Below are 72,089 nucleotides of genomic sequence, written 5' to 3'. Positions count from 1 at the left end.
TTAAAAGCCTTGCACAGAGTTATATAGCTAGTAAGTATATAAGACAACATTTTAACAGAGTTCTCTATAGTCTAGATCCCAGTCCACCAAGTCATGCTGCCTTCAAAGTATGGAATCACCTTTCATAACCATTGTTGCTGACTTCTCATTTCTATGGCTAAGGAAAAATGAGACAGAAATAGTGAAGTAACAGATAAAGGGAGAGATGACTAAGGTCCCCAGAATTCTTTATTGGTCCCACTAATAGCCTACAGAACTGCCTAGAGAATATACAAAGGCAATTTATCTATCCCTAAATCCTCCATGTAGTCACTTTGCTCATGTAATGGAAGAGGTCCTGGACTTTGAGTGGAAAGATTTGCATTCAACTGGAAACTAAGACCAAAACGAAAACAACCATCTATTGCAGAATGGCTAAATACATTTTGGTATATGAATGTAATGGAATATTGAAAGATAAGAAATCATGAAATTGACATTTTGAGAGAAACTTAGGAAGACCTATATAATGGATGCAGGGTAAAGTGAGAAGAACCAATAAAACAATTTATACAATAATATTTTTAAAATAAAACAACTTTGAAATACTTTAGAACTCTGAGCAATGAATGAAGACTTTATTAAGTGCTTACTATGTACAATGCATTGTTCCAAGTGTCCAGATAACAGCAAAAACTAAGATGATCTCTGCCCTCAAAGAGTTCACAAAGATTGGGGAAAACAACACATATGGAAATTTTCAGTTGTAAGTCACATGGAAAAGCCCCACGGTTCTTAGGGGTTTAGTGGCAAAGCAGACATTAATGCCTCTTCTTTAATGCCATTTCCACTGACAAAATTATATCACTTTTTTATTTGAGCCATTTGACAGTGCCAAAGACTTTAATGTCAAAAACTTTATTTTCTAGATTTTCAGTCATTGTAGTTATATAACACCTACAGAGGCAATTGTAAGGCTGCATTTCCACAGGGATTGCTCTTCAGGATAATGCCTCAAGGCACTGGGCTGAATGTATTGCTGCTTCTGAGGCTCTTGGGCTCAGGGTTCTGGGCTATTCTAAGCATGGTCTGAGGGAAATAATGGTCAAGATGGTGGTGGTAATTTGAATTGCCTGGTGTGTCTTGCTTACTATCTCTCCCTCAGGGTGCTTTGCTTCTTCAACTAAGCTAGTTTAACTGGCCTGTATGTAGCGATAGATGGGGATGACTGGTTCCTTCTCCACAAGAGTTGCTTCCATGGATAATGGTTGTGAGGGCTGGGCTGGAAGCAGGAATTTTGGCCTGGGGGCATTGCCACCATTAGTTCGATGACCAACTATGATTTTAGAAGGTTATGATAAAGCATGCTAGCCATTCCATGACAGTGAAGCAATAGACTTCAGATACAGACTAAGACATAAATTTTGGACACAGACAATGTGGGAATTTGTTTTGCTTGACTAAGCATATTTGTTATAAGGATTGTTGTTTTGGGGTTTTTTTTTTCCTTTCTTTCCAATGAGAGGTGGGTGGAAGGGATAGGGGAGATAGGGATAGGGAAAGAAAGAGGACAACAGAAAGAAAAGGACAAAAAGAGAAGAGGACAATTGAGGCATCTTTTTTTTTAAAGAAATAAACAGAAGGGAGGTCAGAAAGAAGCCCAGACAAGGGTAGCTAAGAAAACTACAAGTTGAACTTATTATATATACTTTTAAAAATACAAGCTGTATGTAATAGAAATCTGCAATTTCATGTGTAATCCTCTTTTTTCATACTACTGTGTATATGGAAATGTTCACTTTATTTGGTGTTTAAGTTGAGAATATTTTTAAAGATAATAAAATTCTGTATATACTGTATATGTAAACAACTACCACCACCTAGATCTCAACTACCTAGATCTACATTTCAGTTCAGACTTGGCCACTTCTTAACTCTATGATCTTAGGGAAATCATTATACCTCTCTGGACTTCAGCTTTCTTATTTAATGAAGGTATTGAATTAGATGATCTCTTAAGTCCCTGCCAACTCTGATTCATAGATACTGTTATGATGTTGTGACACCTGAATTCACTACCAGAAGCTGTTTTTAGAAATAATTGATATGCACATATCACTTTAAAATCAACACAGTACTTTACATATATTATATCATTTGATTCCCAATAGCAACCCTATGAAAAAAAAAGTACTGTAGTATTATTTTTACCATTTTACAGATGAAGAAACTAAGGCTTAGAAAGATGATTACATTTGCACATGGGCATATAATGAGAAATTTCTAGAGGTGTGATTCAAATCCAGGTCTTTCCTGTCTCCAACCTAGCAATTCTTCTATATCATACTGTGCTGAAGAGGGTTGAGAATATGAGATATCAGAGGCAGTATCTTCTCATACTACTGAATGGGATGTCCCAGTGAAGACTTCTCAGTGTAATTAAGGTAATGAGTTCAGAAGGCAGTCTGAGAAATGAACTCTCAGAAGTGAAGGCTCCTCAAAAGGGTCAAATAATTCTTGATTATTACTTTCAAAATCCTCCCCCACTTAGACCCTGTTTTTAAGCACTTAACAGAAAGAATAAGCCTTGCCCCACCCCCAACCTGAGCTTCCGGCCTCTTTCCTTGTGTTTGAATTTTGGGCCTGGAATGCAAGCCTCACCTCCCAGTTAAGAGGATAGGAAGAAACTTTTGAGTTTAGAATGTAAGCCCACCCCCAGTTAAGGGGGTAAGGGATAGTGGTGGGTGGAAATTGTTTTTGTGGTGGTTGGATGCTTGTTTGCGTGGTGGGTGGAGATTTGCTTTCATAAGGCGGCCCTGTTACTCCATCTCTCTCTCTCTCCACGTGTATTGAAGGAGCAGACAGCCATCTCGTGAGATTGTAATAAAGGTAACCTTTAGTTTCCACCTTGAGAAGTCTCTGAGTTTAATTTGGGTTGGGGTCACTGTCCCACACACTACAGACATTCAATAAACCATTCTCAGTAAAGGAAATTGTTATTAAATATGTACTTCTGAGAATTTAATAAATTTTCAAAAACTTAATCAATGCTTAACTTTCTAATTACACTCAAGGTTAATTCTGAATGTCATTTTTTTTCTTATTCCATTTCCCCCTGTTCTATTAAAAAAACATATGCTACCTTTTGATACTGTTATCTTGGCTTTCTCATCATTTTCTGTTAACTCAACCTTTGTTTGATCTATAAAACTAGACCACATTCTTCCTCTTTACATATAGATGGCTATACCATTTCTACTTGCTTTCTGCTTCTCAAACAGAGAAGTCTGTTTTCCTTAAGAAACTTAATCATTGGCTAAAGTTTCCTTTGACGAATATGTTCAAATAATTCCTGGATTCTCAGTGTTCTTTGTCACATAGATTGTTTTCTTCACCCACAAAATCACAGAATGTTCAAAATGAAAAGGACCTTAGAGATCAGTCACCCAGTCCATACCATTTCCTTCTCTCCAAAAAGAGGGGATTAAACTAGTTGGCTTATATGGTACCCTTAAGCTCTAAATCTATGGTGCTATCTATGATACTCATTTTATGGAGGAAAAGGGCAGAGATCTAGAGAGCTGAAAAAAATTTGCCAAAAGTCACACAGTAGTAGTCCAAGACTCTTTCTACTAGAATGAAGGAAAGAGACATTTATTAATTGCCTGCTATGTGCCAGGTATTGTGCTAAGAGCTTTACAGATATTATCTCATTTGATCCTTACAACCCTGGGTTTTATGTGCTATTAGAATCCCCACTTTACAGTTGAAGAAACTGAGATAGAGTTCAAATGATTTGCCCAGGGTCACATAGCTGGTGAGTGTCTTCAGGCAGGATTTGTACTCAGGTCTTTCTAACTCCAGGCTCAGAGATTACACCATTTAGCTGATTCAAATGTGCCTCTAACACACTTACCCCTCACATTTTTTCCTTCTCTTTTACTTCTCAGTCTCAACTTACACTATGGAAGTTCTGCCATGTTTTGATTTGGTTTAGGAAATACTTTGCTTTCTTGGGTCCAACCAGATGTTTGTATTGATTAAACTAATTGCCCTACTTGAATGCTTATTTTGACTGGAGTTTAGCAAATGCTGGTTTAGAGGAAAGCCAACATCTACATTCATGAAACCTAACTTCCCAGCCTTCCAATAGGAACAAGAAAAAACAAATAAGGGAAAAATATTGATAAGTTTTAGACTTAAAAATATCTTAATGCCTCTCCCATTCCTGAACTCCAAGAAAACAAATGAGCATCTATGGATCAAGGATCTCTCAGTCCATATGTCCTACGAAGAACATAGTCATGTCAGTGGAATCCCCACAAGGAAGATTGAGCTTAAGCCACTTCTAATCTTTTGATAAATGTTCCAGTATTTCTGGTCTCAAAATCAATTGGGGGGGAAAACACATGAAGTGGTGCTTCCACTGATGCAGTGCCAGGGCTATTTTAGACAGGCATACATAGTAAATCAGAGTTTTCACATTCCATTCATTGGAACTAACTCAAATTGTCAGTATGTAGCAAAGTGTAACTAGAGCAGTAAAGATGTGAAACAGCAAAGAGGACTGCATTAATAGACTTGAGAAAATAATTTTAGAGAGATCTCACTGGGAAATAATCAGCTAGGGTAAATGTTCAAGGTCATGCTTATAGTTCAGGTTATAGAAATCAAGATCACAAACTAGGATTTTAAAAGAGATGATACAGCAACAAGACCAAACGTCATTAGAGCAGCATAATATAGAACAGACCTTCAGGAAGAATTGGGTTCAAGGTTTGTAACTTTGTGACCCTGGGAAAATCACTTAATTTCTTACAGCTTCAGTTTCCTCAACTGTAAAATGAGAATAATAGTAGCCCCTACCTTATAGAATTGTTACACAGATCAAATTGTATTACATTTATAAAGAAAAAAAGTTAGCACAGTGCCTGGAACCTAGTAGGCACTATGTTATGCCTTCTCCTTCCACTCAAGGTCTTTCTTTGGAATATACTAATTGCGTGACTATTAATAAGTCATTTAATATCAGTTTAAGACAACCCTCTGAATGTAAGAAGCCAATCAGCATCAGTGGATGAAATATCTGCACAAGGAGTTCTACAATAATTAATTCATAAATTTAGACTATTAATAACAATGCTAATGATACTACTAATAGTGATAATGATGATGAAAGAGTACCAACAGGGTATCTGATCTCTCAGATCTTAAATTGAAAGTCAGTGCAATGAAATGGATAAAGTCTTGGAGTAAGGAAGCCTTGAGTTCAAATCCTGCTCAGACTGGCATTGTATGATCTGAATAAGCTGCTTAATATCTCAGTGTCCAAGGCAACACTCTATAACCATACATTACCAAAGAGATGGCAAAGAGTTTCCCTCCACAAATGAAATCACAGGTCTAGACAAAAAAGAAAATTATTTGATAAAATAAACACTACTCAAATACAAAGTTCATTAATGCTTGGACAGGAAGACCTTTGAAAACCACTGCTTTAGAATAAGCAAAAAGTGGTTAGTCAGGTAATCAAAATCAGGTCAGTAGACTCAAGGGCTCCATCCTCTCAATTATTATTCCTACTTTCATTACTGGGTGTGAGGATATACAGAGATCCTACCACTTATGTAAATTAAATCTGAAAATTGTGAGAGCAAGTGACTGGAATCACAGGGTTAGTGGTAACCTTTGGATTATTTAATTCTTTCCCTTCAATTTACAGATGAGAAAATTAGAACCTAGAGGGATGAAGTAACTGGCCCAAGGTGTTACAACTAACAGTTAGAAGTACCAGCACCAGAGCTCATGTTTTCTAACTATAATTCTAATGTTCTTTATACCCTGCTGCCTTTCAAAACTACTGATTATTTTCCACTAAGAAAGAAGATCATTGACTGGTAAAAATATACATTTGTACCTCACTGCACAAGGTAAAAGAACCAGAATACTTTGACATTAAAAATCTCTTGAGGTAGAGAATATGATGGCAAAGAGGTTACAACATGTTAAAAAATATTGTCTGCCACGACCAGGTTGTATTTATAACAAGAAAGTAGGGTTGGCTCTATAGAAGGAAAAGTAAAAATATAATAAACCATATTGATAATAAAAATTAAAAAGAATAAGGACATATCAATAGATGCAGAAAAATATTTTGATGAAACAATGCTTCTTTATGTTAAAATGTTAAAAAGCATAGGAATAACTTGTTCTTTAATATAGTAAATAATATCTATGTAAAACCAAGAGGTAGCTTTCTTTAAAATGAAGAAATACTTTCCAATAAAGCAAGGATGTCCACTGTCACCACTATTATTTTGATGTCATTCTACAGTGTCAGGTATATCAGTAAGACAAGAAAACAATATTGAGGGAATACATATGGGCAAAGAAGAAACAGAATGATAATGTTTTGGAGATAACATGATGTTTTGCACAGAGTACCCCAGACAGTCAACTAAAATTAATTTAAAAATTAATCACTTAAATAAACTAGCAAGATATAAAATATACCTACAGAAAGCATTTTTCTGTATATTACCAACAAAACCCAGCAGAAAAAGACCAAGAGAGGTATTCTATTCAACATAACTACAAACTGTACTAAATATCTGGAAATCCTGCTATGAAGGATTATATGATTATAACTATAAAACTCTCTTTACAGAAATAAACACAAAAATCATTGGGAGGGCATTAATTACTCATGCTTGAGCTATGCTACTGTAATAAAAATGACAATAACCTTAGAGTGATTTACAAATTTATTTTCATACTACCAAAGGATCACTTTATAGATTTAGATGAAATGATAACAAAATTTGTCTGTAGGAGCAAAAGGTAAAAAATTTGCCTCAGATATACATACTGCTGGACAAACTCTATAGAGCATCCATCCACATGCACATTTCTGGGAAATGGACATTTTTCAACCACTTGGCTTTACCTGCTTAGATAAGCAGAAGAAAATTGCCTTTGAGCAATAGCAGATCTCTTCCATGATGCTGTGCATTATCCTGGGGCTTGGTAATCACTGATTAGCACAATGCTATCCAAAAATAGAAACTTCTGGAGGACCTCACCATCTACAGAGAATCTCTCCTTAACATGGATTCTACCCTGAACCTTCTCCATCACTGTGGCAAACCTTTTTGGCAAGCTTACAGTTCCCCATTTTAACCTTTCGAGGTAGGCAACGCGAGAGTTTTTGAACTCACTTTAGAAATGTGGAAATAAGAGGCTAAATTCCGTCGCTGATCACACAGCTAGTGAATATCAAACCCCGATTCAAACCTATATCTCCTAAATCGAGCAAGCATACTCTCCACCATGCCCCTATATCTATGACAAGGAAAGAATAGAAAAAGGAAAAGAAAGGGACAGAGTTGTAAATATCATTTGCATTTGCAATAACCCTCAGACAGACGTAGCACAAGCATTTCTATCAGCTCCATGGGACACTTTGTAGCAGACTCACAGAATTGGTAGCAACAAACTATCAATCAATTGTCTTCATCTACAAAATGTCAAATGAGCAAATTACATCTAAGTAACTTTACAGATACCGCGTTGTATGATTCTAAGACCAATTTATTCAAGGTACTAGAAATGATACCAAAATCATAGAACTAGGATAGAACATGAAGATCATTTAGGCCAAACGTCTCATTTTAAAGTTGCAGGAGAATATTAAGAATCAGAAAATTAAGTGCTTTGACCCACAGTTGGGAAGTAACAGAGTCAATACTTGAACCCAATAAGAGAATAGTGTAGTAGAAGGTAAGGACAGGTACATTCAGGGATGTGTGCTGGACCTAGCTTCCATTCTCTTGAGAGCTAATTGTTAACTTTTTTTACTCCTTGGAAATCTGCAAATGGCTACAGAATCATGGACAGATTCATTATTTTGATTGTTTAGACTTAAGAAAGTGATAGAGAAAATGTTAATAATAATAACAAAAGTTAAATGTTATGAAAGGTTTTTTTTGGGGGGAGCCAGTTGTTAAACATTCACCAGCACAACCCTGGGTATATTCATGCAATAGGTAGCTTAAATCTATCATTAGCTGATCTAAGGCAAATTTACAAGCAACAATGACTACAATAATGTTGACAAAAAGAAGACTAAAATGAAACCAAGTGCTTTGTAATTGGAATGACCAGTTTTGTGTCCTGGAGGAGAGATGGAAATCTATTTCTTCCTTTCCTTGAAAAGTTCATAAGATTGGAGATTTACAACCAGAAGGGATCAGTGAACTCAACTCATCCAACTCTCTCATTTTATAGATGAGGAAACTGAGTTTGAAGGAGATTAAGTGACTTGCCCAAGCTCATATGGCTTACAAGTATTTATGGCAGCACTTAAATCCAGGTCTTTCTGGTGCTTAAAACATTATGCCATCTGTTGTGTGGGGGGGGAAGGGGGGATGCTGAGGGAAGAGGGATAGAGTCAGCTATGTGATACAGTGGATAGAGCATCAGGTCTTGAGTCAAGAAGACCTGAGTTCAAATCTAGACTTAGAGACTTACTAGATGTGAGTCTCTGAACAAGTCACTTAAACTCTATCTCAATTTCCTCAACTGCAAAATGGAGATAATAACATCTACTTTCCAGGGTTGTTGTAAGGATAAAATGAGATAATAATTGTAAAACTGCTTGGCACAGTGCCTGGCATATTGGAAGCACTATATAAATATTAACTATTAGCTATAGGTATGCAGTGCTACATGTATTGTCACTTGCAGTCACTGCATTGGCTGGTTTTGGCTTAACTATTTTCATTTCTTAAAAAGAAATGTTTGTTATGGCATTTTCTAGAAATTACATGCATATAAGTTATTTTAAAAATTCATCTATATCTATCCGTCTATCTCAACGTGGTTGGTAGTTTCTACCTTCTGTAGTAGAGAGAGAACTGGTTTTGAAGTCTGAAGACCTGGGTTTGAATCAGAGCTCTTCTGTTTCTTACCCACCTGGCCTTAGGCCCCATTTTTCTCATCTGTTAGGGTTTGGACAAATATTCTCCAAAATTCTTATCTGCTCTATAATTCTAGGGGGATCTATCTTCCATCCATCCTCTACTTTTACTCTTTTATTCTCTACCTGGGTTCAAATTCTGACTAGTTGTGTGACTTTGGAAAAAAATCACTTAATCTCTCCAAACCTCTGGCTTCTGATTTTTAAAATGAGAGATGTGGACTGAATGACAGGCAACAGCCCACATAGTCAGGTATGCTGGTAAATGTTTAACCACCACCTCTTTAAAGAAAAAAAAAGTATATGGGACACACTTTTAAGTTTAATCATTTCTCCATCACTTTTTTAGATCTAGACAACAACAAAACAATAAATAAAGCCCTTTGTTATTGTCTACTCATGTCCAAATCTTTGTGACCCCATTTGTGGTTTCCTTGGCAAAAATACTAGTGTAGTTTGCCATTTCCTTCTTCAGCTCATTTTACAGATGAGGAAACTGAAGCAAACAAAGTTAAGTGACTTGCCCAGGGTCACACAGCAAGTAAGTGTCTGAGGCCAGATTTGAACTCAGGAAGATGAGTGTTCCTGATTCAAAGCCTGGCACTCTATCTGCTGTGCCACCTAGCTGCCCCAAATAGAACCTTAATTTGTAGCAGTTTTATTCTTTTTAAAAATTATTCATTCATTCATTTGTTTATTTTTAGTTTTCAACATTCATTCTATAAGATTTTGAGTTCTACATTTTCTCCCTTTCACTCCCCTCCCCCCCTCCAAGATGGTGTGCAATCTGATATAGGCTATATGTGTATGATCATATTAAACATATCTCCACATTAGTCATGTTAAGAAGAATTAGAACCGGGGGGGGGGAACAAGAGAAAGAAGAAACCAAAAAAAGAGAAAATAGTACGCTTCGATCTGCATTCAGACTCCATAGTTCTTTCTCTAGATGTGGATAGCACTTTCCAAAGGTCTGCAACCAAGAATGACTTCCCCAGTAAAACCAAGAAAAACTTCCCCAGTATGATCCTATGGGGGGAGGGGGAGATGCAAAGAAAATCATATTTTTCAAGCATTTCTGAAAAAAAAAACAGAACTAAAAAGGAATTTTGAAATACAAATAAGGGAAACAAAAAGTGCACAGTCAAAAAGGACTTTTAAAAGATTCTAGTGAGATTCTAATGGTACAACGAGTCATAGAAGCAGGCAATGGAGATAAAAGACCTAAAAGAGCTTTGATATATTTAGAAGATGCTATTAATGAAGAAAAGAGAGGGGAGGATGCATTAGAGGAAAATGGGAGAAAAGTTGGGGGAACTTGTTAATTGCATAGCAAATTTGCACATGTAGGAATGTATACATTGCAGTAGTTGGAGAAATGAGCATCACTTGAACTTTACTTTAATCCAAATTTGTCAAAAGAGGACAAAATAACACACATGTATATATTGTTTGGTGTAGGAATACGTTGAACCTCAAAGGGATACAGACAGAAGTGGGAAGAGAGAGAAGGAATATATAAGAGGAAAGGCAGATTCAGGGACGGACAAGACATTAGCTTATCAGAATCACTATTCAGTTTAACTTAGACTACAAGAGTTTTCCTGGGGCATCCCATCCAGGTGTAGTTACCACCTAGGGAGCTACAAATACCTACTCATATGTGATTTTTTGGCAGATGTCTAATAGATCATGAGGGTGAAAAAGGAGGGTGTGAAAGCTAGCTTAAAGCTTAACATTTAAAATAAAAAAACCAATATCTTGGCAACTGGTCCCATCACTTCCTGGCAAATAGAAGGAGAAGAAATGGAAGCAGTGTCAGATTTTATAGTATTGGGCTCAAAGATCACTGCAGATAATGACTGCAGCCATAAAATTAAAAGAACACTTGCTCCTCGAAAGGAAAGCTATGGCAAATTCGAACAGCATACTAAAAAACAGAGACATCACCTTGCCAAAAAAAAAAGGTCCATATAGTCAAAACATTAGTAATATATGGCTGTGGGAATTGGACTATAATAGATGTTTTTGAATTGTGGTGCTGGAGAAGGCCCTTGGACAACAAGCAGATCAAATCAGTCAATACGTAAAGTAATTAATTCAGACTATACATTGGAATGTCAAATACTGAAGCTGAAACTTAAATATTTTGGCCACATAATGAGAAAATGGGACTCATTAGAAAAAGACCCTGATGCTGGGAAATATTAAAGGCAAAAGGAAATGCGGACAGCAGAGGATGAGATGGATAGATAATATCAGGGAAGCCACAAACAGGAGCTTGGACAGACTTTGGGAGATATTTGAGATTAGAAGGGCCCAATGTGCTATGATCCATGGGGTCACAAAGAATAGACATGATTAAATAAATGAACAGTAACAATAGATCACGTGGTTTATTCCAAAAAGCTTTCAAAATTGAAGTTTTCCTATTCTATTCTCAGTAGCCTCAAAATTATAATTTCTTGGCATAATGATAATGATTATTCAACCCCAGTCTTTAACTTAGATCCCCTCAATCAGCAGTGGGCTAGGAGGATACAAACTAGAAGAATTTAGCAATGATGAGGAAGGGTATTAATATTCTTTGCAGGCCCATTGTTATTGTTCAGCAATGGCAATCCTTAAGTAGTTGAATTTGCTGCAATAGAAATAACATACTACATTCATTGAAATAGATTTTATAATTCCAGTTCAGATGTGAGGCCTAGTATAGCCTCGTGGATAGGAAGCTGGCCTGGAAGACGGGAGGACCTGGGTTGAATCCTGCCTCTAACACATACTGACCATGTGACCTTGGGTAAATCACTGAACCTCAGTGTTCCAGGCATAATCTCTACGACAATAAATTAGAAGATTGGTGTTAATTTGCACTGGCAGATGGAGTTTCCTAACATAGGAGTTCTCTGTGCCAATGGCTTCACAGGTCTAATTCCTATGGCTTATCATTTCAGAAGTTATATGCAGCTGAGGTGATCATGTTCTACAGTGAAATAGATTCTATCAGATGCTTTGTAGTAACTCAGTTACATATGGCTTTAGTCAGTTATTAAGATTAATTGTAATTTTGAAATTATTGTTACTTAAGTTTGAGTCACAGTTCTAGACATATTAGCTATGTGATCTTGAACAAGTCATTCATCCTCTTTGAATCCCAGTTTCCTTGTATACTTCTTTGTACTGTCCCACAGGGTTTTTGTAAGAACTAAATGAGATCATGCATGTAAAATTATTTTACAATTCTAAGATATGATGTGAATATGTTATTATTAAGATGTAAAATTTTATTTATTCACCAATGTCTTATTCCAATGCCTCACTGAGGATTAGAGGTGAGTGACTATAATATAGCATTGGAACACTAAATTCTTAAAGTCTGGGCTCAAATCCAAACTCTGGAGCTGCTATATGACCTTAAGTAAGTCAGTTCATCCTTTTGGTATCTAATTTTATTGTCTCAAAAGGGAAGGGGCCAAGGCCAGGTGATCTTGCAGGTGCTTTGTTGCTCTAACTCCAATGGGATGCTATGGTCCTACCATCCAGAAAGCCTTAGAGTATGTGCTGGTGATATACATAGTGCATCAGTCAAAGGACCAGCCTAGCTAATTTGAAGAAGCTTATCACTGGGAAGTTGTAGCCAGTAACTCACAAAGACTATGCTAAAGCATGCGGGACTATGACAATATGTCACTGGAAAAAAAAAGTCCCTATACAAATGACTTTCAGGAATGTGAAGAAAAGCAATTGTGATTTATGCAATACATAGTTCATGCTCCTCTTTCAGAACATACACCAAACTTTTCTAAGTATTTATGATAGATAAATATTCCCAATTTTGACATTATAATAGCATGTAAGGTGGCAAAGGTGTAGTAAAATAAAAATATTTAGTCCTCGAGAAAATTCTGGATTTAAATGACCAAGCTTTGATTCCAGATATGAGATAAAGAATAACATTTACAAAAACACAATTTGTTAAAACAAAAATTTACAGCATTCATTTTCAGGACTGCTTGAAGCCATAATTTTTTAAAGCTCCTAATGTATTAACAACTTAGTTTTTATATATTAGAAAGGAGTGACTAAATTTCCTTAAAATTTAATCATAAATTAATTGACAAGAAAAAGAAAAAAATGATAAATAATATTAGTGGCTTTATGAAAGCTTTTTCCTTTTTCTTGGAACAGGCCAGAGAAGGCTCTAATTAGCAATATTGTACCTTCTTGGGAGACATATGTTGAGGCCAATTATTAGTCAGACTTAGGAAGAAATTGCCAAACATTTCAACGCTTTCATTTTTATAAAAATAATCTGTGTTGAAAGAAATTTATATAATTGCACACATAAAACTACTAAATGTCCTGTGGAAAATGTTACATGAAGGCTGTACAGATAAACCTTTGATGCACAAATGAAATGAAGCAAATTATGCTAAAATATAGATTTTTTAAATTACAAAGCATACAACATGGTAGATAATTATATTCTCTGAGTATTGGAATTCATCCTGGAATGAAGGAGGAAAAAAGTGATAATGCCTAATGAAGCTGCATGTTCACAAAATATTGCTCTGAGTTGTCCTCCAACCAAATTATTGCTTTGTCATGTGTCTTCAGGCAAATCATGACTCTCCCTGATTTAATTTTGTGTCAACTAAGGACACTGAGTACCTCACAAAGATTATGAAATACTTTAAAAACATAGAGGAATATGTTGAAACTCAATGGCTTCATGGTACTTGCTTCTCTAAATAAGTCCCTGCTATTTGGGATAAACAATGATCCCCTGGAGCATACGAAGGGTAGAAGAGACATTTTTCTCTTCATTTCTCTTTATTGTCTCCCTTGGTGAAGAAATGAATGTCCTCCATGCTTTAACCACAAAGCTCTTAAATCAACATCTATCATAATTGAACTTTAACATCAGTCATCATACCCAAATATTAATTTCTGATAATCCAGAGAAGTAGTATGGCATAAAGTTTACAGGAAAGAATTTGGTGTCAGGAAGACTTGGATTCAAGTCCTACTTCTGACACATACTAACTGTATGACCATAAATAATTTATTTAACCCCCTTCTGCTATCCAGTTCCACTGCTACAAATGAGATGCTAATCTGTATTAGTTGAAGGAGTTTCCATACTGGGAGTTCCCCCATACCAATGAAATCACAAGTCTGAACCAGTATCATAGAATCTCAAAATAGCAAGGGACCTCAGAAGCCATCTAATGTAAACTATACCTGAAGAAGAAAACATATTTCTATCTGGTTCTTATCTCTGCATTCTAGCATCTAGCATGCTTAGGTTCTTCTTCTTGTCCCATTAGCCCATACCTGTTACACCACTGATGTATATAAGCATTATGTGGGAGAATTACATGAAATGAGAATAATAAAACAGGATTTTGGACTGCAGACTTTTTGTATACCATACATATTCACTTAATCTACAGAAATGAAGGATCTAGACCCACTTTAATCTCTGGAAATCCATTTGTATGATGAAAAATAGAATGAGAGAATCTATGAGACAATGGGAAAATCAAATATGACTGAATAAACAAAGGCAATTGAATTTATACCAGTCCATCTCTCTAGTCCCATGAATCTCAGGAATGTAGAAAGCCTAGTTCAGCTTCTAGGTTCCATCAGTTTGGTAATTTATTCTTCTGAGATACAGGAGCTTTCAGTTCATAAAGTTGGGCAATAAAAGTCAACCCCAGTGCTTGATGCTATAGCCTTCCCTACAGTTAAAAGCTCCTCATAATGAACGTAGTGGCATGGTTTCTGAGTAAATGTATTTGACAACAGATGTACACTCGAATACTAGATTAATGATGACTATGTTGATGTAGGTATCAATCAGTTTACTAGTGCTTATTAATTAACCAAATGCCCAGAACCATTATAGGACTAGAGTAATAGAGAACATAGAATAAAACCCTCCTGTAGAGAACTTCTAGTGCTACAGTCATAAATACCCCTTTACATGGGTATCTAGGAGATATCTAACTAATAGTTAAATATCTCTCTAAGAGAGTTTAGCTCATAAGCTCTATCATACAGCCAATCATATTATAGAAAAACTCCCATGGTTGGCTCAATGGGCTACTAACCTGCAAATAGAGGATAAAGCAGAGCAACTCAACTTCACACTGGAAGTACCTTCTTTACCACCCACAAGGACTTTAGGATTGCCTGAATTGCTGAAACATACCAGCCTGGATGAATAAATCAGTGATTGTACAGATATGACTTGAGTTGTTAGATGACTTTGTGGAGGAAATGGCTCTGAAAATGACCAGAGCATGACATGTAGCCAGCAACTCATTTGAAGAAAACAGAAAACTGAAAGTTAAATAAAACATTGAGGTTAAAAAAATGAGGGCAATGCTTAGAATAATGCACAATTTATGGAGAAGGAAAAGCAGGAGAATTTGCAGAGATAGTCACAACTAAAGAAACAATAGTGACCTAAAAGAAAAAAATCTGGGCCTAAATAAAACAACGGCCTACATAAAACCATAAAAATAATACTGAAAAATCCCTTATTCACAAGCCAGGAATAAACCAATCAGGCAGTAAGGCAAGAATCAGAATTGACAGAAGGATGTCCAAAGTCAAGCGTACAAACTCTTTATAACATTTTAATGAGTAGATTTAACATATTGGATTGGGAGGAGCAGAGCTAAAGAGGACAAATTCATAGGCATCTCACAGATGGTGTTAGGAAGTAGCAAGCTCAGTGGGAGACACCTCAAACAAGCTCCTGCAGCTTTCAAGCTACTGGAGAGGTTCCATTCACCTTATGTTTGTGATGAAGTAAATTTGGCAAGTGGGTCTACAGAAGTCCCTCAGTGGATGTCAATCAATCAACTGACTGGTATTTAGTAATGAATGCTACATCCTCATCACTGGCTAAACTCTAGGGATAGAAGGCCAAAATTGAATAGCCTCTGCCCTCCAGGAGTTTATATTCCCCGGCTGTCCCTTAATCCGGAAACTCTCTCCTTCCTTCTTTACTTCTCATCTACCTTTGCTTAAGTCTCAGCTAATATTCCTTCTACAAGAAGCCTTTCCTGATTCCCCTTAATGCTGATGCCTCCATCTTGTTGATTATCTGCAATTTATCCTGTAGATATTTTGTCTGTGTATAGTTGTTTTCACTTTTTTTCCATTAGATTGTGAGTTCAAGTTAAATCCTTACATGAGACCTCTAATTCTCACTTAGCTTGGAAAAGTTTAATAGCTACTCCCTTTGAGCTTGTAGTATATTTCCTCCTTCTTATGCCCCCTTTCTCCATCATAAAGCTGAAAATGTTCAGGCAAGTAATCACAGTAGTTTTTCTTAGGGTGCTGGCAACAAGAATAGGAAAGAGAGAATATCCCAGAGCTAATATTGTCTTAAGTATGTCATAAGTATGTAGGAAGAAGAGTAGGTAAGTAAGAAACTGGGGTACTAGAGAGAAGGAAAATCAAGAAGCTCCTTTCTCTAAAGCCTTCAATGATTTCCCTTCTCTTGGAAACAAACTTTGCTTCCTCTGATCACGTATCACACTTTGTATGTAATTCTCTTGTGATATTGCTATGATACTTTCCATCACTTACACCCCTCTCTCTGGGGTGGTTATGCCTCCTACCCTGGGGATGAAATGTTCAACGAATGAACAAGTGCAAACTCACCTAATTTACTTATCTAACTAGCTCTAGATGACGCTTCGTATCTCATCCAGCTATCCACCACGAAAACAAGGACTACTCAGAAATCTGACTATCCATCCCACTACTGTGCATGTATCAACCTTTCTCCCCTCTTCATTGTATTCCCCACTGCACTCCCACCTCATCCTTGCTGCTTTCCAACTCTTGCTCTAGGAGCAGTAATTAAAACCCTACTACCTTTGCTTTTAGAAAGGTCACCATATTGTATTGCCACAGGGCTCCATTCACAATCCCTGTGACACCCTAGTAGGAAACTCTTCTTTAACCATCCTTACTGTATATGGGCTGTCTCCTTTTAGAATACAGACTTCTTGAAATCAAAGACTTTCTCACTTTTGTATTTCCATCTTCAGTGCTCCTCCTCTGGTACATAGCTGTAGTGTGGCGCTGGGCAAATCTTTTAACTTCCTCATGGCCAGACAACTCTCTATGACCATAAATTGAAGAGCTGATGTGAATCTCCATTGTAGAGGAAATTTCCTCCCTGCAATTCCCTATGATAAAACAGGTCTAAGTGGAAAAAAAATCAGCTAGCACAATTCCGGGAACACAGTAGCAACTTAATATTTTTTCTTTCATTCATTCAACTATTATCTATTTATTGTGCACTATCAATTTTTTTCTGACTATATAACCCCTCCTAAACTATAAAATGAAGGAGGACAGGGACCATGTTTAAAGTGAAAGCAGAGAGATCTGAAGAAGAATAATTCAGAAGAAGAAAGTAGGTAAAAGAGAGGGAACAAGGTCATTATTAGCTACTACTCAACTATCTGCCTCTCTATAGACTAGAAGATGCAAAGAATAAAGGGGCAAAAGCATTAGGGGTCCCAAGGTTATTAGAAGCACACTTCTACTTCCTGTTTTTATGCTTTATTCTACATACCTCAAAATTCTTTCTGGAATGTGCCCAGCAGTGAAGGTCAGGGCCTCTACCGCCAGGGACCATAATGTTTCCCTTCTGCAATGGAATTTAATAGAGCAAAAAATGCATGGTGGGGTGGAATGGGAAGGAACAGGGGAGGGGAGGTGTTTAGGGTCACCAGGCTAAGAAAACAACAAAATCAAATTGGCCAGTATTGCTGCAATGGAATATTACCTAGGCACCCTTAGTTCTTGCCTGACTTAGAGAGGTATCTCCAGAACACCTTATTTGATATTCCTAACATCGGACTTTTTTTCCCTATACTGTTGAGGAAACTTCAGCCATTCCCTACTCTCTAGAATATGAAAATGGGAAACAAAACAAAGCAACAACAACAACAACAACAAACACTTCTGTTTAGCATTTAAAGATTTATGATCAAAGTCCAACTTTACTGAAATTTCCTATTATTTCCTCATGAAACTCCACATTGCAGCTAAGAAGAGCCCTGCTTTGTTCTTTCCCATCTATAAGATTCCAACTCTTGCCTTTTCACAGATTATCCTCTCCCCCAACTCATGACTAGAATGCTCTTTCTCCTCACCTTTACCTCTTGGAATTCCTAGCTCTAATTAAGACTCAACCAAATTACCACATTCCTAATCCAGGTAGCTGGATAGCATATTGGACAGAACATTGCACTTAGGAATCAAGAAAACATAAGTTCCAATATTGCTTCAAATGATTCCTAGCTATGCAATCCTAGGCAAGTTACTTGATCTCTCTAATCCTGTTTCCTCATCTGTAAAATGGGGATAATAATAGTACCTACTATGAGAAATAATTCATTTGGACCACTACTCTATTCCAATCAGCATTAATCAGTTTGACAGTCTACCTAAAGTATAGGGATAGAGAGGTTCTTATAGTGAACCTCAAAATTTAATGTAATGTTTGCTTCTTGTTTACCAAGTTATAAGTCTCAAATTTACCAAGTTATACTCAATCACGAGAATGCTGACAAACATATCTCTAGCCTGTATTACTCAAATTCCACGGCCAAACCCAACATGGATGGGATGCCTTGATGCTTTGGAAAATCCCCCAATTTATTTTTGTACTTCTTACCAGTCTCTCTTATCCAACACAAGTAAGTGCCCATCTTATGACAACTTAGTGGAGAAGCCCCATGTTTCACCCAACCTGTGACACACAACCCAACCCACCCTACCGCTAATATGTCATTTTTGGCCCTGAAAACCAAGGTCTATCAACCAGTGAGGTTCTGTATTTTGCCATGCCTCTTTTGCATATTTTAATGTCATACTCTGCAAAAACAAGGTACTAGAAGAAGAGGCCATCTCAGATCACGAGGAACATCTGAGGCCTACTTGATTAGATGGGACCGTAGACCCTTTAATAAAGTATCATTGGCTCAGAGCTCTGCCTCAGTCTCTTTTATTATAGGTTGGACAATTTTAATCCCCACACTACTACACAAAAGAGAGAAAACAAATAAGGTTCTTTGAAAACCTTATAGTGCTATATAAATATTAATTATTATTACTCTTAATCCCTTTAGGCCCCAATAGTTTTATGTTCTATGTTAATTTATCTATATACAGCTTGTTCCTTCCCCACCCTCCCTCCAGGAGACTATAAATTCTTTAAGTCTGGAGATTGTCTTAGCATTGGCTTTTCCCCAGTGACTAGCCCACAATAGATGCTTAATAAATGCTTATTTAATTGAATTTGTCACACACTGAATTAAGTGATGGATTTGGATCTTTGAGCTGCAAGATTCTGCAACCATATTTAGAGAATCTTAGTGCTCAATGTGACCCTATATCATTTATGTCAGTATTCTCATTCTAAAAAGTCTTTCCCAAAACATGTGGTAGAACTAGGTTAAGAACCCAGGTCTCTTGAATTCTAACCCATTGCACTTTCAGACAAAATCACAGAATTTTAAAGTTAAAAGGAATCTCAATAGAAAAGTAGCCCTGCCCCATCTGAAAGCAATCCTACTCTACCATGGCTTACAGACCAGTCTTTACATGAAGACTCTAAAGAAGACAAACTCACTGCTACTCAAGGCCAAACATTCCATTTCTTGATCTCTGATTTGCCTCTTTTCATCTGCTGCCCATTGTTCCTGGTTTTTCTCTGAGGTCAAGCTGGGTGGTTCTAATCCATGTTCTACATGTCAAGCCTTCAAATACATATCATATATCATGCCCCCTCTGAATTCTCTTCTCCAGGCTAAATCACCTCTTTTCTTTCAACTGATCCTAAGATTATATGGACTCCAGACCCTTCACTATTCTGGTTTCCATCTCTGTCTGCTTTCCATTGTATCAACATCTTTCTACCCTGTGATGCCTGAATGTAATGACAATACTCTAGCTATGCTCTGAGACTCTAAGCACACTGCAGCAGAACTATTACCTCCTTTATCCTAGAAGCTATACCTCTTGATGCAGCCTGATATCACGTTCAATTTTTTGGCTGTTATTTTAAACTGTTGATTCTTTGAGTGTATTTTTCACTAAAACTCCCAGAACTTTTTCAGACAAACTGGTATCAAATGATGCCTCCCCACTTTCCATTACACTAAGCTAAATCCACCTTCAAATACTTCCAGCAAATAGTATCTCTGTGATCACAGGGCTGGTAGGTATTTCTTGGAGCCTGGCTATGGCAAAACTCTCAAGTATCACCTGGTAACCCCATATAGCTTGGCTAGTTCATTCTATTCAACAAACATTATTTAAGTTGCTACTACAAAATAACACTATAAAAAAAAAAATCTGACACAGGCCCAACCCTCCTACAAATCACTTGCACAGAAGACAGCAAGTAGTCTAGGGTTTCACCAGAGAATCAGAAGCAGACACACTGGGGTTCTTTGCAGCTTTCTACTAGACTCTCCAGGAGTTATCAACACCAACTTCCTGTTCCAGGGCTGAGACATCAAGGAGTCCTGGTATTGAAGTCACAGATCATACAATTGTTTTCAGGTTTTCAGCTGATGAGCTTTCTCTAAACTCAGGCAACCCTACCGATGATTCAGGCTCATTTGCAGGAAACCTTGCTGCATTCATTTTGCCACTGACTGCCATCTACATTGATATAAATGAAATAAAATAAGTTCTGGATACTTACATGACCTTCTCTTTAGTTCACTCTGCAGGGGTACTCTCTGAATTTCCTGGGTAGCTTTAGAAAGTCAAACAGAAATCTAAAGTGCCAGTTTCTGGCTTATTAGGAATAATGTTCTAATTAAAATCTATTGTTAGTCTTCTCCCTATGGTTCATTTTTCACATGTTACTCCTGCCCCCCCATTATTGTAAGCATTTATTACCTTCCATTTATTACTTCACTATATGTGAAAACATAGTACTTTAAATATATCTAATGTATATCATGACAGGTCACTGATACCTCAATTCAATATTGAAATGCAAATTAGTGGCTTTATTTCATCTCTGATCTTTGCAACTCTACTTATTTTATGTGTGTATGTATGTGTGTATGTACATGTATGTATGTATATGTGTGTGTGTGTGTGTGTGTTTGGCCAAGTACTTTGAACAAATTTCAACTTATTCCATAATCAGCAGCCTTACTTCAAATTCACGCCTAATCCTCCACTTGTGAAATCATGGCACTGACCTCTAGTAGGATCATGTCTAACATTATGTCCACCTACTTTCATAAGGTAACTATAATTGACTCTTGTTGTTTCCCTGGGGAGGAGAACGTCATAGGAATTCATGAAGTTAATAAAAATGGCTTCCAAGATGTTGCAGTTGCTTTTTCCCCCCCCAGCAGTTAAGAAAGGAGGTCATAAATGTATACTGGCATAATGCAATTCATTTTCTCTCTACCTTGGGAGGGCGTGCTCTTTCTATCTGCTGACTTTTCATCTCTCTGAGCCATGTAGTATACACAGCTCCCATAAAGCCCTGTTTGTCCTGCTATTCTTTTATTCTGAGGGCAGACAGTGAATGAGCAGGACAAGGGACGTCAGAGGAAATCATCAGGATTTTAAAAAGCACAGAAAACTTGCTCTTTTTTTTCTGCCCTTCTCCTAATTCTTTTTGCCTTAAACATACATCCAGCAAAGGGTAGGAAGGCCAAAGAACTGGAAAAGGAAACATTAGATAACCTTACCTCTCCCTGCCCCCCTATACACAACCATTCTACATGGATCAGGAACTTGGGATTTAGTGTTTTTTTCTGTTCAGTCCTCTTTCTCTAGCAGGGGGAACTCTGACAGATGACTCATCCTTTGTGATACAGGAGAGTCATTCACCATCCCACTCTTGCACCTATGTGATCCTTTTCCATCTCCACAGTACAGGAGGTAGTGCAATTAGCCTTAGTACCTTTAAGTCCCAAGGTTTTATCCACAGAATTACCCTGTTGCTGTTTCCCATCATTTCCCCTTGTATATACTTTCTCTCTCATCCCTCATATATTCCTGCATACATATGTGTATACATACATGTATACATAATATGTAGATATCCATGTGTTGCATATATACATATTTCTGCATCTTTATATATATAAAAAACCCTGTCTATGCGTATGCAGATATGTATATGTTTATATGTATTTTAAGCGTGTATGTATGTCAGTCACCAATTCCCAATAAAATATGTGTGCAACTGTGTGCAGAGTGCCTAGAGGATGAAGAGTCCAGTTCACCTTCTTGTAGTTCACCATATTTCTCTTGACTCTAGTCCCAGTCCAGACACCTGAGAAATGTGCCCAACTGACAGTCTAACCTGCTAACTTGGGCAAGCACTGCAGCTCACAAAACTTTAAATACCAATACTTGCACAAAATTAATATTATGCTATCTAATGTGCTTGCTACCTTTTTGTTGAAGGGTTCCAGTATCAATTTCACAGCCCAGACAAGGATCAATTGGCAATGATTTCTACTTCTGCTAACAGGTACTATTCCACAAGTTTGTCTCTTTTGAGCACACAGAGTGAATTTGATCAAATGGGTCATTTGCCTGAAATTGCCTAAAGCATCATGTTATATTCTATGTATTTTATTGAGTTCTTCTTAACTATTTTTCTATTCTCATCTTTTTTTCTTGTTTATCTAAATCTATGATGCCAACTAGATAGAGAATACTGTGTGCAAACTTCATCTCTTCATAGATTGGCCATTTACCTACAATCTATAATGGTAGACAGTTGCCTGGGGACACTGGTTGATGAAATTACTTGCATAAGGTTACAGAGTTTTCATGCATTAGAGGCAGGGCTTGAATTTCAGTCATTCTATTGGTAAGACTGATACTCATCTACTAGGTCACACTGCCTCTCACATTAGTTATAGAGTCATTATGTATTTAGGAATTTAGGACTCACATATGCTGCTTATTGCATTTAGGCAGAAGAAAAAAGGGATCAGGAGTCACATAATTATAGAATCTGAAGGATGGAAGGACCTGCTGAATAAGGATACCTTGTTCAACCTGTACCTGAAGAAGAATCTCATTTATAATAAACTCAATAAGTGGACATCTTGTTTATGCTTGAAGATCAATATTGGGAGTGTTGAGGGTACCACTGCTTCCCAAGACATCCCATTCCCTTTTTATATGGCTTTAATGCAGAGGAAAGTAATTTGTAGCACTTTTCTTGTCCTATTATTCACTAGGAATCACCAACTTCAAGGCTGTACCCAGTGCAATTTATATTTCATCCCAAGAACAAGGTAAGTTTTGCTTTCTTAAAGGAATACATAGTAGAAAATATGTTCTATAGCAAGGATTCTTAATCTGGTATCACTGAATTTATATTTTAAAATACTTTCATAAATATATTTCAATATAATTGGTTTCCTTTGTAATTCTATGTATTTTATTGCATGCATTACCTTTATTTTATGCATTAAAAACATTACTTTAAGAAGGGTTCCATAGGTTGACTAAGCTGCCAAAGTTGTCCATGACACAAAAAAGTTGAATCTATGTTCTACGGCCTGGCTGTTAGATCACTGCTGTTGGTCCTTAGTTCATTCCTTTCTGGGTACATGGTGGAAATGAGGCATACCATACAAAGAAACAAATTAAAATCCCAACAATTGCTGTGGATCAAATATATAAATACTATGATATGGATCTGGAAAGGACCTTAGATGTTATTTTATCCAACCTCTTTACCAGGATAAAACTGAGGCCCACAGAGGATTAATGACTTACCTAAGATAATAAATAATAAAGCAAGAATATGAACCTAGGTCCTTCTGTTCAAAATCCCTCTTTTAACCAAACCAGGTGCCTCTTTCACACATCTTCCCAAAATAATGTTTTATCCCAGCCTTCAAACACAAAGTGAATTCCAAATGATACAAAATTCTGGCTGATATTCCAGTAAGTATGTGATATTCCAGTAAGTATTCCAGTAAGTATTACTTTTTTGGGGAAAAAAAAGTAATTAATTCAATTAACCAGAAAAGTCATCAAAATACGTCAACATTACAGTCACAGTAAAATTTTCAAGTTCCTTGAATTTTCTTCTGACCACAAACAGCTTTAATAAGAAACAAAGAATCCACTTGTAAATCCCTGTGGTCTTGATTTGTTTTTCCTATGGGAATTCATTCATGGCTTCTTTAATTTCTTTTTTTGAGATGGAGTTGTTTAAAATTTCTATTTCTTATTATGTTAATATTATTGTAAATATGCATCTATTTCTTAAATTTAAGTTGTTTAGTTTATTGGCATAGAGTTGGACAGATTAGTTTGGAATAATTTCTTTTATTTCTTGATTTGTTATGAATTCTTTTTCATTTTTTATTCTAGTGTACTAGTAATTTGATTTTCCTCTTGTTTTTAATCAAGTTAGCTGGGTTTTTTTTAACAGCACCTCCTTTTTTAACTAACTGAAACTGGGTTTTTTAAATTTTATTAATCTCTTTGATTTTCAATATTTCTAATTTGACATTTAATTGGGGTTTAGAAATTTTTAAAAAGAGGATAAATCTTATATGCACAAAAATATTTATAGCAGCATTTTTTGAAGTGATAAGGAACTGGAAACTAAGAATGTACCCATCACTTGAAGAAGAGATAAATAAAATTTAATAAATTAATGTTAAAGGATATAATAGTATTCTTTAATAGTATGTTTTAAGAGAAGATGAAAGTGACAGTTTCAAATTCAGTGAACAGAACCAGGAGAATTATTTATATTATAACATCACTGTTGAAAAGACAAACAACTTTGAAAAATTTAAAAATCCTGATTCCAATTATGATTCCAGAGGACTGATGATGAAGAATGTTACCCATTTTATGACAGGGAAGTGATGGGCTAATATGCAGAATGAGAAAAAGAAAATATTTTTGGACATGACTAATATGAGAATTTGTTTTGCTTGACTATGCTTATATGATAGAAGGTTTTGTATCTCTTCCTTTCTTTTCCTTTCATTCTTTAATTTTTTTTATCAGTGTGTAGGAGGAAGTATGAGGGAGAAAAGAATAAATGTTTGACATTTGGGGAAAAAAACTAAAGCTGAGAGACAGTGAATATATATATATATATATATGTAGATATATGTGTATATATATATATATATATATGCAAACAAACAAAAAGAAACAAAGAATGGGTATTTTATTATTCTAGGTTTGTATAAAACATGTTAGAGGAAGTGAAAAGAAATCAGTGGGAGCTAAATGTGCTTACAATTATTTAAACCAGAAGAAACAACAGATTTTGAGAGGTTTTTTTTTTAAACCATCATATTGACTTTCCCCCAAAGGTCTAAATATGTATTTTAACTGCATCCAGACTTAATTTAAACCATAAGGCCTTCTTTACATCCATTTTCTTGAGGCTTCAAGATAAGATTTTCTTTATTGAAAGATTTCATATATACACAAATACACACACACATATGTATATGTGTGTGTGTGTATGTGTGTATGTGCATGTGTGTGTGTGTCTGTGTAAAATATCTTAGCTCTTAAGAGGTTAAGGTTAGCTAAGTACAGAAAAATTGTACTTGGTGCTAAGGTTAGCTCTTCTGTTAGCTAATGTTAGTAGGAATTGCTGTACTAGATTTTCTGGGCTATTTGTCCTTCCAGGAGGTGAAACAGCCTATCATAACACATTATCATTTGGCCACTAAGTGACATTTGATGGAACATTTGCAAAGTATTCAGAGTGGTACTCTGGTACCATATGGTACCATATGGTATCCTAGTGTAATGGAATGATCACTGGATCTTAAGTGAGAAGAACATTTACTTACTACGTAGGTGACCTTAGACAGGTCACTCAACCAGATGAGTCAGCTTACTCATCTGTAACATGGGAGATTGAAATAGATCTCTTTTCTAGCTTTAGATTTTATATTACTCCAAGAGATATAGCTATATAAGACAGGTTCCCTGCCCTTACTGCATTCATAGTCAGCATTATGCATATAGCATAGTCACATTAATCTAATGAAATAGGTAAAGAAGGGACTTCATCATCCCATATTTTTAGATGAGGAAATAGGGTAAAAAAGGTAGGCTTATTCAAGATCACACAATGTTAGCTTAATAACCAGTTGAGCTACATAAGGAAAGGGAACCAGCAAACCTATTCCTGAGTTCACAATTCCAATAGTAACTCAGAATTTATCTGGGAATTATATGAAGCAAAGAAGGTGACCACTACTGTGAGTGGATACACAATATTGTTACCTTTGGACAGAATTGGTTTAACAGTGGGGAAGTTAACTAAGAAGCCCTTGTTTGGGAAAGATGAACAGAAAACAACTGTTTGGGTAGCCCATAGTCTTCCCTTTATTATTACTAAAACAAATAAACAACAGACATTTAAAGATTACAAAGTGTTTTACATTCATTACCTCTTTTGAGTCTTACAACAACCCTATTAAATAGATATAACGGACATTACTAACCAAGTTTACAGAAAATAAAACTAAGGCTGAAAGATGAAGTGATTTGCCCATGGTTCTACACCTATTAAGTATAAGAGGTAATATTTTACCCTAGGTCTTCTTGACTCCAAATCTAGCACTCTATCCACCATTCTATAGTGTATTCCAGTTTACACTGAAACTCATAAAAGAAAGATAGATAGAAGAGTAAAGGATACAACGTTGGTGTTTCTGTCATTTCCCACTCCTGGTGTCTCATGTACTGGGTCTGTATTTGGCATCCATTTGTAGTAGAAAGTCAATTCATCATAGGGCAATATGTGATATTATTGTGAGTGTCCTCTTTTCAGATTTTGTCAATTTTGCCATTCAAAAAAGACAAAGATGAAGATAAACTTGAGCCTTGCATATGAAAAATGCTAAGAAAGCAGGTAACAGAGACAAAGCACTAGCCTGAGGCAAATTCTACTCCAGTACCTTTATTTCTGAACTCTTTGCTTATATTAGACCAACAGGAGAACTTTAAAATTAAAAATTACTGAACCCTGAATCCCAGAGCTGCTTTTTGATAACTGATAAATATCCATTGTTTGGTTATGGGCTAGCCTTCAGAGATAAGGATTTGTTTATTATACTATGGGATCACCACAAGGTAGAGTAAGGTCCCTTTACTGAGAGGGCTTAGTCTTGAACCAGGGAAATTGGTCAAAGACCTCAAAGAATAACAAAAGGAAAAAGATGCCACACTTTTCTGCACAGTCACCTGCTTCCTGGAAGAGTCTAGTTGGCAAAAGACAGCCTATACCACTATATTGCACTGACATCTGCTTCCTAGACAGTGAAAATCCTTCAGTCTGGCCAGTGGAACTGTACTGGAGAAGCTTCTGTAAACCTCAGGCTAAATGACTCTGCTCTTTTTAAAACAGGGCAGCACTGCTTTGTCAGAGAACAAGGCCAGTCCAGCCAAAAAGAAAAGTAGCCCAGCTGCACAGCAACCTGGCCCAGCAGAAAAGTGGTCCAGTTCCCAGGCCAGCTGAGAAGTAACCTGTCCCTTCAGCTCAGAGTGGTCTGGCGTCAGAGAAACCCAATCCATAAGTGCAACAACGTGATCCCACCATGAAGCAGGCCAATTTAGTGACAGAACCAGTCCAACGAAGATACCATGCCCATCAGTAAACTTCTAAGATCAGTCTTTGATAAAGAAAAATTATTTCTAGCTTAGTTCCAGGGTTGTGATTTGCCTTTGCTACATGTACCTTACACATATAACTTACTAATAAGGTATGTTAAGTTTTTTCCCACTCTTCTATAGACATCATGTATATTTTTTGAAAGGGAGAGACAGGCAAATCCCAGGTTTATGGGTGGAATGTTATTTCATTATTATTCTTGTTTTGCCTATCTTGTTAAGAGTTGAGTCAGCAAGCTTATATTTGTGAATGGGAAACACACTAGTGAGGGCTCAGGAGCAACTAGGTAAGCCTGAGAATCCTGAGAAGAATAGAAGCAAGAATGGGTGCAAATACCCTGCTGGAGTAAGTGCTAGAGTGGGGAGTAAGCACAGAAGATATATGTGTGCTCTGCAATATAATTCAGATTCAACCCAGATTGCATATTTTTGAAAGTGAGCTGACATTTCCTCAGAGCTCTAGATATTACACATGGTTAGTCATTCAGATCCAGAATTCCAATCCAGGTCTTCTAACTATAAGTTAAATATTCTTTCTGCTCAGCATCCCTATCCCTCCAGATGCATAAGAAATGATGAGTCCAATCAGTCAATTAACCAACAAGCATATATCAGATACTGTATATTAGGTTCAGTGCTTAGGAGTAGGAATACAAAAAAAAGTTAAAACAGTTCCTGCCCTCAGGGAGCTTACAATCTAATGAGAGAGGCAGCATGACAATAAATAGGCCCATAACCAACCCAAGTAGTACATAATTACAGGTTAAGTAGTATGGTAGAGACTAGAAGTTCCAAAAGAGTTTACAAGAGAGGTAGTTTAAAGAAAGCTGAAAAAGACCATTTGGTAAGATATCCTAGAAGAAGCAGTTCTTAAACCGGTCCTTGAAGAACAGGGGCAATGGTGAATAGGTGGAGACAGGAAAAAAGAAGTTTCAGGTGAGAGAAATAGTACAAGCTAAAGTTCAGAGATGGTGCTGAGCACAGAGACAACTAAGGTGACTGATCTGACTATAGTGGATGTCACGTTTGGGGCAGATAAAAGGTAAGGCTGTATTGGTAGGGTAGTTGGCAGCATTTTTCCTCCTACAATTCAAACGGTAGTTACAGACTGAATAAGAGTATATACCTATTCTCTTTTTTCCCTAGCCAAATAAGTATCATTATCCTTTCTTTAGCCAAGAAATCCACCTGTTCACGTTTGGATCACTCAGATTGAACAGTCTGTTGTTGCCTTGATTGCATGTAAAATGTTGTAAATTCATGCAAATTTCAAATAAATATAACATTTCTTTTTCAAAAGCTGGAGGCCCAACTACATATTGCACAGGTGTCTGAAGCTTTGGGCCAAAGATAGAGTGGTGAGAGGGAAGTCACATTGTCTCCACATCAGATTTGCCCTTCATTCCACCAAAAAAGAGAAAAATGGCAGATTTTCCCTTGCATTTCAATTTTCATCTGTACTGGCTCCAAAATTTCGAGTATATATAGTTTTCATAAATGATCAGAAAGTTGGCTTCTATTCAAGGATCAATTCCAGATTCTACAACATGATGCCTATATGACCCTGGGCAAGTCACTTATTTCTCAGTACACTCACCCCCTTCTCCAGGCAACTCTCTAAGACTATAAGTGACAGAGACATGAATCAGCATTGATAGAGAATGTACCTTACCCAGGAGTTCCCTATACCTATGAAATCCCAGTTCCAGTTGCTATGCCTATTCCTATTCTAACAGTATTAGGTACTCCTTTATCAATGATGATCACAGCTCATTTACTCCTCGGTAGATGTTTTTTCCTCAGACACTAATACTACAAAACTCATCATGTAGTTGATAGCCTTCTGAGAATGAGCCTCTATGAATTTAGCTAAGCTGGAACTCTGATGAAAAACACATAGGCCCAAATCAGTGCTATACTCCAAATTCTTTCAGTTTTGAATGACTTTCTGGTGCTTATAATTCACTGGTATAATATTAGTGAACCCACATCAGCTCCACACCACAATAAGAACTTTGGTATAACCTTTGCCCACTATCTTAGCACATTAAAAGGCAGCAAGATGGCATGAAGGTCAGAGTATTGGACTTGGAGTCAGGAATGCATGGACTTAGAGTCAGGAAACTCCCAGTTCAAACAGTGCATCTGAGGTTTACTAGCTGTGTAACCCTGAGGAAGTCATTCAATTTATCTCAGATTCCTTATTTATAAAATGAGAATAAGAGCAACTACCTCTCAGGGGGTTGTGAAGATCAAATGAGGTATATATATAAAGTGTTTTGCAAACCTTAAAGTGCTATATAAATGCTAGCTATTATTATTTGCTTTATATATCCAAAGTAAAAGGTGGTTGTCATGATAGACAATAGAAAACATAAATATTCAGAGGTAGTGAGCTACCAGATAGCATTCTTTGGTGGACAGATTATGATGCATGAGAAGAATAAGCAGAAGGAGTATGGCACAAAATAGTTCCAACTAAAGAAAATATTAGTCTGGTCAGACAAAGATGAGGCAGATGTGGCATATGAGACATTCACTATCTTGCTTCTTTTTTGCCAAAAATTTAAAAAAAAATTCTTTCCCTAGCCTGAATATTTGTGACTTGGATAGCAGAGTTTCTACTTTATCTCCTTTTTTGAACTCCTGATGAATTCAGTTTAAAAGCATTCAGCTGAAAGCTCATGGTTGTTATTTTCTCTGGATTCTGTAATTTCAGTGAAAAATACTGAAAGCTAGAGCTGCTTAAGTCTAGACTGCTGTCATATTTATTTAATTTAGCTTTTTCCAATGCTTCTCCAGGTAAACTATTATAGTTAGCAAAAAAGCTTAGTGGTAATTACACATGCTATTTAAAAGGGATTTGGCATTTTTATAGACTAGCACCTTATCTGCATAGCACTTCAAGAAATAACAGTAAATTACACAATTTGACAACCCTTATAGGTAATGGCATAACGATGGGAGTTTTTAAGTTTATATCCATATTTAAGTTATTAGTTGTACTTTAAAAACTAAGGAAACCAATAATGTGTTATGACTCTAATTTTTACATATTTCTTAATGCTTATAAGATAATCTCAGAGAAAACCTTTTTCAGAGTTTAAAGTTATTTGGCACAAGACATTATTCCAAAGATAAGTATGAATATGACATGATGAATAAGCTGCTGAAGTCACAAATACTATTTTCTGTTAAAGAGTAGCAGAACTCCAAATTTATTCCTGATTTCCTTGATATGTGAAGCAACTTTCTGGCAAATACCTCTTATCCTGGAAAACAGCTAGATCATTCTCTTTTATGCTATCTAAGTACCCATTCTCCTTCTTGAGCTCTTTCCTTTCTGTTGCTGGGTACTTCTATCTTCTTCTCAGATGGTTAAATTTTATCCGTGAAGATGTTCCTCTCCTGTTATCCAAATCTGAGGGCTCCCTTCTTTGCTATTAGTCTGTTGTAAAACTGTCCTCCTTTATAAATAAAACACAGACCCAAGGACACTTCCCAAAGCTGACTTCCTTCTCTGCTTCCCTTACCTCCCAGTATCAGAAGTGAATACACAAAACTACACCCCTACCCCCTACATACACTTGTTATCTATTAAGCTCCAGAAATAACACCTGCAAGATTTCTTCAGTATATTTATGCTCAAATTTTACAGTCTGACAATTTTACTACTCCTTTAAAATTGATGTTAGTCACATTCTTGAAACTGATTTCAGATTTTTTTGAAAATGTGTATAATTTTGTGTAAATGAGAACCATAATTTTAATTTCATTTCTCAGTAGAGTACCTTTATTGAATGTTGGGGGGCAACTGGTCTTAGCAGTAATAGTCAAAATTTGAAACTATTTACTTAAAATTTTAAAAATTCAAATCAAAGGAAATTTTTATGTGTGCTAGTATATACTAGTGTTACCTTGGGCAAGTTAGTTCACTCCCCTGGATCTTCATTTCCTCATCTAGAAATGAGGAGGTTAGGTGAGATGCCTCTGAGGTGTTTTGTAGGTTTGGATCTTTGATCTTATGAGGTCACTGTTTAATCTTCCTTCTATCTTCTTTTTTTTCTCTCATCTATTATATATCTGTCCTTCTATCTGCCTATTTATCTCTCTGTTTAAGCAATTCCTAATAATATGTTGCATATGTACATCTATGATGGATTTCTCCCTTGTCCTTTGTAATGTTTAGCTACTTGTAATTGTGATTCTTCACTAACTGTGGTGTACTATGATTCACAGGCATAAGACATCATTAGAAGAAGTATTTTGGATTTGATTGGTATTTATGATTGTAGAGAACTTCCACTGTGGAAATTAGCTCCACCACTGGTGGGGTGTGTGGTTGGAGACGGAGGCAGAAGTGTAGTTGTAATCTGATTCTTTCCATGGCGGATACGGATTGTGAAGTGAATTGGCTGCAATGTTTCTGCAGTATTACCTCAAAGAGCAAGGGGACCGGGTCGACACCCTAAAGAAAACAGACCCTGCAGGACAACAGACCTGTTCAGCTCACCCAGCCAGGTTCTCCCCAGATGACAAGTATTCAAGACACCATATCACTATCAAGAAGAGATTCAAGGTTCTCATGACCCAACAAGCACGATTGGTCCTCTGAATTACCAACCACCAAGCAATGGCAGCCACCAAGAACTCTGGCCCAAAAACCTTTTCCTACATCTAGAAGACCTCATTCAGAAAGAGTTCATCTCTTTGATTCTTTAACCCATTCTCATAACTTTCCAATTACTCCATTTGCACACTTGCTTCTTAGAATCTAGTCTCAATTTGTATGTGTTCCTCTCTGTACTTGGTAGCAATCAACCTAAAATGAAAAAGCCTAAAATTGACCCATCTTTTTAATCAATGTTGTAGGCTATTAAAGCTGAAATGATTTAGAAAAAAAAAAAGAAATTAGCTCCACCACTGCAGATGGGCAACTCTTTTGTAGTTTATAGTCTTAAAGGGTTCCCTGGAGCCTCTCAGAGGTTAAGTATTTTGCCTAGAGCCACATGGGTAATATATTTCAGAGTCAGGGTTTGAGCACAGACCATCATGAATCTAAAGCCAGCTCTTTATCCTCTATAACATGGTGCTTCTTCATTGGAAGAAAATTAGTGTTAAAATATAGAATTTCATTGTAGGGAGAGTCTATGAATTTTTGGTGTTACTACATAATTTTCCAAACATAATCCAGTTTAGTTCACTTTTTTAATATTTAATTCCAGATTCACTTCCTTGACCATTTTCATTGCTTGGCCAATATTATACACTGATGGACTAAATCAATGTACTCTTTATCTAATTTCCTGTCATAATCTGTATCAATTCATTTTTCATCCACTTGGGTTTTCCTGCATGGATTACTAGAGATACTTTTAATCCATGAAATACTAATCATTTCAGTAGTATCACTTAATGCAACATTGTTACTTCCAGAATGAATCCACTCATTCAATAAGATGGTTCAAAACTTTCATCTCACTTAAGATTAATTTCCTTAAGAAAAAGAAGGAACTGTATTTCAAAAGTTAAATGCAGTGCCATAAGAATAAGAGAAAGACATGGTCAAAATCAGACATAAAAATAATTTTACAAGTGTTATAATAAAAAAAAGATCCTTTAAAATATCTAAATCAGCCTATAAACTACAAAAATAATGAAGAATTAATTCCATGAACCTTTAGGCTTACCTTGATTCATTATTCAACAGCTGATGTGTTTCATACAACCAGAGTAGGCAGAATGCAATTGATTTAAATTCATTGTTTACTAAGGTTAGCTCAGCACTAGCTGTAACAGTACATTAAGTACAGTCCACTGGAAGAAGGCCTTATCAGGAAACTAAGTGTGTGGAGAAATAAAGGTACTGTTATAATGATAATGCATTTTCTTCATGGCACCAATAAACTGAATTAAATAAACGCCTCCAAAAGCATCCCTCCTTTGTTAGATAAGAATCCTATTCCTTCAAATAGAGCCTTTGGATTTGATAACATTGGATTGTTTAAAGTAGGAGACTGGTTTATAGGAGGAAGCCCAAGGCAGTGCTCAATTCTTTTGTTGTGATGGATATTTAGGTCTTGAGAACTAGGATGTTAAGTCTCAGATTCAAAGACTGCCTGCTATGTGCAGTAGAATGAGAAGACAGTTGAACTGCCCTGTCATTTGAGAAAAACAATGATTTCTCTTTCACTCTACTGTATCACCTTGAATTCAACTTCTATTGCAAAAGCTCATTGTATCTGTTACCAAATCATTTGTTAAAATGTTGATTCCTCACTTAGACTGCCATAATTTTTGTTTCTATAGCCAAATCTCTTCCTAAAAGGCTGATTTCACACCTAAACTCCTTCCCACACCTTTATTCTCTCACTAAGTATCCTTTGTTGTACATCTCAAGTAATTTTCTCCTATGACTACCATTGTTCTCTTCCTATTTCACCACTGATTTCCCCCTGCCCTTCAAATTAAAGACATCTTCCTGGCTTTTCCTTCAAGGCACTACCCCCTATGAATGAAATATCTGCCTTCTCTTATCTCTCTCTCTCTCTCTCTCTCTCTCTCTCTCTCTCTCTCTCTCTCTCTCTCTCTCTCTCTCTCTCTCCCCCCTGTCTCTCTCTCTCTCATAAACACATTCCACAATTTTTTTGAATTGCAGGTGCCACTGGCCAGCAGACAGATTTTCTGGTATAGTCTCTTGATATTAAAAATGTATTTCAGTTTAGAATCACAGAATACATTGACATTAATTGTCGGAGCTGGAAAGAATAGTAGAAATTACCTACTCTACCTGCTCCCTTTACAGATCAAGAAAGAGAGGTGAAGGGACTTACTAAAGACCATATATCTATCTATACATGGATGATATTACCTTGAAGTTCCCTCCAGTTCTAGCATTTGATCAATCAATTAACAAACATTTATTAAGTGCCTAATGCACGTCAGGCACTATGCTAGCTTTTAGTAATGCAAAGATAAAAATAAAAAAGCCCCTTCCCTGAGGAGTTTACAGTTGACTAAGGAGAGAAAACACATGCATATCCAGGGATATAGGAAATAGATTAAAAAGAGACACATAATAATTTTGGAGAAAAGGTGGTAGAAGGTACAGTAAAGGCTTCAAGTAGAAGGTTGTATTTGAGCTGAATTTTAAAGGAAGATAAGGATTTTAAGAGCAAGAGCTCAGACAGGCATGCATTCCAGATGTGTGGTATAGTCAGTACAAAAGCAACACAATGAAGATGGAATGCTATTTGATTAGTCTGTTCTAATGCTCATTGCTAGCCATTTCCCTCAACACACTTCTGTATTCATTCCATCTAAGTATGCCTTCTGATTCTGTGTTTTCTCATTATCCTCAACTTAATACAAATTCCTAGAGACAAGGGACCATGCATCAATAAAAATCACAGGATTTGAATTTGGAAAGAAATTTAGAAGACACAAAATCCAAATCCCTCATTTCCAAGTCCCTTGGAAAGGAAGTAATTTGACCAAGGTCACATTGGTAGCAGTTTCCAAGCCAGAATTAGAACCTAGATCCTCTAGTTCAAAATTAATTTTTCTTTCCACTATACTAAGCTTTAAATCAATATTCTGTGTATATATTTTTAAAAAATTAAAGATACTAAACATCTTTTTCGTCCTCAAACTGAACTAGAATTTTCTTGATTTCATCAGCCAGGATTGTAAACTCACTCCACCAAGGCAGATGGCAAATTCTATCTCCCTTATTAGATCTGCACTAAGGAGTTGCTCAAGATATTGTTAGGATCCCCATGCTAAGACCACCCCTTTTTTTTTCACTTCTCTCTTTATTTTATTAGGAGACACCCTGTTTTCTAGATCTAAGGCCCAGCAAGCAAGCTCTGCCCTGAGCTCAGCATAACAACAGTCCTTTGCACTCACCCTGTGGATGAACTCTGCTGCAGCCAAATCAGAGAACTGGCTTGAGCCCCCTGAATCTTCATTGTGTTGCTTTTGTACTGACTATACCACACATCTGGAATGCATGCCTGTCTGAGCCCCTGAGTTCAGACAAGCACCTACAAGAACCATGTTCTGGTCATGAAGCCCTGCTATGAATAGACTTTTTCCACTAGGCAAATTTGTCTCATTGTTGCTGTTCTCCTTCATTACCATGGTTGCACCTCACTGCCTGGCTCTTTGTCTAGCCATGACTATATGTATCAAGGCTTAGCTTTGCTGCATAGGGTCTCCTCAGTCCTCCAGCAGACCCCAGCATATGTATCTAGTTACTTTCCTCCAACAGAATAAAGAAGGCTTTTTGCCTATAACCTCTGTGAGCTCTTCGGTATTTTCAGGGTTAACGGTTGTTACATAACCTCTGAGGCTCTTTGGTCACTTATTTTCAGAGTTTGACAATACATAGAGTGTATTGTGGATACATTGGTACAAGAGCCAGGAACGCGCGAGTTGAAATCCTTCCTCAGACACTTATTAGCTATGTGACCCTGGGCAAGTCAATCTAACCTCAGTTTTCTCATGTATAAAATGGGAATAATACAGGCACATGCCTCACAAGGTTGCTGTGAGGATCAAATGAGATGGTGTTTGTAAAGCGATTTGTAAATGTTAAAGTTCTATATAAATGCTAGCTATAGTAACATGACATAGAAACGTAGCAGCATCAATCCAGCCAAGTCCAGATTTCCCAACATTCTATGCTGTGGACATCCTAGGCAGCAGAAAAGAATAATTAAGATTTTATTTCCTTGAAGGTTTATATTTTCATTTCAGTAAGTAATGAAAAATGTGATCCTGTTTAATGGGCCTTTTTAATACAAAACCAAGTCTCCCAATTGTAATTTATGAGCAAAACAGTTGGTGGCACCTTTGAAGCAATTTTTCTTTTCCACAGGGTCTGTGCAACCTGCAAATTGACACACAATTATATTACTATACAAAACCCGCATATTTACATTTATTTAGACAAATTTCCAGGTACCCAAATGATTCCTTCTTTACATAGTTTTCAAATATGCATTTCTAAAGTTGTTTATTTCATCTTCAGGGGGCAAAAGCAACTCTATGACAGATAACTTAGCAAATGAGGTACACTTGTTCCCTGAGAATAGCTATATTAATAACAGCTCACTTTTCTCTAGAATGTTATGGTTTATAAGAGGCCCTTCCTGTTACAGCTACCCTATGCAGAAGCTAGTATAATATTATTATCCCCATTTTATAGATGAAAAGATCTAGACTCAGGGACTTTCAGAGTCTTGCTCAGTTATATATACCATAAGCTTTATGATGGCTCTTTTTAACAATTATATCTATCCAAAAGTAGAATGAGCTGCCTTAAGAAGTGGTACATTTCCCTTTATAGGGGATCTGCAGTCATAAGCTTGATGACCATTTTTCTTGTATTTTTTTTTTACTAATTTTTATTCTGCATGATCTTCTTTATCAAATATATCCCTTTGCCCTCCTTTACTCAGAAAAATGATTTATTGTTAGAAAGGGAGAAAAAATGAAATTTTTTAAAAGCAGTTTATCAAAAACAATTCATCAGTTCAGTCTAATACTACATATAATATTCCACAGCCATAGTCATCTACCTCAGAAAAGAAGGGCAGGAGGTAGATTTTCTCATCTCTTCAGAGCCATATTTGAAAATTATAATTACATAGCTTTCAGTTTCATTTTTGTTATCCCTTTTCTTGTTAAATCTGTTTTCAAAGAAATTCCTATGCAGGTACAGGTTGGACTTACTAGATAACTTCTGAGATTCCTTTCAATTATCCATCAATCACTAAACAATTACTAAGCACTTTCTATGTGCCAAGTGCTATGCTAACTGCTGGGGATACAAAAAGAGGCAAAACACAGGAAGCTTACATTTCAGTTGGGGAGATAGCATCCAAATAAACATAGATAAATAAGCTATATACTTGATAATTAGAAATAATTTGTAGAGGGAAGGTACTAGAATTAAGAGCAGTTGGGAAACAGTTCCTGTAAAAGATGGGATTTTAATTGGGACTTAAAGGAAGCCAGAGAAGTCAACAGGCAGAGTTGAAGTCTTTGAGATTCTCTGACTCTAAAGTATTCTAATCCAGATTCTAACTCTGATCCTCTGGCTCCAGGTCTAGTCCTCTTTCCTCTACCCCATGCTGTTTCTCTTTCTGTGTGTTTTGTAGCAGGCAGTCAGTCAGCAGATATATATTAATATGTGTATATTAATAGATTGAGTCCTTTTATAGGACCAACACTTTGCTAAGCAGTAAGAAAAGGACAGTTGCCTTCAACTCAAGATCAGGAGAAGCAATCAGATGTTCAGGACTTAGAAATATTCCAGGCTTTGTGCTTAGTTATGTAGATATGAAGAAAAGTAAAGGCATAATTCCTTATCTCAGGTAGCTCACATTCTTATGGGGGAAACAATACCAGATAAATACAGTGCACATGAAAGGTACTCTCAGATGGAAAGGACTAGCCACTGGGGAAAGAGAGCTAAAAATGCCTTTTGAAGAAGGATTTGTGCTGAGACTTGAAGGAAGCCAGGAGATGGACATAAGGAAAAAGAGCATTCCAGGCATGGGGGACAACCAGTCATGGAGTACGGAGATGGAATGCTCTTCCTAAATTCAAAATCAATGTTGCTGGGTGGCAGAGTCCCCAGAGGGGAATCAAGTAAAAGAAGGCCAGAAAGGTAAAAAGGGCCAAGGTTATGAAGAGTTTTAAATGCCAAACAGAAAACTTTATATTTGATCCTGGAAGAAACAAGGAATCATTGGATTTTATTGAGTGAGACTTTTGATTTAGGAAAATCACTTTGGCAGCTTAGTGGAATTTGGTTTGGAAGGGAAGGGCAACTTGAGGTAAGGAGATCAATTAGAAGACTATGGCATAAGTTCAGTACGAGATGATGAGAGTCTGTGCAAGATTGGCAGCTGTGTGAGTGGAGAGAAGGAGTTATGTGTGTGTGCGTGTGTATGTGTGTGTGTGTGTGTATGTGTGCATACATATATATGTGTGTATATATACATGTGTATATATTTATATATACATGTATATATATACACATGTGTGTGTATATATACATGTGTATATATGTGTGTGCATATATGTGTGTATATATACATATACATACATACATATATATACATACATATATATATATTTATCCACATGTATATATCAAGATTGGTAACAGAGTAGATATTTGTAGAGATTGTGAGAGATAAGTTGAAGATGATCCTGAGGTTGCATGTGTTGACTGGCAGAATGTTGATGTCCTTGATAGTAATAAAGGGCTAAAAACTCGGATAAAAGTTTCATGTTATGAGGCATGCCTAAAACAGCTGGTTATTTAATGAAATTCAACAAACATTTATTAAGTGCCTACTGTATGCAAGGCCCTATGATAAGCACACAAGTACAATGGGGACTGGCAAATCTGCAGTATACCTCAGTATGCTTAACAGGGGCAAATTCTCTATGTGGAGAGGATGAGAAGCCTATGAATGTCAGTCATAATGAAGTGAAATGGTAGTGTTCTAGAGAGACTCTGGAGCATTTGTAGCTATTATGTAACTGCTTTGAATCTGCTAACCACATGGCTAGGTGGAGAAATTATCTGCATGGCCAGAACTTGTGATTTCTTCCAAAAGTGCTGAGTCAGCCTATTCTCTTTGTCATTTCTTCTCTTCAGCCATACAGTTGATAAATCTTTCACTGATGGTGTCTGAGAAGAGAAAATGTTGTAAAGGGAGAAGCTTTGGGCTCTCTTATCAAATGCTGTCATGTGGTCCTGAGAATATAGGTCCTGGGTTCCTTTCCTACTTTGGCATTAATTTGTTTCAGGTGAAGGGAGAGTATTGTCTCTGTTTCCCAGAATCCAAATTTTTGCAGCCAGCTGAGCACTGATGTCCCAAGAAAGACGTGTCCTTCAGGAACCAGTTCAGGGTGACAGTCATGCTCTATCTGGACATGAACTTGATGGAACCAATGTTATTGGGCTAAGAATAAGCCTACTCTCCCTGGAGACTGACAGGATAAGGGCAAGTAAGTTCCTAAGTCGTTGTGGGTTGGGGCAATGTTTGTATGTTTGCTCTTGACATGACTTCAAAGTAAATACTCATTTTAAAAAGCTAATTAATGTTAAGTTATAAAAGGAAACTGGAGCACTATTCACTGGTGACTGACAGTAAGGTGGGGGTGGGTGTGGGGAACAGATGAGGACTGGAGCTGGAGACTAGAGGAGGTAAGTTTTGACATTAATTTTGTAACTTTCAGCTAGTCATTTAACTTCTCTGAGCCTTAATTTCCTCATATGTAAGAAGAGGGCATTGCTTGAACTCTTCCTTGTTAAAAGGAAGACTAAGTGGGTGAACTATAATGCAATTTACATAGCAGTCAACAAATTTTAATCTATGTCAACAATTATCTGCCCAATATTTACAGTATCTACCTCCCAGAATTATTGTATCAAGTGAAAGAATGTATCTAACATGACTGGTAGATCTTAAAGTATTATATAAATATATACTACACTATATATCATACTAAGCTCAAAGTAGGTAAATGTCCTGAATTCTAAAGTTTACACCATTAAAAAACAGAATAGAATAAGATGAGACACTTTGGAAACGAAAATGTTTGTATTTATTTTTTCCAATTACATGTAATAACTTCCAACATTTTTTTAAATTTTGAGTTCCAATTTCTCTCCCTTTCGTCTTCTTCTTTGAGAAGGCAAGTAATTTGATATAGATTATACATATGCAGTCATACAAGACACATTTCCATATTAGCCATGTTATGAAAGAAAATACAAAGAAAAAAATAAAGTTTTAAAAAGTGTGCTTTGATTTGTATTCAGACTCCATCACTTCTTTCTCTGGGGGTGGATAGCGTTTTTCATCATAAGTCCTTCAGAATTGTCTTGGATCATTGTACTGCTGAGAATAGCTAAATCACTCAAAGTTGATCATCGTACAATACTGCTATTACTATGTACAATGTTACCCCCTGTTCACTTCACTTTGCATGAGTTCATACAAGTCTTTTCTGGTTTTTCTGAAAGCATCCTGCTCATCACTCATTATAGCACAGTAGTATTCTATCACAATCATAAACCACAACTTACTCAGCCATTCTCCAATTAATGGGCATCCCCTCAATTTCCAATTCCTTGAGACCACAAAAAGAGCACCTATAAATATTTTTATACATAGATCCTTTTTCTTTTATGTTCTTAAATCACTTTGGGATACAGACCTAGTGATGGTATTACTGGGTCAAAAGATGCACAGTTTTATAGTCCTTGGGCATAGTTCCAAATTGTTTTCCAGAAGGGTTGGATCAGTTCACAGCTTCACCAATAATGTATTAGTGTTCCAATTTTTTTCCACATCCTCTTCAACATGTGTCATTTTCCTTTTCTGTTATAGTAGCTAATCTAATTGTTATGAAGTAGTACCTCAGAGTTGTTTTAATTTGCCTTTCTCTAATTAACAGTGATTTAGAGCATTTTTTCATGTGACTAGAGACAGCTGTGATTTCTTTTTCTGAAAATTGCCTATTCATATCCTTTGACCATTTATCAATTGGGGAATGAATAATATTTTTATAAATTTAACTCAGTTCTCTGTATATTTGAGAAACGAGGCCTTTATCAGAGAAACTTGCTATAGTTTGATTGGTGTGGCACTTAATAAGTAAATAATTTAGGTAGAATTGTCATTTTTATTATATTGGTTTGGCCTACCCAAGAGCAATCAATATTTCTCCAACTCTTTAGATCTGATTTTATTTGTGCAAAAAGTGTCCTGTAACTATGTTCATATAGTTTTCGGGTTTGTCTTGTCAGGAAGGTTCCCAAGTATTTTATATTGTCTATAGTTGTTTTAAATGGAATTCTCTACCTCTCCCTGCTGAACTTCGTTGGTAATATGTAGAAGTGCTGATGGTTTATTGGGTTTATTTTATATCCTACAACTTTACTGAAGTTGTTAATTATTTCCACTAGTGTTTTAGTCAATTCTCTAGGATTCTCTAATTGTACAATCATATCAACTGCAAAGTGATAGTTTTGTTTCCTTATTGCCTATTCTAATTCCTTCAATTTGTTTTTTTTTCTCTTATTGCTATAGCTTGCTTTTCTAGTACAATATGGAAAAATAGTGGTAATAATGGGCATCTGATAAGGTACTTTCACAGCTATGGTTAGAGGGAGGATTCTTAACTAAACAAAAGTTACAAGAGATCACAAAAGATAAAATAGTTCATTTTAGTTACATGAAAATGCAAAGCTTTTGCATAAACAAAACCAATACATCAGAATAAGAAGGAAAGCTGTTCATTGGTTAAAAAAAAAGTCTTTGCATCAAATAACTCAAATATGGTCCATTATCCAAGAAACTAATGCCAGTGTATGAAATCAAAATCCATTTCCTAATGGATATGTGGTCAGAAAATATAAAGTTTTCAAAAGCCCCTCAAATTACAACTTAATATATGAACAATTGTTCCAAGTCACGCATAGTAAAAGAAATGCAAATTAAAACTCTAAGTTTCACTTCACCCCGAGAAAATTAACAATGATAAAAAGAAAATAGGAATGCTCAGTGCTTGAGGAGATGTGGAAAGATAGTCACTCTAATACTATACATTTTTGGTAGGACTCTGAAATGGTCCAAACATTTTTGCAATGCACTTTGGAATTAGGTGGGGGAAAAGCACATAGAACATTAATATTGTTTGAGTTAGGAAGTTAGGTGGTATAATGGATACAGTGTTAGGCCTGGCATTAGGAAGACTCATTTGAGTTCAAATCTGGCCTTAGACACTTACTGTGTGACCCTAGGTAAGTCACTTAATCCTGCTTGCCTCAGTTCCTCCTCTGTAAAATGAATTGGAGAAGGAAATGGCAAATCACTCTTTGCCAAGAAAAACCCAACTGGGGTCACAGAGATTCAGACATGACTGAAAACTGACTGAACAAAAACAACAAAATCATTTGAATCAGAGATCCCACTGCTAAGCATTTCAAAAATGGACATAATGGTCCTATATAAAACAAAATATACATATGAGCATTTGTTTTGATAGTAGCACAGAACTAGAAACAAAGCAGGTGCCTATCAGTTTTGAAATGACTGGATAAATTTTGGTTCATAAAAATAGAGTAATACTGAACCAAAAGAAAATATGGATGTGAAGAATTCAGGGAAGAATGAGAAGACATATAGGGACTGATGCAAAGTGAAGTACATATGTAGAACAAGGAAAACAATCTACACAATGATGTCAACAATGTAAATGGAAAGAACAATAAAAACTTAAAGTAAAAATTTTAATTATAATGATAAAATTTGGCTGAGAAGAGAAAATAAATGTTCCTACCTCCTTTGCATATGTGGGAAACTATGAGAGTAGAACACTGCATATACTGCTAGTGTTAGTTGACATGTTGGTTAGTTTTGCAGAACTGCTTTTTTTTTAATACCTTTTTTAACAGTTATAAGGGAGAAGGAAGAGATATATTTGGATATGAGTAGCCTAAAACCAAAAGACATGAATATTTTTTATGTGACAGTGTTATACAAATGTTATCTCCTAGTGTTACTGTTATTATCTTGCTCTTATTTTTATGGAGTTCAGATAGTAATTGACCTGATTGAAACAAGTTGCTATTCCACCATTATTCTTTTATATTGAATGTTCTTTGAACTTTTACAAAAATAAGATAATCTATTTTTATAATGGAATAAAAAGTGTTGTAAGCTCCTCTTCGGTAGGCTCACTGAAAGCATCCTTGGTACAGCTCCTGCTATACAATGGGAATGTTATGAACCTCATTCTCTTTCCAAATATTTAAAATTTTCTTTGTCTAGATTTCTACATACTGAAAGTTTTAATTCCACATAGTTTAGAGATTATGAGCATTTGGTATTGTTACATAACTCTATTGAAACATTGTTCTTAAATTTGCCTAATTGTTATTATCTGTGATTGTGTCAAAAATGTTATGCTCTGGTTCCAATGTAATTTATTTTTAAAATTCTCAAGGACATTTGGGAATCTGTATTTGTAGTATGGGGACTTTTTTTCTGTTGGTTCTTGAATGATAACAAGTTTCTGGTTTATCACCATCCCTATCTGAATTTGTTTTTCAATAGGTGCTAAATTTTTGCAACCTGTTTCATTTTCCACCATTTTCATGCACAACCTGCATCAGTTAATAAATCTAGGCTCCTTAAGGATAACCTTTCTAAAATTTCTGATAGCAATGACTTGATCTCAATTTACTATCATAAAGCATTCTATTTCTATAAATAAATTTATATGACAGCCATTTGCTCAACATTTTTCTGTGGACATACAGTTATCCCCTCCACATCACAACTTTCTCCATTGTGGTTTCAATACATCATGGGTTGGCATAAGAAAATAAATGGGAATTTTGGGGGAGTTTTACAGACACTGAAGATGACACACAAAGGCCAGCAGATGACCCAGAAAAAGCTTAGAAACTCATAAATGCATAAAATATATGTATAATATCATATAATATCAAGATATTTTATCTTTTAATGCCATAATAATTCTGACTTCTTCTTGGGTACGAAGGGAGGGCCAAAAATTTTACACAGATTTTCCAGATAATGGGAACACCATACTCCTAATCCTGGTGATGTGGAAGGGATAATTATATTTTTGTTTGAATTCATTGTTTCATAGACTCCATTTGGAAATAATCTATTTTCACCAACATTAGACAAATCCAGTAGTATATAACTCTTGTCTATCTTTACCATTGCTCAGTGAAGCAATGGAAATTTGTTCCAAATATATTTCTATAACTTTTTAAACTATTTATCATGGAGCCAAATCATGGAAGATCTTGAGAGATCAGCAGAATTTAATTATAATGTATTGGGAAACAGCACAATTCACAACAATGAGGCAATCCTTCAAAAGGAGAGTAGTATAATAGAAGCAGTGTTTGAGGTAGATTAGGCAGGTAAGGGTGGATTGGAGAAAAGTGCCTCTGGGAAGATGGAAGAGTAGGTCAAAAAATTCCAAGATCTCAAGATTTCCCCCCACAAAAGAGACAAAATAGCACTTCAGGACAAACATAGAGGAATGAAAATAAACAAGAGTAGAAGCAGGACAGGGACCCTCCTGGGACAATCAGAGATCTGAAGAAAAATCCCAGGACAAGGTTTGGTCCTTGTAAAGAATAAACACCTGCAGGGTAGGTACTAAGTCTATTTAAACAACAAGTGGCAAGACCTGGGGTTAGCTGTGTTGGGAGGCTGCCTCGGCCCCAGCCACAGGAATTTTTACTCCCAAGACAGTGAGGGGAGTTGGGCATCTAAACTGGAGAAGAGCAAGGGAGCCTCTGCTGACAAGGAATGCCAGACCCAGCTGTGCTGTGGAGATGTAGCTGGGGACAAGAAGGAACCAGCACATGCCCAGGGACTGCAGAAGCAGAGGGGCAGGAAGCCACTGGCTGTGAGCATTTACAGGAGACTGATGGTTTGGTTTTGGCTCCAGGCTAGAGCAGAGAACTGAAAGGAGATCTGAGGCCAGAGGCACCATCCCCCATACTCCAGGACTAGAGGTGATTACAAAAACTAAACTATTATAAAAAAAAAAAAGATGGCAGGCAAAGGAGAAAGAATATATAGGGTTAGAGAAGACCAGGGTTCATCTTCAGAGGAGGACATACTGAAGTAAAGAAACCCTCCTCTACCGCAAAGAATAACATCAAATGGCCACATGCCCAAAAAGAATTCATAGAAGATTTTTAAAAAGACTTTAAAAATCAAATGAGAGAGATTGAGGAAAAACTAACTAAATAAGAACAAAAAAAAAACAATAAGAAGATCATGAAAAGAAAGTCAACCAATTAGAAAAGGAGATCCAGAATCTTCAGGAAGAAAATGACTCCTTGAAAACCAGAACTGGGCAAGGGAAAGCCAGTGAAGTTATATGAGGTCAAGAAATAACAAAACAAAACACAAAGAATAAAAAAATTGAAAAGAATGTGAAACATCTCATTAGAAAAACAACTAATCTGGAAAACAGATCAAGAAGAAAAAACATGAGAATGGCCAGACTACCTGTAAACCATGATCAAAAAAAAAAATCTTGATACAATAATACAAGAAATAATTAAAGAAAATTGTCCTGAAGCATTAGAACAAGAGGGGAAAGTAGAAATAGAAAAATTCCACTGATCACCACCTGAAAGAGATACTATGAGGAAAACTCAGAGGAATTATAGTCAAATTCCAAAACTCCCAGGGCAAGAATAAAATATTAAGAGCAACAACAACAAGAAAAAAATAAATACGGTGGTGCTACAATTAAAATCTTTCAAGACCTAGCAGCAGCAACACAAAAAGATCACAGGTCTTGGAACAGTATACATTGAAAAGCAAAAGAACGGAGGCTCTGTCCGAAAATATCATATCCAGCAAAGCTAAGAATAATCCTGAATGAAAATAAATGGAAATTTAATGAACTATCAGATTTTTATGACTTTGTTTTTTAAAAAAATGAACTTAATAGAAGATTTGACTTACAAGAGCCAGGAGAAATATAAAGTACATACCAAAGACTAATTACAAGGGACTCAGTAAGGATAGATACTTATGTTCTGCTGTGCACATGACATTCTTTTTTCCCCTTTTTTATTTTGTAATAAAGTCTATAATATGTTTCTTTTTCTTTTCTTATTGTGTATTTAAATTTTAGTAATAAACAAAGAAAATTTAAAAAAATACCTCTGATATAAGGAGACACAATAAGGTGACCATTTCAGTAAAATAGGAATGAAGACATAGACTAGGATGATGACAGCAAGATTCTAGCAAAAGACACAATTACAAGAGACATTTCAAGAAAAAAAAAGCTAACAGATGACTGTGACTAACTGTATGTGGGGGATAAAATGAAGAAAAGAGGCAAAAATCATTCTAAGACATTAAACTTGGTTTGGATATAAAGCTGATTTAATAAAGGCAATGATGAGTTTTATTTTAAACATTATAAGTATAAGGTGATGTCAAGACCTCCAGTTCACTAGAAAAAGAGATGAGGTCCAATGTAAAAAAATTCACTAGAGCAGATGCAGGAGTATCTTAGAGCATCTGTTACATAAATCCACTTTCATGATCCCATTTTGACATTGCAAAGGTAGAGGGATTTTTGTTGTTATTCAGTTATTTTCATCTGTGCCCAACTCTTCATGACCCCATTTGGGGTTTTCTTAGCAAAAATACTGGAATTGTTTACCATTTCCTTCTCTAGTTCATTTTACAATTGAGGAAACTGAAGCAAACAGGGTGAAGTGACTTGCCCACTGTCACACAGCTAATAAGTGTCTGAGGCCAGATCTGTCCAGGCCTGGCACTCTATCCACTATACCATCTAGCTAGAGAGGTAAACAAATATTATTCCTGTCCATAAGTATCCTACTATGAATTAGATAAATACTACAGGAACAAATAAAGCCTGGAAAAATGTGAGATGTTTGTTATTTACTCACATGGTATTTAAACACCATTTATATTCCAAGTAGCTGCTGTCATAACTCAAAGTAGAGCTGATCTGATGAACCCTAATATCCTTCTATAGGAAACTAGTACTGATTGCTGGGTTTACTTGCCATGGTATAATGGCAAAATTAAAGTAATTTTAAAAATACAGAATTTGAAAAGTTTCCCTTTTCTAGGAATTTTCAAGTCCTTCTGTTGTCTGCTAGTAGACCTAGAGAACCTTGAAGTTCACCTCATAGATTATTCCAGTACCTATTTCCTTTCAACCAGGATCTTTTCCTAATACCTACAAAAATTGGAGGTCATGAAGTCAGAGAAAGACTGTGATGGGGCTAAGAGCATATGAATTCCACCTGATTATAATGCTGTTGATAATTATTGAACTTTCAGAATATTATCTTATATGATTAAGCACAAGGATACTTATCTAATGTAATTAGCTCTCAAATGTTCTCCAAACCCCTCCCTAGAATTCACCTCTTCTCTTTATTATGTTATCTAAGTAATTTACTTTATGTGAAGGTCTGACCACATCACTACTTTACTCACCAACCATCAGTGGCTCCCTGTTCTTCACAGAATAAAATTGGTTGGTTGTTGTTCTTCATTCACAAAGAAAACCAAAACATCATTATGTTAGAGTCAAGTTACAGTGTGCCTGACTGTGGCTGATCAGACCAATTCAAATTCAGAATGCTCTGCCACAGGTCAGGCACAAATAGTCCATGTGAACATTTGGGGTGGATTCTCTCAATTTGCACTTCCCATGTTTCTTTTGAGCTACTTCAATTCTGCTTTGCTTATAGAGCACAGCAACTTCTCTAAATGCCATGCTGGGCAGTCTTGTGTCAGTGTCTCCCATGTCACACAATCAATTCCAATGTTCTTAAGAGAGACCTTGAGAGTGTCCTTGTATCAAATTTTCTGACCAAAATCATTGGTCTTCAATTTAAACCTTCTACAATCTGGCTCTAACTTACCTTTCTGCACTTCTTTTACATTAATGCCCTCACTGTCTTGTTTATCTTTGCATCTCTAGTACCTAAGACTATTCCTTGTGTTGAGGTTTAGGGGTTTAAGGGTGCTAGGACCCTAAAATCACAACACGCACATCCTGCCTGAAAGAATTTGACCCAAATCTTCTTTCAGCCAAAGACAAAGTTTATTAGAACATCCACCATATTGGCCAAACTCTTAAGGAGTCTGAAGATTAGTGAGCTATTGGCTAGATTATAAGAATCTGAGCACCTTAATGGAGACAAGATGGACCTTATATACAGAAAGACTGTGGGAGGGATCTAGGAATGGCCAGGTAGTTTGAGGTGATTGGAGGAGGGGTCTAAGGAGGATTTGGATGGAAGTGGCCAGTAAGCTGGGAGTGAACAGAAAGCCTAGGACCTGGACCAGGTGGCCAAGGGAGAATGGAGCCTAGCTAGGATTAAGGATGGGAAATGGCTAGGTGCCATAGGGAGGTAAGAGAATGGAGGGCTGCGCTAGGTTAAGTTAAGGGTAACAGAGAATTGGGAGATTGGGTTTAGCCACAATGAAAGGGATTATAGCCTCAGGCAAACACAACTGGTTTGTTTCAAGTTTCAAATTGGTGAATTTTTTGTATCAGTTACATTAAGGAACTTTTCATAATTTGGTTGCTGCTAAAATAATTTGGCTATTGTTGGTTATTGTTTTAATGTGTAAACAGGCCAAAAAACTTGTTTGGGTTATGGCTTGCTGAGAATTTGCAAGTGTATAGAAATCTCTAGTGACTGGCTTTTTACACCAGGACAAATTAAAGTTTGAGATATAAATCCTGGAAAAGTTTTTCCTAAGCTGTGATTAGTGAAACTTGCTGTTTGAGGTAAAAGATCACAGGATTTTATTTTGAGTTGTCTAAGGGATCATAATAATCCATCGATAATCAATAATCCACAATCTGAGAGAAATGCCACACAAGCTACTCAGAGAATGTGATACTGGTGGGAAGTTAGCATCTGGAAAAGCTGAGAGGACAATTTTAGCCTCAGTCTAAGATGGAATCCTCCTGGCTCAGTTCCCCCATTATGTTCTTTTGAAAAGGGAATGTTACCCACCTGTTTTTTCCTGAATCTGGCTATGAGGTGAATTTGATACTGCACAGTTGGAAGACTGAATTTTCCAAACAGAGCAAAGGATGTTTTACCCTCTCATATTTGGGCCCTAAATCTAGTCCCTGCTTTATATCTGGGCACTTCAGTCTTTTCTGTCAGATTTGTGTCTTCCAGACTATGGGCCATTCACCTACAGTTGGTAGCAAACAGCAGGTACCAGCCAATATCCTCCTATCATTCCCTGGATGCAGCCTGTGCTCTGTTCCAGTCAACCTCTCTGGGATCCTCCTGAGGCAGGGACAGCTCTATGGCTCTTGCCAGCAGGAAGCAGTTTCAGAAGCCAAGACTTTCACCTGTTACCCCAAAAGAATTTGGGTCCCACTTGTTTGAGAGGGGAATGATGGGGTTGGGATCTAGACCCCAAAAAGGAAAAATCCTGGACTTTCCCACATGGCCCAAATCTCTGGATTTTGCCTGAGGCTATAATCCCATCAACTGGCCTTTCATTGTGGCTATAACCAACCTCCCAATTCTCCCTCACCCTTAACCTAGCCTAACCCTCCATTGTCTTACCTCCCTATGGCCCCAGGCCACTTCCCACCCTTAATTCTATCTAGGCTCCATTCTCCCTTGGCCTTGTGGTCCAGGTCCCTGAAATTCTATTACCTCATAGACTACTTAGCCACTCATAGATCCCTCCCATAGTCTTTCTGTATATAAGGTCCATCTTGTCTCCATTAAGGTGATCTGATTCTTATAATCTAGCCACTGCTCAGATTCTTAAAATCTAAGCACAGCTCAGATTTTTAAAATCTAGCCACTGCTCAGATTCTTATAATCTAGCCAAATGCTCAGATTCTTAAAATCTAGCCACTGCTCAGATTCTTAAAATCTAGCCACTGCTCGGATTCTTATGATCTAGCCACTGCTGGGATTCTTAAAATCTAGCCACTGCTCAGATTCTTATAATCTAGCCAATAGCTCACTAACATTCAGACTCCTTGAGTTTGCCCAGTATGATGGATGTAATAAACCTTGTCTTTGGCTGAAAGAAGGCTTAGGTCAAAGTCTTTCAGGCAGGACTTGTGTGTTGTGATTTTGGCGTCCCAGCATTCTTGAACCCCTAAACCTCATCAGAATCATACATTCGGAAGCCATCTAGCCCAACTTTCTGGCATATAGATGAGTTCTATGGAGGCTAAGTAACTTTCCCGACATTGCACTGGTTGTGTCAGAAGCAGAATCCTCACCTAGATCTTCTCATTACAAAGCCAAAGTTTTCTGCTCTATACCATTCTGCTTCCATGACTGAAACAGATTCCACTTACATTTTGTTAACATGTGCCCCTGAATAAAGCCATGCCCAAACTGTCCCTGGATAAGGAAAGCATAACATTCATATATCTGCTACAGTTCTTATATGTGAAATCTGGGGCTGTTTGTGATGTAACTGCAGCTTCAGAATCCAAAGCATACTTTTCCCTTAATAAGTCAAGTTAGTATGTTTTCTACCATTATTGTCCTGCCAGAGTTGAAACCCCACCTACCCCCAAGGGCAGTCAGCTCTCTCCACAGTAGTCTGGAAGATAACATATGGGGCTATCAAATGAGATTATAATTGTAAAGTGCTTAGCATGGTGCCTGGCATATAGTAAGCATTATACAAATGTTAATTATCTCCATCATCATAATTTTTTTTCAAGGTAAGGACTGCATTCAGAAAGAGAAGGATCAATTAAGACCTTTATTCCACCCCTAGAAACTCTATCTGGCTCCATAGAATGCATTTTCCCAGCTTGCTTTGTGAAGGCCACCTAGCTTTGGTCCTAGAATTCCACAGTTCTTTGAAGCTATGCTCTGTGTATTTACAAAACATTTCATCTGCTCATTGTAGAAAAGTCTTTATAGCACTAGAACAAAAAGGACTTTGGTGAACAAAAATTTGAATTTCTTTACAAGTGTAAACAGACTTGGGGTGGGAGGGGGAGTCTGCTATTAAATCAGGCCAATATCTGCCATAAGTTTTATCCTAACTGAAAGGTTGCCTTACTGGAGGCAAGGCAGCTACCATCATCGACTTCCAGGTAATTAATTTAAGTAGGCAAGGAGCAATTACTCATACAATTAGCAACAGCATGGGAATTTTTGCTATATCTGCTAGCTACTGCCAAGAGAGCCCATTTTTCCTTACACAACAAAGTGAGCTCAAAGATCAAATATTCTTTAAGAAAGTATCAAGAGACATATAGTAGAAATGCTCAGTGTTACTTAACACAGTGACTATCAAATGTAAGGCTGATGGTTTTGGCTCATCCAATTGCTTAATCCAAACATTTATTAGTCTTACCTTATGTGAAATACTGCTATGGGGGAGGGGGCATCCCTGCAGAGTAGATACATAATCCTTGCCTCCAGGAGATTAGACTCTAACAGGGTTGATAAGACATCTACATAGATAAATATGAAGCACATTAAGATGTGATGATTACAAAAGAAAACTACAAAGAGCTATGAGATCAAGTGAAGGAGAGTTCACTTTCTTAATTCATATTAGTACTGTTATTTACCAAGGCAAAAGTATTATAATATCTAAGAGTCTTTTGCTCTTCTGACATTATCAAATAAGATCAAACAATTTAATGTCTGGTGTCTACCTCATGGAGGCAGTGGTGGAGAAAAGACTATTCTTTAAATGAGGAAAACTTTGGTTCAAATCTCATATCTGACACATTCTGTTTACATAACAAGTCATTTAACCTCTTAGACTCCCAGCCAAATCTCTAAGACTATAAGGTAGGTAAAAGATACTGTCCTGTATTGGTAAAGGAATTTCCCTTATCTTGGAGGGAGCTACCTATACCAACTAAATCACAAGTCTAGACTAAAGCTGGAGTACAGTGCCCAAAATCAACATTCAAAAAATCATAGATGCTCAGATTTGGAAGAGTCCTCAGAAGATTTTCATAAAACACAATGTTGAATCTACCCCTTCTACCCTGACTCTCCTCCAGAAAGGAGCATTGCAGTATCCTCTCCAAACTGATTTTACTACTCAAAACTGAACACAATAATGTGCTTGGACCAAGGTCTTCATTAATTCATTTAACAAACATTTATTAAGTACATACTTGCTGAAGGCAGAGCACTATGCTAGGGGAGATACAAAGATAAGACAAAATTATGCCTCTTATAAAGCATACAGTCTAGGGGAATAAACTAGTTCATCTTATTTTTGGAAAACTGTAAAAGGAAATGACAAGAATAAAATAAAATAATTAACCATTGTTCCAAGAACAAATGCATAATGCATTGTTAAAATGAGGTCTTTTTCAGTCCCATTCCAATTGCCATCTATAAACCCACAGAAGGGTTTGTCACTTTTTTTTCTTTAGAGAAAATTAGCTACAAAACCATAGGTCCACCACCAGATTAGATATTGCTCTTGTATTTTAAACCTTGTGATTCTTTGTCATAGTATTATATAAAGTCATTTTATAGAATGTTATCAAATGCTTCAAAGCAGACATAATTTGTCAAAGTAAAACAAATGCACAGCGACATATTGAATTTGAGAAGTCCAAGAAACTCATTCTGACAATTCATTTTGGCCTATATTTACTGTAATTTTTTTTTTCTTAACCATGGACTTCTTTAACAGGGCCAACCAGAATTCTTTAAAGAATTTAATTCAAAAAAAGAGGTGGCAACCAAACCACTTTCCTTCACACACTTCATCAAAATAATGTTCTAGTCTATTCCTAAATGCCTAGAACCTAGAATGGAAAAGTTCAATGTAATTGAAAATTCAGGCAAATTTGTAGAAGTTTGTGTGAAGAGAAACCTTACAAAGTTTGTTCTTCATTTCTATTCCTCCACCAACCAGCCCATTTTAAAGATGCATGGTTGACACTGACAAATGGAATTTTGTGATAATATTAGCAGTTCTCCAATAATTCTACCAAAAATGTAGTGAATGACAATCCCTGACAGCCTCATTAGTTTTACTGGAATATTTTTCCCAATTTGGTCTTCTTACTTTTGATAATAAAAGATTCCTCTGAAGACTAGGGGAATCCTAGTGAGTCCTCAATAAATAGAAATAAAATTTTAGGATTTTGTTGGACCTTTAATTTCACTGATACAACAATCCCTTCTCCAATAGAGACTTTGATTCTTCTGTGCCTTTTAATCCTGTATCATTCTTGCACATATCTTTCCATAAAGTTTCCCTTGAGAATCCAATCAATGCACTGGAAAGCTTTCCACTAGTTCTTTTAATATCGTGGAGATAGCAAACTGTTATTCAAACTATCCATCTGTTGTCTCCCCTTTTTGATACATAATGGATGGCTAATTTCCTTTTTTTGTCATATATGTTCTTGAGGATATCTTTTATTTTGGATGCAATTCATTATGGATAATATTCTATACCTACTTACACTCACTATCCATCTTTACGTCATTCTTTGGATTATTTATAATCACATGTGTTCTTCCTTGCAATATGTCATATTAGAGGAATATTAGTGTTAAAATATGCTTTTGCAACAGCATGAAATTTGAAATCATGCATAGCACTACATAATATCCCAAAAGTAATGCAAAGCAATCTCTTTCTATTCAATTCTGGACCTGGTTTATTGTCTACCTGTATCACCTTTTTACATCAGTGATGAACTCACCTGAATAATTGTCTATCTAGCTCATTGATACTTCCTTTTTTTTTTTTTGGAGGCATTTGGAGTTAAATGACTTGCCCAGGGTCACAGCTAGCAAGTGTCTGAGGCCAAGTTTGAACTCAGATCCTCTTAACTCCAAGGCCAATGCTCTATCCACTGTGCCATCTAGCTGCCCCTTAGCTCATTGATTCTTAATCTTTTTATGTCAAAGACTCCTGTTCTGTCCAGAAATTCTGAGGGTCTTCCCCTCCCAGTTTGCTTCTTTGTGAAGGAAAACTAGGCTATCTTTTGCCTCAGTTCTTACCTAGCCTTTAACTACTGGATGGATGTTGCCTCAGACAAGCTGGGACCTGGGAAAGAACTTAGCTTAAAAAGGCCAGGGTCTCTCATTGCATCCAGTGCTATCATCAGCCATCCTGACCCATGTCTTGACACTGGACTCCAATGACTCTGGAGGAGAAAGTGAAGATGATGACTTTGCATAGCCCTGCCTCACTTAAAACCAATTCACTTGCAAGCCAAGACATCACCCTCCTGATGTCATTGGTCCTCTTCAAGAATGAAGGATGAACAACAACAACAAAATCTATAGATTGTTTCTCACAATAATGTTTTTAATGCATAAAATAAAATATAGAACTTTACAAAGGAAATTGAAATAGTTATCAAAATATTGGAAGGAAATAAATGTATCAATTCCAGGTTGTTATTTTTTTCCCACTTTTGTTTTTCATTGTGGAAGACAGACCAATGTTTTTGGCACATTGCTATGAATTTCCCTAAGGTTTTCAATCAAGCTATGTTCCAGAGCTCTATGATATTGTGATGTCATCTAGCACCTAGATGGAATCCTGCTTTTGCTTCTACCCTATGAAGGATTCATATACTACACTGAACATTTGGTAACATAGTTTTGCTTCACTTGATCTGAATACTCAGCACTTGGGGAAAAAAATAGATTTTTAACAAAACAGACTAGGTAAATATTTACTGACTTTATATTAGACAATACAAGAACCTCATCTATAGTTGGTTGATTAATTTTTAAAGGTATCTGGACTAAGTTTTGTTGTTGCTTTTTTATGAATTAAGACTTAAGAGAATTACTACAATCAAACTAAAGCCAGGAGCTAAAGCCTAGAGGCTGGTAAGTCTTGACAAAGATTGTGATAAGAATACTGATGCTGTGATGAAAAGGAAGAGGCTTAGACATAAATGAATGAAAAAAAAACATTTACTAAGTGCTTACTATGTGCCAAACAAGCACTATGCTATACACTGGGAATAAAAATAGAAAAGTTAAGCCATCCTTGGTTCTCAAAGAGCTCCCACTGTAACTGCGGGAGGCAACACATAAGAGAAAGTTCAGATCAAGAGCAGATGAATAACTCTAGAAGTCCTAAACGTACAGCATCAGGACATATAGCATGGCTCAGGGATCCTTACTTTACAGAAGCAGGTCAAATGACAGTCCTGGGGGATTGCAGGGTATAGAAGCTGGGTAGATTATAAGGCCTGGAGGATCTTAGGAGGCAGTGACAATGCATATAGTAAGGCCTGATGATCTTACCATAAAGAAGAGAGTTGTTGATTCCCATCTCATCCAACTTGTGTGAGTAGTCAAGCAGTAAGAGGAGAGGGCAACTTGAGTGGTATTGGATTTTCCTGCTTCTTGGCCATCTAGGAAGGGTTTCTGAGTTGGCCCAGAGCCAGAAAAGAGGCTAAGAAGAGAAGGAAAAAGAGATAAGATGTCTCCAGTGGTGGCAAAAAAAGAATAAGTTAGAGACTAATATACATATAATATATGTGTGCATATATATGTATATGTGTATGTATGTATATGTACATATATATTTTTAAAGATTTTTTTCCTTTCTTATATCACTGAGAACCGGTAGAGAATCAGACAAGGAGAAATAGACTCAATCATTAGAAGACTTGGAAGATTATATTACACAAGGCAAATAACCCTTTGAGAATGTTAGATAATAAAGATAAATTGCATAATCTATAGAACACTGGTCAGGAGGGAAATCTCTTGTTTTTCACTAACTGCTTATTAGATACATTTATTCAAGTATTGAATATTCATTCTAAATTCTGTCTGAGAATTTAGACTTTCCTAAACAATGAAGATAAATAAATCTTTATAACCTTTATTTCAGACATACACCAATTTTCTTAACAATGACTTTCAGAAAAGCACACTCTTCAAAAATTTCCCATAGGAGACATCATGCAGATATGGATCATTATAGTTACATTGATCACATTATGCACCATGAAAATCCTGGAGAAATGCAGATATTCTCATGAAAGCTAAGGTCATGTGTCATTCAAAAAACTGAAAAAAAAAGAGAATTATACATATATACACACACACTGAAAAAAAAAGAGAATTATACACACACACACACACACACACACACATATTCTAGGTCATGGGAAAGAGCATTTCTTTTGTGCTGAAGGCAACTTTGAATACACTTTGCTGGCACTCAGTAACTTCATAAGAATGTGAAGCAAGGGTCATTCCCAGATTTTGAAAACCCTGCTTTCATAGAGGTTTCAGTCTGGCAGTGTCAAGAATCAGACTAAGAAAATCACTATTGCACCTTAAACATCATCTAATCCAACTCCTTCATTTTATAGATGAAGAAACTGAGCTCAACAAAGATTATTTAGCTCATCTGAGGTTACATTGCTAGTAGCAGAAGAGCCAGTTTTTAAACCTCTGTCCTCTGACACCAGAGCCAGAACTTTGCCTTTCAACCTTACCTGCTACATACTAGTTTCATCTAGTGCCCTTCCCAGAACAAGAAGGACCTCAGGAAGCACTAAACAGATAAGCATCTTCTGCTGAGCTTGAGTGCACAGAGTCACCCAGTCAGTCTAGCAAACCCAGTTTCAAATGAAGGAGTGGTACCAGGGGAATGCAAGTAGGGCACATTCTGTTGTTTTCCTTCCCAAGGGGGAGGAGTCTCAGCAGAGCACAAAAAAATTACACGCTGGGGAAAATTTCAAACTGTCACAGCTTTTCTTCTGTGAAGCCTCCAAATGAATCCCCCTTTTACTCATCTCATTCTTGATCTGTGTTCCCTGTATCATAAAACATCTGCCTAAAGAACAAGAATAGCAATGGTTATATTGACTTTCCTGGGGAGTGTAGTAGCCCCCTGGGGATATGTAATGAGTGTGGTCGTCTCAGTCACACATTTTTGAGCAAGTGCAGATAACCTCTTACTACTTGCTGTTGATCATGAGTATTCTTTTAACTAGCTGCTGAGCCGGAACTCCATGGGAACTACTGCTGTCCCTGCAGGCTATGTTCTTCCTGCTCGCCTCAAGGAGTAAAGACAATTCTTTAGGGATCAATGAGGGGTGCCCTTCCCCCCACCCAGCAACAAAGCATGAGCTCATGGCCTCCTGGACAAGCTTGTGTCTAAGTTAGGATCATCTCCTCTCTACATCTTTCTTTTTTTTTGGGGGGGGTGATGGGGGTGTGGTGGTGGTGGAAGATTTTGAAAGGCAAAAATAGTGGCAGACACAGGTTAAGGCTAGAGACACTTAGGAAAAGAGTCACCTGTGGAAAGAAGAACCACTGAAATAAAAGTGGTGTTCAATAAGCCATCTTCAGTGAAGGTGAAATATCAAATAGTTCCTCTCTATCAAAGAAGTTATTTACAAATGTCTCAGCAAAGCTTAAATAGCCTCTCAACTGATTGTAATTTTTTATGATTCTTTGTTGCTTAGAATTCTCTTTTCTAAGTGAGGGAATAAAACTTCCTGTTCAATACCTGATATGTTTATATTCTAGGCAGCTAGATGACCCAGTGTTTAAAGCTATGAGCCTGGAATGAGAAAGACATGAGTTCAAATATGACCTCAGACACTTACTAGCTGTATGACCGGTAGGCAAGTCACTTAACCCCTATTTGTCTCAGTTTCCTCTTGTATAAAATGGGGGTGATAAAATAACACCTACCTCCCAGGGCTGTTATGATGATCAAATGAGAAAATAATTGTCAAGCACAGTTCCTGGAACATAGTAAGCATAATCCAAATGTTAGCTATTATTATTATTATTATTATTAACATTTTTGTATCTCCCCCCCCAACTCCACTTTGTTGAGAGAAATCCATTAGACCTTAGCCCAAAAAACACTGTTCTTTAGGAATCTGAAGTTAGAGTGAGAGTGGAGTACTCAGTGTCTCATCCCCTGGTTGAAGACACATATCCTCAAAGCAAAGAACACAGGGAAAACTTCAAGGACAACTAAAAAACAGGGACTGGCAAAGAATTCCATTTCCCCTAATCTCATTCTAGCAGTGCCTGGCTAGTCTCTCTGCTAGGTTAGAACCACAGGGTCAAATAGCTTGGGATGGAAAGAATTACAAAGTTTAGCTCATCCCACTCTCTCATCCTGAATGCAGCTGCAAAAATGTACTTGTTTTTCTTGATTTGTGTAGTCGTCCTATAGTATCATCATATGGCATCAGGGAAGAGCTAGATGAAGCAGATTCTGAGATCCGCTTATGAGAAATAATATGTTCTTATGGATATACTAATCCTTTGTTTTTAAAAAATTTTTAAATATTATTTTATTTTTCCAATTGTCATTTTTTCTTTCTTCTACTTCCTCTCCCAGAGAAAAAAATCTTAAAAAGAAAATAAAAACTCTTGAAATTAATATGCATAGTCAAGGAAAACAAATTCCTGTCTATATTGGCCATGTCCAAAATTGTGTGTTTCATTCTGCACATTAGTCTATCATCTTTTTGTCAGAGGTAGGCTATGCTTTGTCATGAAGAGCTTAGTTCTATTTCACTGTCTCTATCTCACTGGGACTTCAGGGACTGAATGTTTAATAATTCCATTGATCTGTAAAGCTTTCCCCGAATTGGTCAAGGTAATTGTTAGTGAGTTTACAAAACTTCTAATTCTTATAATTCATGTCCTTCAGCACCCATTTGAGACATTATGTTTCAAATACTTTTTTCCCCCTAATCTGTCCCCAAAGCATTTAATTAAAGAAAGTGCATTTAAACCATAGTTCCCAAAGTAGGTGATACCTTTCCAGAGGTGGGGGGTGATGAGGAGGGGGTGCATGGTAGTAGCCTTGGGTGCATTTGGGAGGCATTGAATAAAAATAAGGGGTCAGTGGAAACATAAAAAAGAACAGAAGAAAATTCTGAAAACTACACATTTCATCTGTTGTGTAACAGAGTTAGAGTCATAGTGATTACATTATTTTCCAAATAAAAACAAAAATGCAAGTTATAACTGATCAGTGGTCAAGTCTGCCAATAGGTCTTAACAAGCAAGTGTGTGCAGGGGAGCTATTGCACATTGTCAGGAAGTCCAGCATACATTAGCAGTAATATGTACATATAATGACTTGTTTATAATATGGTATTATTGCTTACATAATGCAATATTGCATTGTCAAAATTTCAATGTAGGAAAAACCCCACAAATTTATAATAAATTATTAAATTTAAGATGAATCATTCAAAAATATGTTTTTGAAATGATACAAACTTTAAAAAAGAATTTAAAGGGCTAAAGAAAGTAGAGTGCTAAGTAATTTTCTTTTTAAAGGGGGAGTAAGACTGACTAAGTTTGGGAACCCCTGATTTAAACTAATGCTTACTTTCTTGTCAATGTTTCTATTTCTTCTTATTCTTCCCACTTGTTCCTCTTCCAGTCTTCTTGGTACATCAAAAGCCCATTTCAATAGCTGCTTCATCTTCTTCTATGTACTCAGGATCTTGTCAATCTTGTTGCTTTTCCTGCTCCTCAATTATCAGTACAAACCAAAGGTAGGAACTAAATTTAATGATGTTCCTTAGTCATGGGAAGCTCCTTAAATTAGTAATAAATTAGTAATAAAGAACTTTTGGATCAATGAACTCCTGGAGAGAGGAGAATTGATTGGCTCCCTGATTAGTAGCCAATCCTATATTTTCCCCAGATACTCTGGGGACCTCTTGCCCCAAGTAACCTTGCTACAATGGAGAAGTAACTACTGCTATGGCAGATTCTTTGCAATGCTAAAGTTGAGCCCTGAAGAGGATATATACATATGTGTGTGTGTGTGTGTGTGTGTGAAATATATATGTATACGTATATGTGTGTGTGTATATGTATATGTAAATATGTGTACAAAAATACTATATACTGAGCCAAGGCTCAAACCAGGAAGGGGATTTGTTGCCTTAATTCCTGCTACTCAAACAGTATTCCTGCCACAGTCTTGCTGCCATGATACTCTAAGTGATCAGTTAGGTAAGATCCTTCCTGATCAAGTCAACTTCCTTTCCAGATTTCTGTTCTCTACATCACAGCCATCTCTGTGATATAGTAGTTCCACTACCCTTTTCACTGATACACTAAGAATAATGTAATTACCTGGAACTCTCAAATTGATTAGTATCCAAGACTCTTTGCCCTTGATCTTGGCCCACACTTAAGATCAATCATGGAAGACACTTTATTCAGAGCATGGGATTTCCCCCACTTCCCCCCCAACATACACACCTGGAGGGCTTCCTTCCTCTGATTGGCTGTTATCTACACCAGTGAATAAAGTGACCAGTGCCATTGGTCCAAACACACAGCCCATGATAAAACAGTATTCCCATTCCTTGGGAGCGTGAGGCCTCTAGCTAACCCCAAAATGGGATTAACCCAGGTTCCCTTGCAATGCTCAACAGTTCCTCCTCATCTGACAAGATGCAAATATCCTGTCTTCTACACGGTCATTCTCTTGCACTAACACATCTATTAGAACTGCTAATTTATCTAGAAAGAGTAATCTTACAAATTAGCACTTCATTTCCTCACTTAAATCTAAAAAATATCACTATCCACCTGCTCCCTTCCTACCCAAGAGGGCTCTAATTAGTGAAATTCATTCATATACTCTTTCAAGAAACATTCTCTCTTGGATTTACAGTAGGGTTGGGATCATATTCCAATTAATAGTGGAATATCACCCAACTGCTAGAAATTCTTCCTTAGAGAGCTCATAGTGCCCCAGCAGAAAATTATTTACCTTCTATCATCAAAGGAACAAGTGAGTCCAAACTTACTCCTTCTAATTCATCAGTAGCAATGTATACACTAGGCTGGTATATCGATAAAGTAAATTGCTGGATCTGAAATGGCCATTTCACTGACTCCAAAGACTGATGTCCTTGGAACACAGGCCGGCTCAAACAGTGAGGCAGGGAGACAATATGGTATAGCGAAAAGAGTGCTGGACTTGGAATCAGAGGACCTGGGTTTAAATCCTGACTCTGCCACTTATTACTTACGTTGATGGAATATTAATAAAGCTGCCCCCAGCTGAAAGGACAATCTTAGCCTCAATTTAAGAGGGGACCCTCCTGGCTCAGTTTCCCCATTGTCTTCCTTTGAAAAGGAATGTTTCCCACCTGGATGTTCCTGAGTCTGGCTATGAAATGGAATTAAAGTGATTCTTCCCTGAATTCAAACAGAGCTAAGGATCCTGTCATATCTGGCATGTCCTTGCTTTTTCCTTTTATAGCAAATTTCTATAATCAGAGCAAGTGAAAGATATGAATACAATGCAAGTATGTGAAATCTTGCTGTTTTTATTCTGAATGTGTAGTCATTCCATATTCTAAACAACCAGGCAGATTATTACTCGGCCTTGTCATCTTGCCTGCCTGCATAGTGAAGTGAAAGATTAAATTCTTGGAATAGAACATTCTTTCTGAATGATATGGGAATAATTAGACAAAGAGAAAAGAAGTTTGTGAAAGAAAGGTAAAAACACAATGTTAACTATTATCCCATAGACTAAGGCTGGGACACATCTCCAAGAAGACTGGAAAAATAGCTCAAGTTGTAGAAAACTTTGAATATCAAAAGAGTTTATATTTTATTCTAGAGTACTAGGGAACCACTGGAGTTGACTGAGTAGGGAGTGGCATGGTTACAATTATGCTTTAGGAAAATTACTTCAACATCTAAGTGGAAGATGAATTACATTGTGTAAGTCTTGAGGCAAGGAGACCAATTAGGAGTTTATTTCAATATCACAGATGGGAGGTGATGGGGCCCTGAATTATAATAGTTATTATGTGACTGCAGAGAAGGGAAAGGTACTAGAGATGCTGTGGAGATGGAAATGGCAAGGTTTGGCAACTGATTGGATATATAGGGGAAAGTTACTTGGGATAGGGAAGAAGATTCCATTAAACTGGTTACTCTTATAATAGCTAATAATAATAATAATACATGACAATCATCATAATAACTAACTCATTAAGGTTTGAAAAGTATTTTATATAAAATATTTCATTTCATCCATCCAACAATCCTATCAGGTAAGTGCTAAAGTGGTTATCATAATAACCATTCTTCAAATGAGGAATCAGAATCTCATAGAGGTGAAGTGTCTTGCCCATGGTTACACAACAAGAAATGTAAGAAATGGCATTTGAAGCTACTATTGTGCTAAGGCCAAGCTCAATGCTATTTCTACTGTATCAGGCTGCTTTTTTATTGGCACTTATTTAAGTATGAACGTGGTTCAACAAAGTACTGGTTAGCTCTGCAGAAGCTGAATGTACAGGTTCACCATAGGTCATTTTCTACAGTGCCAAATACGCCTAGATCTTTGGCAGTTGAGCAAAAATAGACAAGACTTATAAGACAGAACAAGGGAAAATAGATGACACATTATTTGGTTTCCCTGCTTAAAGTGGAAGTGTCCTGATAGAGCAAAAGGGAAAATGCCCCTGGGGCACACAAACTGTCATAACTACATTATTTGCTTACCACCACCATTCTATTACTGTATGTGTCATTGACAAGCTGATATGAAGGTCAATGTTAACATTAGGGTCATTGTGTCTTTGCTTAAATATGTGTTTAAAATGTACTGGGCCCAGCCATGATGTGAGTACAAATGATGGTGGATTCTCCAAAAGGCTGAACTTGCTCTCTCTTTCTCCAATGTGTCTTCCCAAAAGTTCTAACATCTCTAAAGTTCAATATTTCCACAACTGTGGAGACAACAAATATTTGTAAAATGATTAGCACAGTACCTGGAACATTACTGATGCTTAATAAATGCTTGTTCCTCAACTGTATTCATTAGCTACAGACACTGCTTCTACCTGCTGGCTTCTTGTAATGATAAAAATCTGTGGTAATGAGAAACTGAGGCATAAAGTTCCAAGCATAATCAATTTATTGGCAAGGCTAGGGATTGCCAGTGAAAGAGATACAAGGCTCCTCAGTAGCCAACAATCTATTTGACACAGCAGCTCTTTTTGACAGTTGAAAGGGTAGCAATACCAAAAATAGTCCAGTGACCAAACTAAGACTATGATTGGTCTGGCACAGAGATGACTAATGGCTTTACACTGGCTTGAAGGGGATTTCCATAGCCCATAGCAATAGGGAAAACAAAGAGCTGACTAATGTTCTCTGGAAAGTTCCATGTTAGGCGCCATTTATCACCAGATTGACTCATGGTCAGCAAATTCAAAGATTTGAGTTAGAAACATAAGGGAGCTCAAATTCACATAATGAGGAGGCCAACCAATACATAGTGGATTGATCATTAATACATAATACATTTACTAAGCCTTATTAAAATAATACAAAATAAAACAGGGTATCAGTTTTCAATTTCTCATTCTTAAGTAGTCAAAGGCCAGGTTTCATGTTGCCCTGTTGCTATGGTTCATTCATTCACTCATCAAGCAATAAATTTATACCTAATAGACACAAGGCTGTGAATGTTTCTACACTAGGTATTTCAAATAGTTTTTTTTTAAGTCCAGATTGGATCAGCAACCAACTTTATCTAATATGAACTGTCTTCTGATAGGAAGTCTAAGCACAGTGTCTTAGTATGTAGTTAATAATTGATAGTTTACTGAATTGCTGACTGACATCTATGAAGACTAATTTGAAAGCCCTATTTAACTAAAAAAAAAGCTCAGTCCAGTGCTACTGTTTAATATGTAAATAGATACAGATATAGCTAAACTATTTATTAAGCATTTGTTTCATGCCAAGAACTATTCTAAGAACTGGGGATACAAATGCAAGCCACCAAGATAGTCCCCGAAGTTAAGGAGCTTATTTTCTAATGGGGAAAGACAACACATATAGGGGAGCAGGAAGGACTTATGGTACACGTACAGCAGCATGGTTTGGTGATAACAGCAACTAACATGATTTACCTATCAGAGCCTTGTATCCCATGGGTGGAGTCCAGGATTCCAGTGAAGCTAAAGGGAGATTAGAAGGACAGCCAGGATGTAGGCAGCATGGTGTGGAGAATAGAACTTGTATTTATTGGTGAATATGAGGTTGAATGAGCATACTACCTCACACTGTCATTGTAGCTACAGATGACTTCTAAAAACACAATCTCAACATGTTTAGCCAATGATCTAAACAATTCAGAAGCAGCAAGGTGGCACAGTGGATGGAGCACTAGGCCTAGAATTAGGAAGGCATGACTCAAAACTGGCCTTGGACAAGAACTAGCTTTGTGACCCTCTGTTTGTCTCAGTTTCCTCAACTGTAAAATGGGGAGAAGAATAGCACTTACCTCATAGGGTTATTGTGAGTCTCCAATGAGATAATATTTATATAGTGCTTAGCACCCTAGCATATAGTAGGTGATATATAAGTGCTAATTCTGTTTCCTTCTCACAGTCATCACCTAGCTGGAAGTAGGATAGTCAAGATTACTGGTTACTGCAAAGTTAAAAAGAGAGCAATCCCATCCAGGAACAGCATTTCCATCTGAAAATACAGGTCAGCTGTAGTGTCAGTGTAGACTTCTAGGGTTAGTACAACTCAAGGGCATATATTGTTAGCCCATTAACAGGAAGTAAGATAGGGTTAAGTATAAAAGGAAGACAGAAAAACTGAGGCATCAGATTTGAAGGGCAAAACAAAAGGAGAGCTAATTTCCAAAGTACAAATCAAGGGTGGCATGGGTGAGTAAAGGGATAAATAAGCTTGATGAGATTGAAAAAAAAATGGAAACCTGGCCAAAGACAGAATCAAAATCAAACTAGATATGAATGCCAAGGTACATTCCTTTGAAGACACTTCTGCTGGATTACTGGCTCCTTTTAATAGTGCCTTGTAGTGTTGTTTCTCTGCCCATCCCTCCAATCATTAATGACCATGCCTTCAGAACTCACATAGCACTTTGTTTTCCACCCTTGGTAAGTTACAAAGATAGTCAGTGGAATAATAAGGGCAAAGCCCATTGACTCAAAACTTCCAGAGGCAAAAGTAATGTTTGATTACAGTTCTCAGAGAAAGAAGTGGAAAGGTGAGAGACAGCAGGACCAAAGTAGGGGCAGGCTCTGTCTGTGCCATGGAAGATTATCATGGTGAATTATCTTTAGGAAATTACTTTGTCAGAAGGCAGAGTGTTCTGTTTTATTTGTTCTGGTGAGGTTCTATTCCATTCTACTTTCCCTATAATATTCATCCCCAAGAAATGTTTGCTTAATCATTATCCTGCTTAGTTTCCTGACCTTTGAAATTCTAAAGGATTGAAATCCTCAAATGAAATTCCAATCCCTGTGTGCCAAGAACAGCTGTACAGATGGTAAATAAAATTCCTTGATGAAAAAGATGTCTGTGGTGTTAAGGTCCTTGAACTGAAGCTCAAAATATAAATATCATCTAAATAAAATATACCTAAATTCTTATACATACATACATACATATATATATATCCCAAAGGAGTGACTATCTTATCAGGAATACTTGACTAAAAAGAAATTGTATGATTTGTTTATAAAGATTTTCCCTAGGAAATATCCTTCAGGGGAGAATTCTGATGTTTGGGTTCTGAAATTATATTCTAAAGATAAGTAGAAGGTTCTCACTGAGATCGCAACAGCACTGCATGAACTGATCAGATCTTTAATCATATAGGAGCACATAAAGGTCAAAAAGACATAGAAAAGAAGAAGATATTATCTAAGCTAACAAGTTCTGAGAAACTTCTATAAATTCTCCATTTACTTATGGTTAATTTTGATGCACAGATTGAGCAGATGAATTATTCAAAAGGCCAAGATCCTTGCTAACAGAGTGGAGAAAAAAAAAGCAGAAGTGATAGCTGGGAAGGAGGCATTGAATTTTGTCAAATGAGAATTAGTATTTCAATGAATGAGCTGCTTTAGGAACTAAAATGGAGTCATCCATCATTTTTTGGTTTATAGCAATTGAAATTACCAGGTAGCAATGGAGCTACCTACGAGCTTTTTTTTTCCCATATAGTTCCTAATATGGAAGCAAAATGTTGGGGTCTCAAATCTATAGATAATTGAAATTAAGGAATACATTAAGCTTAGCTCAAGTTGATTAGGGCTTTATATTCAAAAACTACTGTCACTGAAAAAAATCAAATAGTCTATATGAAGTAACTAGCATTTCACTGCTTGGGGAATGACTAAAGAAAGCAAGGTACATGAATGTAGTTAAATATTCCTATGGTGTAAGACGAAATTAATATGATGAATACAGAGAAACATGGAAAGATTTACACAGTTGAATGTATAGTAAGAAGAGTCCAGAAAACAATAAATACAACAGTGTAAATAGAAAGAACTAACACAAAATAATCAAAAGGGAATGTTGCAAAATTACAAAGAATAAGCATGGCTAAATGAGTTAATTGTTATAACAAGGTGTAGCTAAACATGTTTCTAGCACCTTGGGCAATCTCTCTTCACCAGGGAAGGGGAGAGAGGGAATCAGAGCCAAGGATCAGAGATAAGGTCATTCCTTAGGAGGACCCAACAGAAGGAGATAAGCATGGTTTTGGAGGATCAGCTTTTCCCTTTTCTGTTCAAAGCAAGGAAGGTGCTCCCCAGCCAACTCTGTCATGCACTGCAACATCTGCTGGTTATGTTTCTATGAGGACTTCTACAAGAGCATACCAGACCCAGATGTGTTTTGTCAAACCAGAATGCTTAGCTGATAGAAATTTTGTCTTTGTCTAACTAGCTAATCAATAAACATTTATTAAGTATAAGTGTTTACTATGTGTCTGGCACTGTGCTAAGTGCTGGGGATACAAATAAGGAAAAAGTCCCCACCTTCAAGTAGCTCTTGCTAGAATTAAGAAGCACCCATGGGAAAGAGTTGTAGGAAATGGGGTTTTAATTGGAGCTATACAGAAGCCAGGGAAAGCAATATGCAGAGAGTATTCCAGGCATGGAGGGGAAGACAGATAAAAATGTCTGGATCCGAGAGATGGAGTGTTTGTGGAACCAAAAGGAAGCCAGCATCACTGGATCACAGAGAACATATGGCAGAGAATAAGATATAGGAAGATTGGAAAGGTAGAAATGAGCTAGGTTATGAAGGTCTTTGAACACCAAGCAGAGAATTTTATATTTGATTCCAGAAGCAATTAGAAGCCAGTGGAGTTTATTGAGTAGGGGGTAGGGGTGACATGGTCAGACCTTCACTTTAGGAAAACCACTTTAGTGGCCAAAAAAAGCATGAATGGGAGTGGGATGAGACTTGTGACAGGTAGATCCACCAGCAGCTATTGTTATAATGTAGGCAAGAGGTACCAAAGTGATAGTAGTATCAGAGGAAGAGACTGGAGTACATTTTAGAGATGTTGCAGAAGTGAAACTGACAGGCTTTGGATACAGATTAGATATGGGAGGTGACAAAGGGACTGGGTTGCCAACTGGTGTTTCCCTACAGTAATAGGAAAGGTGGGAAGAAAACAGAGGGTTTAGAGGAAAAGACAGTTCTATTTTGGACAAGTTGAGTTTAAATTGTCCACTGAACATCCAGTTTGAGATGTCTAAAAAGCAGTCAGAGACATGAGACTGGAGGTCAACAGAAAAGTTGGGGTAGGATGAGTAGATTTGAGAATTGTCAGCATAGAGATGGTAATTAAATCCATGGGAGCTGATGAGATCAAGCAGTGAAGTAGTATGGGAGGAGAAGAGAAGAAGGCTCAGTACAAAAAATTGAGAAAGACCTGTGGTTAGAGGATCCCCCAAAGGAGACTGAGTAGAAGCAGTTAGGTAGGTAGGAAGAAAACAAAGAGAGAGTGGTATCCTGAAAATATAAAGAGAATATGTAGGTGGAAAGGGTGATCATAGGCTTCAGAGACACTGAGGAAACTAACTGAGAAAAGGCCACTGGATTTGGCAACTAAGAGATCTTTGGTAACTTTGGAGAGAATAGGTTGGAATGATAGGTTTAGAAGCTAGATTTTAAGGGGTTAGGAAGAGAATGGGAGGAGAGAAAGTGGTGGTTCCTATTGTAAAGAGTCTTTTCAAAGAGACTAGCTGAAAAGGACAGAAGAGATTATAAAATGTAGATGGAATAGAGGGATGAAGTGAGGGTTTACTAAGAATGAAGGAATCGTGGGCATGTTTGTAAGCAGTAGACAATGACAGTAGGTAGGGAAAAATTGAAACTAAGTGATAAAGTAGGGATGACAGAAGAGGCAATCTGTTGGAGGAGATCAGAAGGAATAAGATTATTGAATAGGTAGAAGGGTTAGTTCTGGTTAGGAGTAAGGCTATTTCATCATATGAGACATATGAGTGAAAAAAGAAATAGTGGCAGAAGGAATAAGTAATAAGAGATGTGAAGAGGGGAAAAAGGGAGCTTACAGCAAATGGCCTGAATTTATTTCTGTAACATACAACTAAGGTTCTCAGCTGAGAAGGTGGAGGGAGGGGGAGCCATGGGAAATTTGAGGAGAGAAAAAAGCCACTGTGGAGAGTGGGATAGTGAGTTGAACAGAAGGATTGCCTAGCAGCAGTGAGAGCCCAATTGAGGTTATGCAGACCCAGTCAGAATGGTTGCATGATTTTTCCACCTCTTTTCAGCAGTGTGTGTGTAGGAAAAAGGAGATGAATGGTGGGTGATCTAAGAGTGAAGACTGGCAGGAAGTAATTGATGAACTGTTAAGGGGGATAAGGTTTCAAAAGAGGACACCGTAGAGTTGAATTGGTTCACCAAGGAGTCAAGATTGAGAAAAGAGGAGAAAATTGCTAATACATGATGAGATGGCCTGGGAGAAAACTGAGGTGTTAAGGGATTGGACGTCATATTGGAGACAAGGTATAGTTTTAAGGAAAGGCAGAGGGAGAGGTAAAAAGACTCAATTGTCCTTCAAACAGCTATCTGTTATAATATAAATATTGTATCTAATAAATTTAATCACCAAAAACAAAGCTGAGTGATTCAGTTTATTTGCTTCAGTACTGGGGATTGCCAAAAGAAACAATTTTGTGAGGAAAAATTATCTTGATTGACATCAAGGACATTGTCTCTATAAAGGATGACATACAGATGTCCACATTATTTGCACAGAACTGGGGAAGGGAGTTTTCTTTAATATATTTTTATTTATTTCACTATATATTTCCCAATTATACTTTAATTATTTGGGGGGTATTTTTGGGTTTTTTTGTTTGTTTCTATTTATTTTATTTTTAATTTAGAATAAAAGCAGCATTTCTGATGCAGTTGAGGAGTGCTGGGAACCCCAAAATGTCAGGGAACAGAGCAGCATCACCTGAAACAAATTCATGCATTCAGAGTTCCAGTCAAGTGGCAAAGGTTATTGTAAAGGCAATAAAGCCAGCAAAGCTCCTATGGAGCCTACAAAGTAATGTGGATGATGCTGATGCTTGTATGCAAAAGAGACAGTGAAAGGAATGTCAAGTAGGTTAATTAGGTGAACAGTGTGGGACTAAGGAGTGGTCAGTTTATGCAAGTAGGCACCAGTGGTCTGGGCTTTTGGAATATATGGGAAAATTCAGGAAGTCAACAGAAATAGCTTTATTAAAGGGAAAAGATAGTTCTTTTTACACAAAGGTTTGCCTGCACTGATAGCTTTTATCTGAGGAATTACAGGGTCAGGCCTGTATGTGACTAGGTTGCTTCCAGAGACATGGTCTTTTCCTTTAGGGGTCCATATTAGTCATGTTGCAAAAGAGAACACACAACAACAAAAAAGTAAAATAAGTGTGCTTCAATCTACATTCTACATTAGATAGTATTTTTCAGCATGGGTCCTTTGGAACTGTCTTGGATCAGTCTTGATTCAGAATAGCTAAGTCTTTGACAGCTGATCATCCTTACAATATTACTGTTACAATATGTACAATGTTCTCCTTGTTCTGCTCACTTTACTTTGCATAAATTCAAATCAGTCTTCTCAGATTTTTCTGAAACCATCCCACTCATCATTTCTTACAGCACAATGATGAGGATGGAATCTAGACTCCAAAAAGGAAAAACCCAGGACTTTCCCACATGGCCAAAGGCTATAACCCCATCAACTGGCCTTTCATTGTGGCTTTGCCCAATCTCTGTTACCCTTAACCTAGCCTGGCCCTCCTTTGTCTTACCTCCCTATGACCCCTGGCCATTTCTCACCCTTAATCCTAGCTAGGCTCCATTCTCCCTTGGCCACATGGTCCAGATCCTAGGAGTTCTGTTCACCCCAGCTTACTGGCCACTCCCATCCAGATTCTCCTTAGACCCTTCCTCCAGTCACCCCAAATTACTTTGCCACTCCTAGATCCCTCCCACACTCTTTCTGTATATAAGGTCCATCTTGTCTCCATTTAAGGTGTTCAGATTCTTACAATCTAGCCACTAGCTCACTAATGTTCAGACTCCTTAAGAGTGTGCCCAATATGATAATATGATGGATGTTCTAATAAACCTTGTCTTTGACTGAAAGAAGGCTTGGGTCAAATTCTTTCAGACAGGATCTGCGTGTTGTGATTTTGGGGTCCCAGTACCTCTAAACTCCTAAACCTCAACAATAGTATTCCATCACAATCATATACCACATCATGTTTAGCCATTCATCAGCTGATGGGCATCTCCTTAATTTCCAATTCTTTGCTACCACAAAAAGATGTGCTATAAATATTGTTGCACAAATGGATCTTTTTCCCTTTTCTTTGACCTCTTTGGGCTACAGACACAGTAGTAGTAGTATTGCAGGGGCAAAGGGTGTGCACAGTTGTGTCTGTGTATTAATTGCTAATGATTCCAAAGGCACCGTGTTAAGTATTGGGTATTCATAAAAAAAAATTTTATGGTACAATCCTCACCCTTAAAAAGATTACATTTTACTAGAAAATAATTTGATAAATATACAGATAAGTGTATCACAAGGTAAAATATAATAGGGGAAAAGTCAAGAATGAACATGGCCCATTCCAATTTTTCTTTACAACATGACTAATGTGAAAATATGTTTAATAAGAATGTATATGTAAAGCCTATATCAGATTGCATGCCATCTTGGGGAGGGGGGAGAGGAAGGATGAACATGGGTGGTGCCATGGGTGTGAATCAGGAAAGATTTCACAGAAGATGTGGTACTTAAGCTGAGCCTTTAAGAAATGGAAAATTCTTCATACATAGAGATCAGAGAAGAAAAAAATGAATTCTAGGTATGGACATTTCAGGCCTGCATAAAACCTAAGTATTTCTTATTCAAAAAACTGGAAATATACATTCCTAGAATTATATGTCATATACGACATGAGAAAAAAGACCAACCTTATTGGAAAGAGAAAGAGAGCACTGAAAAATGCTTGTGAAATGTTACGCTTAAGCAAAGAGAACTTATTATATGGGATATTAGAATACAGACTACTGTCACATGGTTTTAAAGAAACAAAGATAAGCTGAATCTTAACCATCATACCCTAGGAAGCATGAGGAAAATAGAAATATTCATCACCCACAAAAGCATCTGGCAGAGTATGTATATGTATATGATTTGTGTGTGTGTATATATATATTATATATATATATACATATGCATGTATATGTATATATATGTATATGTGTATATATATGTTATATATATGCTCATTTATGTAATTGTATTATAGCTATTATGTACATATATGGTATACTATATGCACATACATAAATATATGTAGACTACAATGTATACCCGCTCCTAAAGATTCACACATATTATATAGCTATAAATAATTATATATATATATATATATATATATATATATATATATATATATATGTATGTATGTATGTATTATAATTAGGGCCACAGAT

General features: G+C 36.7%; 1 long non-coding RNA gene and 1 pseudogene across 1 annotated transcript; one reads left to right on the top strand and one right to left on the bottom strand.

Moving 5' to 3' along the window:
* The first annotated feature begins 32,052 nt into the window (after window positions 1–32,052).
* LOC110217687 (H/ACA ribonucleoprotein complex subunit 3 pseudogene) lies at window positions 32,053–32,514 on the top strand (annotated as a pseudogene).
* A 22,147-nt stretch (window positions 32,515–54,661) lies between these two features.
* Window positions 54,662–59,787, bottom strand: LOC144457921 (uncharacterized). The gene is made up of 3 exons (XR_013487525.1): window positions 59,626–59,787; window positions 57,957–58,009; window positions 54,662–55,692 (listed from the first exon to the last, which is right to left on the bottom strand). It is a non-coding gene; the product is annotated as an uncharacterized LOC144457921 (long non-coding RNA).
* Between the last annotated feature and the right edge of the window lie 12,302 nt (window positions 59,788–72,089).

This window comes from Phascolarctos cinereus, unplaced genomic scaffold (assembly GCF_003287225.1).
Source record: "Phascolarctos cinereus isolate Bilbo 61053 unplaced genomic scaffold, phaCin_HiC Scaffold_5;HRSCAF=322, whole genome shotgun sequence".
In the NCBI taxonomy this organism is placed as follows: Eukaryota; Metazoa; Chordata; class Mammalia; order Diprotodontia; family Phascolarctidae; genus Phascolarctos; species Phascolarctos cinereus.
Note: the sequence above shows the minus strand (reverse complement) of the source record. Positions and strands in the feature narration are given on the sequence as shown.